The 72,089-nt window shown below is 48.9% G+C and overlaps 1 protein-coding gene across 1 annotated transcript; it reads right to left on the reverse strand.

The window, feature by feature from the left end:
- Nucleotides 1-19,412: 19,412 nt before the first annotated feature.
- On the reverse strand, nucleotides 19,413-30,348 carry dact1 (dishevelled-binding antagonist of beta-catenin 1). Its single transcript, XM_072489241.1, has 4 exons — nucleotides 29,696-30,348; nucleotides 27,571-27,703; nucleotides 24,821-24,976; nucleotides 19,413-21,529 (listed from the first exon to the last, which is right to left on the reverse strand). Exons 1-4 carry the CDS (start codon nucleotides 30,035-30,037, stop codon nucleotides 19,653-19,655), a joined length of 2,508 nt encoding a protein of 835 aa, XP_072345342.1. The 5' UTR covers nucleotides 30,038-30,348; the 3' UTR covers nucleotides 19,413-19,652.
- Between the last annotated feature and the right edge of the window lie 41,741 nt (nucleotides 30,349-72,089).

A 72,089-nucleotide genomic window follows, 5' to 3' on the forward strand; every position in this document is an offset into this window, starting at 1 on the left:
TTTTGTACTGTGTATGCTCTTGTCTGTGATTGGCTGTCGTGTTGTGTGCGTTGATTGGTCCGTTGATCTGTCCATCATTATGTATGTATGTATGTGCTGTGATGTTCACCTGAATATCATGACATCCCCCCTTCTTTTACAAGATTATGTGCCTACGTGGTTATAAATAGAGATGTGTACTGAGTGTAGCTAAATCTGTGTGTGTGTAATATTTACAGCATGTACATGGGGCTTAACTATACAAGGGGCGATTTCGGGTGTGACATAATAACGAGGTTGTACCATAAACAAAGAACGGGGAAATGTTGAACGATAAAACAAATTCCTGTAACGATAAGAACATAAACATATTAACACCGTGGTTGCATGAGTTCAATGTATAAACAGTCTCATAAGTCCAGTCTAGTAGGTGGACGACGAATTTGAGTTGACCGCCTCAAGGGTAGGTCTGGAACCACCGGCTGAGGAACGGGCCTGGCCACGGGCGACAACGGAAGGGGCATGGTAGCAGGCAGCTCCACCAAAGCCGATATCAGGAACAACAGGAGGGCACGGTGTCGGTGTAAGGTCTCGTAGCGAGTGTGGAAGTAGGGGAAGAGCCCGGCGATTGCGCCTACGAACGGATCCATCAGGCATGCGTACCAGGAACGAACGGAGAGCCAAGCGTCGGAGAACTTCGGCAGGTGCTGACCAGCCACCTTCTGGTAGGTGGATGCGGACTTCGTCTCCAGAGGCCAGGGCGGGAAGATCAGTTGCCCGTGTGTCATATGACCTCTTCTGGCGACTGCGCTGCAGTTGCATCCTGTGCAGTACCGGAGCATGGTCGATTGTGGGTGCCAGAATGGAAGGCACAGTGGTCCTGAGGGCGCGATCCATCAACAGCTGGGCTGGTGAGAGACCAGTGGCTAGTGGGCCGAACGATAGGCCAGCAGGGCGAGGCAGAAATCCGATCCAGCAGCAGCAGCCTTGCAGAGGAGCCGCTTGACAATGTGAACGCCCTTCAACGCCTTTCCATTGGACTGGGGATGCAGAGGGCTAGACGTCACATGTGTGAAGCCAGACAAGGCAGCAAACGATGACCATTCCTGGCTGGCGAAACAGGGCCCATTGTCTGACATGACAGTCATCGGAATGCCGTGGCGAGCGAAGGTGTCTTTGCTGGCCCTTATGACAGCGGACGATGTCAAATCGTGCAGGCGTATGACCTCTGGGTAGTTGGAGAAGTAGTCAACGACGATGACATAGTCCCTGCCGAGTGCGTGAAAGAGGTCCACACCCACCTTCGCCCAGGGGGACGTCACCAGCTCATGGGGCAGAAGCGTTTCAGGAGGTTGCGCCGGCTGAAACCTTTGGCAGGTGGGGCAGTTGAGCACCATATTGGCAATATTATCACTGATGCCCGGCCAGTATACTGCCTCTCGGGCCCTCCGCTGCACTTCTCGACCCCCAGGTGGCCTTCGTGTAGTTGGTCGAGAACCAGCTTGTGCATGCTGTGTGGAATCACAATCCGGTCCAGCTTCAGAAGGACACCATCAATGACGGCCAGGTCGTCTCAGACATTGTAGAACTGCGGGCACTGCCCTTTGAGCCACCCTCTCGTCATGTGGCGCATCACACGTTGTAGAAGGGGGTCGGCCGCAGTCTCTCGGCGAATACGGGCCAGACTGGAGTCGTCAGCTGGCAGATTTGCCGATGTGAAGGCCACCTGTGCTTCGACCTGACAGACGAACCCCTCCGAATCTGGCGGTGTGCTCACTGCTCTAGACAGGGCATCCGCAATGATAAGGTCCTTCGCTGGAGTGTAGACCAGTTGGAAGTCGTACCTCCTAAGTTTAAGTAGGATGCGCTGGAGGCGAGGAGTCATCTCGTTCAGGTCCTTGTTTATGATGCTGACCAGGGGGCAGTGGTCAGTTTCAACAGTGAACCGGGGAAGACCATACACATAGTCATGGAACTTGTCTAAACCGGTTAGCAAGCCCAGGCACTCCTTTTCGATCTGCGCGTAGCGCTGCTCTGTGGGGGTCATGGCTCGCGATGCATAGGCAACTGGGACCCATGATGCCGTGTCATCCCGCTGCAGGAGCACTGCTCCAATGCCGGATTGGCTGGCATCAGTCGAGATTTTAGTGGCACGAGACGTGCCGAAAAACGCCAATACCAGTGCCGTGGTGAGCTTGAGTTTGAGCTCCTCCCATTCCTGCTTGTGTGTGTGCTGCCACTGGAACTCCGTGGACTTTTTGACGAGGTGGCGCAGAGCTGTCATGTGGGAGGCAAGGTTGGAAATGAACTTCCCCAGGAAGTTGACCATGCCAAAGAAGCATAGCACTACTTTCTTGTCTGCCGGCTGCGGCATGGCTGTGATGGCGCTCACCTTGTCTGCATCCGGACGGACCCCTGACCGGGAAATGTGGTCCACCAGGAACTTCAGCTCGGTTTGGCCGAAAGAACACTTGGCTCGGTTGAGGCGCAGGCCGTTTTCACGTATGCGTGCAAAGACGCATTGGAGACGATAGATGTGCTCCTGTGTTGTGGTGTACCAGATGATAATGTCGTCCACGTATACGCGCACCCCTTCGATGCCTTCCATCATCTGCTCCATGATCCTATGAAAGACCTCGGATGCCGAGATGATGCCAAATGGCATTCGATTGTAACAGAACCTGCCGAAAGGGGTGTTGAAGGTGCACAGCTTTCGGCTGGACGGATCGAGTTGGATCTGCCAAAACCCCTTAGAGGCATCCAGTTTCGTAAATATTTTTGCCTGGGCCATTTCGCTTGTGATCTCTTCCCGTTTGGGTATGGGGTAATGTTCCCTCATAATATTGTTATTGAGGTGCTTTGGGTCAATACAGATCCGGAGCTCGCCCGAGGGCTTCTTGACACACACCATGGAGCAGACCCACGGCGTGGGCTCCGTGACCCTGGATAGGACCCCTTGGTCCTGGAGATCCTGCAGCTGCTGCTTGAGGCGGTCTTTGAGTGGCGCCGGGACTCTACGAGGTACGTGAATGACCGGGGTGGCATCTGGTTTATGCCGAATTCTGTAGGTGTATGGCAGTGTTCCCATGCCCTCAAATGCCTCCTGGTTGTGGGCGAGGAGCGATTGGAGCTGTGCGTTGAACTCTGCATCCGGGAAGTTGGACGTGCCGTCTGGAGAGAGAGAGTGGACTCGTTGCACGAGGTGGAGAGCCTTGCATGCCTGTGCGCCTAGCAGGGAGTCCTTCGATGAGCCGACTATCTCGAACGAGAGTGTAGCTGTGTGTGTGTTGTGTGTCACCTGGAGCTGGCAGGATCCCATAGCCGGGATAATGTTCCCGTTGTAGTCGACCATCCTGCACCAGGACGGCCAAATTGGTGGTCTGACCTTCATGGCGTAGAAGGCTGACCATGCTATGAGGTTGGCGGAGGCGCCAGTGTCCAGGCGGAAAGTTATCGGCGATCGGTTGACCGTCAGGGTGGCACACCATTCATCGCCCGGATTTATCGTGTAAACTCGGTTCCCATCAATGACCGCAATACGGAAGGCATCTCGGTCATCAGTGTCACCGGTCTGGATGTCTTCTGGGCAAGATTCGTAATGGGGAGACTGAATAGTCCGCACGTCCCTGCAAGGTTGTCGGAGTTGTGGAAAATTGACAGGTTGAGCAGCTCGACAGTAAGCAGCGTAGTGGCCCACCTTGCCACAGCGTAGGCATTGTCGGGTTCTTGTGGGACATTGCCGCTTTAAATGTGCAGCTCCACAGTTGACGCACGTCGTGACGTCATGGCGTTCGTTGCACCACTGCGCATGCGCAGTTCGGTCTTGCGTCGAGCGCGCCTGCGCATCACGTCCCTCAGTGTTGCAGTAGGTTTTGGCGCACACAAGCGCGGGAGGCCTCGAAAAGCGCGCAAAATGGCCGCCCACGTCCGGGCCACGGGCCGGGAGGAACCCGATCGCCTGGACCTGTTCGGCCTCGTGGGGCACCTGGCTCGCCGATCCGGCCGCGTAGGACCCCCGCCGTGCCGATTCGGTCACCTGAAATTGTGCATAGCGGCTAGTCACGTTTTCGTGCAGGACACAGGCTTTGATTGCGGAGGCTAAGGTGAGGCCTTTTATTTTTAAAAGCTGCTGGCGGATGGTGCCCAAGGCGACCCCAAAAACGATCTGGTCCCGAATCATGGAATATGAGGTGGTGTCGTAACCGCAGGACTGCGCAAGGATGCGAAGATGCGTAAGAAATGACTGAAAGAGCTCATCCTTACCTTGCAGGCGCTGCTGGAAGACATACCTCTCGAAGCTCTCGTTGACCTCGACGTTGAAGTGTTGGTCGAGCTTGAGAAGGACCGTCTTGTACTTGGATTTGTTCTCGCCTTCTGCGAACACCAGTGAGTTGTAGACATGGATTGCGTGCTGACCTGCGGTGGTGAGGAGGATGGCGATCTTTCTGGTGTCCGAGGCGCTCTCTTTTTCGTTGGCTTCCAGAAAGAGCTGGAAGCGCTGTTTGAACAGCTTCCAATTGACGCCGAGGTTCCCAGCGACTTGCAATGGCTGCAGTGTGTTGACGGTGTCCCTAGCGCAGGATGGCAGATTTGTGGGTAGGTATCAAATCACTCCTGGTACCATGAAGTGTTGGGTACTCTGATACACAGATGAACCAACACAGTTGCGAATGGTACAACGCAGTTTTATTTCAATCAACTATTAACATTGTAAACTCTGGTACTCAGCACATGGTGAATGTCTGAGTGGCTGGCAATGAGGTCTGTGCCCTGAGCCGTCTCCTGCTCGAGTGCCCAGGAAGTGTCGTGTTCCCTGTTTTGTACTGTGTATGCTCTTGTCTGTGATTGGCTGTCGTGTTGTGTGTGTTGATTGGTCCGTTGATCTGTCCATCATTATGTATGTGCTGTGATGTTCACCTGAATATCCTGACAATCCTGAAGTTCTGAAAGATGCTATTTAAATTCAACTCCTTTTAATGGAATATGCACCTTAGTCAAATTTGCAAACAGCGATGTGACACAAATAGCAAGTCAGATGAATAACCAGTTTTTCTGTATTTTTGATTATGCTAATCGAGGGAAAATGTTAGCAAACTTCTGTATGGCTCATACTCAAATTTTCTTTTAAAGAAGCTTTTGGAATTCAACAGTATTTCACACCAAGCTGCTCAGAGCAGGAAACGACAGATTGAGTGGGCTGGATTCTCCGTTTCTGAGACTAAGTCTTGAAGCCGGCGGAGGATCCGTTGACTTTCCCAACAGCAAAACTCACACCAAACCTGAACCTATTCAGCGACTGTGGAGGGGATAACATCAGCGCCACATGGAACACAATCGATTCCAATGAAAAATGCCGCAGGATTCACCAGGTCCATGATTGACACTCAGGAGGCTGACAAGCTGCAGCTGCATAGGCACATCATGATCCCCACAACACACTCATCTCAGCCAACAAGATGGCATTGGTTGTACTGAAGCGCGCCCATATAGCTGATGGGTCAGCTGGGGACAGAGGGCACCTAAGGGGGTGGCGTAGGCGGACACCTATATGATCCGTGGCCCTAAGTTCACAGTGGGCAGTCAGCGGTGTGTGCAGCTGCGTGGCTGCCTTTCCGGCTGCGGCAATGGTGCTCTGTGCCCGTCCACCCTGACCCCACAGCCCACCACCTGGCCACCCCCCGCTACTCCCTGGCAGATGCCCCCTGGCTAGCGGCACAACTGTCAGCAAACTATGGCGTGTTAGACACTTTACGTACCCCCTCTCTCTCCCTTAGCAGCCATGATGCCAGTTTCACGATTTTGATAAGTGAACCGCGCCGTCGGGAACTCGGCCCATCGGAGGCGGAGAATCGCAGAGGCCCCGGAGAATACCTGGTCCAGCCTGCTAATGATATGCAAACTGTGTTTACTGTATATGCGTTCTGGAACGCATTGATGCCACTGTCGAGGTGACGGAGAATTGCGATTTGGCGTCAAATCGACACCCACTGCGATTTTGGCATCGGAACCAATTCTCCGCCCAATCGCGTTTTCTGATTTTGGAGTCAACCAACAGAGGATCACGCCCAGTATCTTTGCCTGCCAAGAACTAATTTGGAGCAGGGCTGGCTGGTTGTTGGGCAATATAATTGATACCACCCGGTGTGGAAGAATAGCAAAATACAAAACAGCATCTCGGGATCTTGATCACTATTCTGCAAATCTGCTTTACCAATTGAGATACACTTCTCTATTGCACCCACCCCATGTCTACACAGCATCGGAAAAAAGGAAGAAACCAGCTGGTAACCATGACAATTATTGCTTTAAAGCCCCTAATGTCCATAAAAATGTTTGCTGGCAAATGACAAAAGATTTGACAAACACATGGTGCAATTACTTAACTCGCATCACAACCTTTTATTGATTCACTTGTGTACAATGTCGTTGTGACAAAAGCGACAGTCTCCCTCCCAGTCATAAAGATTTGTCAAGTGTTTTTTTTCAAAGAAGGAAAGTGTCGCATGAATATTAACCTCACATTATTTTCCCCCGAAAAGAAAATCTCCATAAACTGATTTATGATGTAGACATGTGCAGCACATTGGCACAAAAGAAGGAAAAAAAATGCATTTTGTAGTTGAGAAGCTGTCCTGCTGAGGGCTAGCAGTATATCACAGCAACTTGAATCAATCCACCTACACAGGTTCAAATACTGGGCCCAGAGCACACCAGAGTCTCAATATAACATTACATTACAGTACAATTAGTTCTCAGCATAGAAATCCATACACATGCACATTAGATTATAACTACACAGCTACATCTCTAAAGTGCTTTACCTTCTAAATAAGATTTTGGAAATACATTGAAATCGTGTTGGAACAAGTTACAAAAGTATCAAAACCAAAAGGAGTGCGCAAAGTCATCCTGATGTGATTTTCTTTCCTAAAATATACACTTGGTCTTATAACCCGGATCCCATTGGGGACAATTGGTTATCCCATGTTCATTGAGGAATCGGAGCTCTCCCAAAGAGGCGGGGGGGGGGGGGGAATCATTAGCAATGCAACTCTCTAAATAACAATAGTAATCTTTATTAGTGTCACAAGTAGGTTTACATCAACACTGCAATGACGCTGTGAAAAGCCCCTAGTCGCCTCACTCCAGCGCCTGTTCGGATACAAGGAGGGAGAATTCTGAATGTCCAATTGACCTAACAAGCACATCTTTCGGGACTTGTGGGAGGAAACCGGAGCACATGGAGGAAACCCACGCAGACACAGGGAGAACGTGCAGACTCCGCACAGAGAGTGACCCAAGCCGGGAATCAAGCATGGGTCCCTGGCTCTGCGAAGTGACAGTGCTAACCACTGTGCTGCCGTGCCACCCAAAGAGCTGGCCAGTGTGGCACCGACTAGAGAGGGAACCAGCTTTGAACTACTGGCCCTGTGTACATATTATTGTAACTAAAACTACTCTCTGTTTGACTCCACAAAACCGTGCTGGATTCTTCGTGGCCCTCACAAAACTTGGTAACCCCTCTCAATTTGGTAAGCATTTGATCAGTCACATAACTGCTTACACTTGTTTGCAACACTGAGCCGAATGTTTACTCCTGGGTTAGAAGCACAAAGTCGGGAAAATTCTCTCATTCACCACCTTTTTCCCTTATACTTTCCATGCCAACTCATCCATTATCCACCATGGGCAGACTCGGGCGCCATGGTTGGATGAAATAGAACATATATTACAGACTTCACCATATTAAAATAAACATTCATTTTTTAAGCATATCATCAGAAATTTTCTCACCTTTTGGGGAATAGTGGGAAGGAGGTGGAAGGATTCTCTGTCTGATTAACTGTCGTTGAACAGCATCATGACCACTCCCTTCGGGGCTTACATGTCCTGTTGTGGGACATGAATCTGGAGCTTCTAGTCCAAGGTAGAGACGACCACCAATCGCTCTCATTAATATAAGTTGATTAAATACATTTAAATCATCATTTTTGCCTTGATATGGCAGGACTGCAGAGCTTTGATCTTATCTACTGGTTATAGAATTGCTTAACATTCTCCTTTCACTGTGTAGCATTTTATATTGTAGCTTCACTAGGCTGGTACCTATTTTAAGGGGATGAGTGAGTGTCTTGAGTGCCAGTTGCAGGAAATGGAAGAATGTAAATAATTCCCAAGTTGTGATCTCAATATGTAGAGCCATTGTAAAAAAAAGGAGGTAGGGGATTGGGGGAGTGGGAGGCGGGATGGTGGGGTGTTAGGTATTTAGTTGTTTTGATTATTTGCAACCCTGTTGGCTTATTTTGTTTTATGGTTGTGTTTGACGTGCAAATATATAAATGCTTCAATAAAATATTTGTCAAAAAAAGTATGTCGAATCATCTTTACAGTTAATAGCTCCTGATATTCCTGCAAATGACAAGCCATCTCATTCTTTAAGCTACCAATTTCATCTTCAAGATGGACAATACTGTCTTGGGCATGCTCTTCGTTAAAACATAGAACAGACCGTGCAGAAGGAGGCCATTTGGCGCATCGAGTCTGCACCGACCCACTTAAGCCCTCACTTCCACCCTATCCCCGTAACCCAATAACCCCTCCTAACCTTTTTGGTCACGAAGGGCAATTGATCATGGCCAATCCACCTAACCTACATGTCTTTGGACTGTGGGAGGAAACTGGAGCACCCGGAAGAAACCCACGCACACACGGGGAGAACGTGCAGACTCCACACAGACAGTGACCCAGCATGGAATCGAACCTGGGACCCTGGCGCTGTGAAGCCACGGTGCTATCCACTTGTGCTACGGTGCTGCCCTTCATTGGTGGTTATATCAGGATCTGCTGGACCTTAAACCCATATTGTGGTGAAATATAGTTCTGTGCCTCATGAATACCTGGGGCGGGATTCTCCGATCCTGGGGCTAAGTGTTGACGCCGTTGTAAACGGCTGAGCATTTTGCGACGGAGTCATCTGGCCCCTAGGAACAGCGATCCTGTGCCGCACAGGGGGCCAGCATGGCACTGGAGCGCCTCACGCAGCTCCAACTGCCGATATGGGCCAGCACGCCGGCGCGAGTTCGTGCATGCGTGCCACGGCCAGCGCGAGTTTGCACGTGTGCGTGGGTTGTCTTCTCCGTGCCGGCCCCTTGGCAAGATGGCAGAGCCCTACAGGCGCCCGGCGCGGAGGCACATAGGCCCCCCCCCCCCCCCCAGGATAAGCCCGCCCGCCAATCGGTAGGCCACGATCGCGGGCCTGGCCACCGTGGAGGAGCCCCCCGGAGTCAGATCCCCCTCCCCCACTCCAGGACGGCCCCCGCAGCATGAACGCCGATGTCCCGCCGGGTAGGACCACACGCGAACGACGCCAGCGGGACTCGGCCGAACTCGGGCATTCGGCCCGTCGAGCGCGGAAAATCGCCAGGGGGCCGCTCAATCGGCGGACCGGCGTCGGAGCGGTGTTGTGTGATTTGGACCCCTTCCCCGGCAATTCTCTGACCCGTCGCGGGGTCGGAGAATCCCACCTCAGGTTTCAGTTTCCAGTTCTGCTTTCTAGATCTGTTCTGAATTTGTCCTCTATAGCATGCTGCACAACACGATGAACACGGGATTTTGTCTCCACAAGGCGATCACTCCCAATTGCATCATGGATAGGTGAGGACAAGGTTAAGTAGGTTTCCCCCTCATGTGGTTCTCTCAGCATCATGTAAGTAGGGATTTAGTCAGCTCAGTCATTAGTGGTGCTCCCGAGTCACTCTTGATGATGAACGTTGAAGCCCCCCACCCAGAGTGTATCTTTCCACTCACAGTGACTCTTCAAAGTGATCCTCAACATGGAGGAGTACTGATTCATCAGCCATGGGTGGGTGGGTGGTAGGTGGTAATTAGCAGGAGGTTTCCTTGCCCATGATGTCATGGGATTCCAAGTCAGCATTGAAGGAACCCAGGGCCACGTCACCCTGACTGTATACCACAGTAACATCACCACTCCTGGTCCGACCTGTCAAAAAGAAATAATCATAGTTACAGAATAAGTGTGTCCAATTGTTGCTTGATTCATCTGTGGGACAGCTCTCTTAAGTTGGCACACACCCAGATGTTAGTGAGGTGGACATTGCAGAGTGTGCCTTGCTGTGTCTGAATTTGATGCCTAATGGTCCACCTAGTTGTATTCTTATTGTACTTTTCTGTAGCAGTTTGGTCCAACTGAGCAGCTTGCTAGTCCAGTTCAGAGGGCAGATAGTGGACCTGGAGTCACGTGTCGGCTAGACCAGATAGGTATAATAAGTTTCTTTCCCCTAAAGGACAACAATTTTGGATTTCATGGCAATCCAATAATTTAATGGGCTCGTTACTAATACTAACTTCTTTTTAAAATCCATATTTATTTAATTTGCAGAATTAAAATTCAAAAACGGCCATCGAAAGATTTGTAATTAAATCTCCAGGTTACCAGTTCAAGCCTTTGGATCACTAGTTCAGCAACATAAGCATTCAGTAATGGTATAATAGTTGATGGTTTTATGTGGTGTCTTTACTTCAATCAGGGAAATTTACAAACACAAAAATGGCTTTATGCCACCAACTGAAGGAGCCTGTGAAACATTTCATTTGTCATTGATTCATGACTTCAGCAAAATGTAATAAGGCAAAAAAATTGTGTTTGTCAACAAAGCAAATCCACTAAAGTACTTTGCGGTCAGCATGGACAATAGCATGTTGTGGAAATACATTTTCTGAAGATGAAAAATCCAATTCCAATTTTCAGAGGCTCCCAAAGTACACACACAGCTTCACAATAAGTGATTATTTAACAGCGGAGCCAGCCTTCCTACCTGTAAACCAATCAGGTCTAATCCCAATCCCACAGGCATGTTGATGGTAATCTGCACAATGTTTTTACTGCAGGCCTTTGCTGAACAAATCCCCTGACATCATCTTCCTTTAGGGAACGAGCAACAGCTTAGTGCAGCTCCAGAACAGTTGTTCAGGTATTAAGTTTGTCCACCTGGCCCAAACTGACCACATCATTGACCTTTCAGGTCAGCCTTCTGCTGATCCACTCACAGATTCTCTTCAACTTAAAACAGCTGAACCGCTTATAGATCAGTCAACCAGCTCCGATCTATCATTTCCACATTATTGTGAAAGATAATAAGGGCTGCCTTCTGTGCTTAGTCTCGCAATTATATAACTGACGAATGTCTGCGGTAAGTTAAAAAGAAATTTGAAAACGCAGATCTGCAATTGGTAACTGGACACTAAATTAGACAACTGGACATCCATTAACCAATTGTCTCTCATTAAGAAAATGTTTTTTAAAATGACCATTGATGACATTCCCACTGTCATACCGTTCACAATGGAGGGAAAAATGTCAACGCTCTGTTTTGATCCTGCACTTGAAACAAATTTCTTGTTAGGTTTTTCCTGCTCCCTAATAATTAATTGGTAAAGGTAGGGCCCAGTGTAGCATTGAGCCCTACCATCCAGAGAATTTGAGGAACAATTTTTAGTCTCTGCCAAGGCCATGGTCTGGGCATTAAAATTGGCTTGAATACTATTGTCAAGGGAGTTAATGGATCAACCAGGGTTCTTATTCCTTGTTGTTACCTGATTTTGGGATGTACTTATGTGAGTGTAAACATGTGAGGATGGGGTTGCACTTAGTTGTGATATGCTCTTGTTTCAGCACAATGAAGAATAACAGACATCTGACATTTTTTCAACAAGATTCAGCACCTTCAGAAGAAAACTGTCTGAAGTGGGGTCAACTAACACTCAACAGGCAAATCTGGGACCTTCAAACCTTCGGTGTTGTATTGCAACAATAACCAGTATCTACAACAATATTCAGTATAGACAAGTAAATATTGTTACGGACAGGAGAGTGGGGCGTTAATTTAAGCAACACTAATTTTTCCTCTCACCGCCCACATCCATAAACAGAAGGGTGTTTTTAATTTGCTCCCCCCCTTTATAAATGGTGACGTATTTTCCAACTCCTCAGTTTTGGGGTGATCCAATTTTCTATTAATAACCTAAACTCAAGACAGGATGAACTCAAAGGGTTAGTTTATTTGCACATACTCAACAGAGGCAGTTTGGGACCTGTGCCACGTCTGTGCGGATGTGGCACTCCGTGGAGGATGAGGACACGTGCCCTCAGTGGCCAGGAAGGTCACTGCAGACCTGAAACTTTACTCTACTTGGTCATTCCAGGACTCGACAGGGACCTGTGTGGCATTTCACAAGCTACAATCCACAGGTGCACCCGGAAGGTTACGGGTACTCTGACTGCCTGGGCATCCAACTATATCAACATCCAGATGGACCAGGCGCACCAGGATGTCCCGGCTGCAGGGTTTGCTGCCGTTGCTGGGATGCCCCAGGTCCAGGGGATGATTGATGGCGTGCACATCGCCCTGCAAACACCAGGGCATCAAGGAATGCCCTTTATTGACAGGAAGGGGTTCCACTCCCCGAATGTTCAGATCGTTTGCGACCACTATCTCCGAATCATGCATGTGTGTGCCCATTACCCAGGGAGCATGCTTCATGGGCAAACTACGCAGCTACATCCTGGGGAACTCGAAGATTCCTGGTATCTTCGAGGACCCCCCCCAGGATGATGGGTTGGCTCATGGGAGGCAAGGGATACCTGCTGAGCTCATGGCTGATGATGGCAGTGCAGAGTGCTGAGACCGAGGCAATGAGGCCCAAACTGCCACCCCTGCTGTCATTGAGGCTGCTGACAATGGGGGGGGGGGGGGGGGGGCAGTCGGAGGTGGGTCATGTGTTGAAACCTCTAGGAACACATTCACTCAGAATTGGCAACCCCCTGGCTTTTGAGTATATTAGTGAGTGACCTGATGAAGCATGCTTCCTCGGGACAAGCAGCAGGTGATTTAGACAGCCATCTTCACGAATGCATCGGGCTGCTGACAATGCGGTTCCAATGCCTGGATCGCTCTGGCGGAGCCCCGCAGAGCACCGTCCAGAGGGTCTTCTGCTTTGTGGTTTGCTGTGACCTCCACAATCTGGCACAGCAGTGGGGGGGGGGGGGGGGGGAGACATGCTGGAGGAGGAGGAGGTGAACCAGGAGAGGCTGGAGGACAAGCCAGAGGATGGAGGAGAGGCAGCGGCAAGGGTCCGAAGTGCAAGGAGGACCAGGGAGGCCCTCATCAACTCCAGATTCTCCATGGGTGAGGCTGTCAGCTCAACTCCCTCCCCAGCATATCCCTCTCCCCCAATCCCCCCCCATCATTTCCCTCCCTGCCCTCCCTACCATTTCCCTCCCACCCCTCGCCATGTTCTGCCCCCCCATCACACCGTCCCTCCCTGCCCACCCTGTTCCCCCCTCCAAGGGTCAATGTACCATCACTCCAGGGTGATGGGCCCGCGTTGGCACTGTCGCGGGTCAATACACAAGGCAGCAGTGTGATTATAACTCGCTGTGAGGTTAGCTCTGGTGCTTCGCAGATTTTGCAAAAGTCTGATTCCTGTCGTTAAACTGACAGCGCGCTCACACCTATCCTCTGGGTGGGGTCTGCATCAGAGACTTAAGTTCTTGCACCACTGTGCCCTGGAGGGTGCGCAGGGAGAGGAAGAACAGGGTACAGGGTGCAGGCAGGCCCGCAGTGAAGATTAATGTGACAGAGGCGTCACATGTATGAGTTGTGACTGTTTTAATAGTGAACATTTTATTGTGACAGATTTCCATTCCCTCCAGCTACAGAGTGACCTCCCCAGTGCCTCACTCTTTTTGATCTTCAATCTGCTACGTTAAGGTGTGTTTCCAGGATGCACATCAGAGGTGGAGGCGGCGTCTGCTTTCTGTGCCCTGGGGCCTTTGCTGCCCTTGGCAGAGGTCCTCTGGAGGGCCTGGAACTGGGGTGGGGGTGCCGTCTGACTCACCGGTGTCATTGTGCCACCCTGTCCTGTCGCTGCCCTTCAGATGAGCTGGTGGCAGGAGGGGGCGATTCAGAAGAAATGTAGACCGCCGTCGTCTCCTTGGTGGCAGGCCCTGGATTGGCCTCCAGAGCTTCCTCCTCTTTGACAGTGCCCGGTGGGCCTTGGGGGACTCCATAACATGGATGGGCAGCTGGAGTGAGCTCCAGAGGCCTTTCACTTATCTGTTGCTGCCAGTCCTGGAGGCTCCCCATTGTCTGCACCATAGTGTCGCCGTTATCAGCGATGCTCCTCAGTGACTGGGCCATGCTCTGGAGTGCCTCGCCAATGTCCACCTTCATCTGGGATACGCCCCGCTGTGACTGGGATATGATCTCGAGGCCCTCAGACTGAGCCATGCCTAGGAAACCACCACTCAAGATGTGGATGTTGTGCTCCAGGTTTTCCACTGCAGTCGTCACGAACAGTATTGGCCTCGGTGTTACGCATTGTCACCATCTCCTGTGCCTGAAGGTTTTGGAATTCCTCCAATTAATGTCACAGTCACTGGAGTGTCACTGACACCCTCTCTGAATGTCACGGCTTTGTCCTATCATCTGCATCAACTCTGGGAAAACCTTGTCCAGAGGCTCGGCATCTGGCTAGGGCCCAGCTGTGTCTTGGGATCCAGCAGACCTCGGAAAAGCAAATAACTTGCGTTTACGAAATATCTTTCACAGTCTCTTTTCAGCCAGTGGAGATTCTTATTGGGGTGATCTTCCAGCCAAGCTGTGCCATAAAAGCCATCTCGCCATGGCACAGCGTAGCCAATGAAAGCTGGGAGACCCCGCTCCCAGGACCTACTCGGCATGCAGCGTCACGTGGGATTCAACGCAATCCGGCGAGACATTGCAAGGTAAATCCTGTATATTAGAGCGAGGCAGTAAGCCTTACTCTAATGTGCAGATTCCCGAGGTACCAGAGGCTTTGGGATTCAATGCCTTTGCCTTGGGTGAGTGCTGTTTGGTACAGGTCCTCACAAATGGGGACCAGATGGGATGGCACTTGTGAGGGTCTCCAAGGGGAGTGGAGACCTCCAGCTGCATGCCCTTTGGGTAGGATGGTGCCCTGGCACTGCCAACTGGGTGCCAGCCTGGCACTGCCAAGGTGCCCAGGCAGCACTGCCAGCTTGCAGGGTGGTGCCAGGTTGGCATTTCTGTGAGTTTGTGATTGGGCTGGGGTTGCCCACTGTGGGTGTTGGGGGGACGCGGGGGGCTGGGTGGCCCTCCGTTTTGCGTTTGGGCTGAGGGAGGTCGGGGTATTATTTGTGGAGCTTCACGTTGTAAAAAACGGGCCTATGTGCGGCCTTGGCCGCACGTTCCTCGTTTAAGCCCCTTATTCAATGCACATAGCGTTGAATAGCCACGTGTTTCTCTGCACTGCGAGTGCCAGGAAACACACGGCTAAATGTGCTCGCTAGGGGACTGTGTTTCCTTTTGGGAAGATCGCGCCCATTGACTTTTTACTAGGGCTCCTCGATGTCACATTACTGTCTTGATATCAAGGGCAGTCACTCTCAACTCATTTCTGGAATTCATGTTTCCATGTTTGGACCAAGGGTGCAATGAGATCTGTAGCTGAGTGGTCCTGATGGAACCCAAACTGAGGATTGGTGAGCACATTATTAGTGAGTAGGAACTGCATAATAGCACCGACAATGGCATCTTCCATCAGCTTGCTGATTGAGAGTAGAACCGGACAGTAATTTGCTGGATTGGATTTTTCCTGCATTTTGTGGAAAGAGCATACCTGGGTAATTTTCCAGATGTCAATGTTATATCTGTACTGCAATAGCTTGGCTAGGGTGGTGTTAGTTCTGAAGCACAAGTATTATTGCTGGAATGTTGCCAGGGTCCATAGCCTTTGCTGTATCCAATGTCCTCAGCCGTTTTTCTATCATGTGAAATGAATTAAATTGGCTGAAGACTGGCATCTGCGATGCTGGGAACTTTGGAAGGAGCTGGTTCATCCACCTGGCAAATCTGGCTGAAGATGGTTGCAAAACCTTTAGCCTTGTCTTTTGCACTGCGCTCTGCCATCATTGAGGATGGGATGTTTTGTGGAGCCTGTTCCTTGATTAGTTATTTGATTGTTCACCACCACTTAGGACTGAATGTGGCAGAATTTGCAGGGGCTGATCTATCCTGTTGGTTGTGAGATCACTTAGCGCTGTCTATAGCATGCTGTTTCTGCATGTTATCCTGCATGTCATCCTTCATTGTAACTTCAACAGGTTGGCACTCCAGTTTTAGGTGTGCATCGTTGTGCTCCTGGCATCCTCTCACTCTCTTAATCAGATTTGATCCCTGGCTTGTTGGTAATTGTAGAGTGAGAGCCATTCTGGACCATGAGGTTAGATTGTGGCAGAATACAATCCTTCCATCAATGGCCCACATGCCTTAGGGATGTCATTGAACTGCTAGATCTGTCTGAATCTCTCCCATTTGTCACATTGGCAGTGCCACACAACATGATGTTGTTTTCACATCCTCAGTGTGAAGACAGTACTTGATCTCTACAAGACTGTGCAGTAATCACTGTTACAGTGCTGTCGTGGGCAAATGCATTTTTAACAGGAAGGTTATCGAGGATGCGGTCAGGTAGATTTTTTTTACTTGTGTGTTGGGTCTCTCCATACCTGGCACAGGTCCTTCAGGACTCAGCCAGCTCAGTATTGCACAGTGCCACCTAGGCCAGTGGTATTGCTAAGTGTCGCAACTCTGCATACTGACGGTGTGACAGTACAAGCAAATGTCAATGTTCCCTTTTCTTGAGGCGTGGGCACACTGTATACTGGAGTTAGCTGCAAGTCAACTGTCAGTTGCTGGTTTCACAAGATAATTTGGTGGAAGACCTGTTTTTTGGTTGATTTGGACTGCTGACTTTGACAACAACCAGCATTTTGTAGCTGTTGTGCGAAACCCATGCTGGCGCCACAGGATCCCAAAATGGAGGTATTGTAAGCTGAATGTAAAACTGCTAGGATTTGTAAAGATTAGCAGCCAGGAAGAGTCATTATGTAGGTGCACTCTAGCGGGTGTCACGCAATGTAAAAGTATTTTTGCTTTTGGCTTGCGGCCACCTTCCCGAGGTGCAAGTTTTAGTGACGGATGGCATGATACTGGAGATTGAATAAAGAACAAAGAACAAAGAATAAAATACAGCACAGGAACAGGCCCTTCAGGCCCTCCAAGCCTGCGCTGACCGTGCTGCCCATCTACACTAAAATCCTCTACACTTCCGGGGTCCATATCCCTCTACTCCCATCCTATTCATGTATTTGTCAAGATGCCCCTTAAACGTCACTATCGTCCCTGCTTCCACCACCTCCTCCGGCAGTGAGTTCCTGAACACCTAGATCTCTGTGACTGTCAATACTCTTGAGGGTTCCACAATTCACTAACCCTAACCCTACCTGTATTAGACCAAGCAGTATGTAAATGCAGCTTTTGGGTCTATTGGAAGCAGTTCTATATTTTCCACAACGTCAAAGATGTCAGGGCAGTAGCGCTGACTTTGCTTGTTCTATGCACAGGCCGCATGGATGTTAAAAGGATGTTTCTCCTTGTGGGAGGCACCAGAGATAAGGGACACAATTTAAAAATAAGGAGTCTCCCATTAAAATGCAGTGGAGATTTTGTGGTGCAGTGGATAGCTTCCCTGATTCTGAGCCTGAAGCTCTGTGTTTGAGTCCCATCTCTGGACTTTGGGTCAAGTAAGGTGCATTCATAACGCAGCCAAACAGGTTGCGTATCCTTCCAAAACACTGAAGGCTGGCAGTAAGAGAGGGAGAGACTCCTGGTCGGCCATGCTTGGTGCGGAGTGGGGTCCCTCAAGCTATGAGCCTCTGGCGACAGGCTAGCGACCTGTTTCAGGAATAACTAGCCATGGAAACAGATATAAATCTACCTTAGTGCATTAGGTGCGGGAAGAGAATTGGAATGGAAATGAGGAAAATATTTTCCTCTCAAAGGGTCACAAGTCTGTGGAATTCTCTTCCCCAGAGGCTGTGTCATTGCATATTTTTATGGCTGAATCAGGTAGATTATTGACCTTCAAGGGAGTCAAAGGGTATAGGGGGTACATTGGAAAGTAGAAGCCATGATCGGATCAGCCATGATCATATCAAATGATGGAGCAGGCTCAAGGGGCCAAATGTCCTACTCCTGCTCCTAATTGTTATGTTTGTGTGACATTCTAAAGCACTTTATAACCAATTAAATACTTCTGTATGTACTATGTGGCACTGTTGTAATATTGGGAATGCAGCAGGCAATTTGTACACAGCAGCCTTCCACAGAGAACAATGGGATGATGACCAGATAATCTAGTTTGAGGGGTAAATATTGCTAAAGAAACTGTGGAGTGCTCCCCTGCTCTTCTTCAAATAGTTCCTCTGGATATTGTACATCTACACCAGAGGTTTGATATCTCATCTGAAAGACAGCAACACGCACATGCAGCACTCCTTCCAGGCACTGAAATGTCTACCTGGATTCTATGTTCAATTCTAAATTAGTTACACAGTTCTATCACAAATGCATCACCGATACTTATTCAGAATCTCAGTTTTTTTTTTAAACCTGGCAACAAAGATGCCAGTTTCTTATTCAAAGATTTTGTTTGAAAAATGTCAGTTTTTCCTTTTCTCTCCTGAAAACACGTACATATCCAACCTTGGGCACCTCAAGTAACTCAATCAAGTGGGATCAAGTTCTTGACTGTGTCTCGTGAGTGGTAGTCAGTCCCTCATTAATCCATGACTGACCTTACAATCAGCAGAAGAAACGGCTTGGTGGTCAGGAGTGGGAACCTCACCTAATTTCTCTTGACCCTTACACAGTGGGACTCTCAAGCTAATCATATCCCTATTGTACTCTGGCTAGAGGACTCATAGACCGCATAGGTTAAATCCGTAATTGATGACGCACTTAGCAACTGAGGCATTTTGACACTATATAAAAATGAAAGTCAGACCTATCATTGCTTATATCTTTCCTTTTAATTTTGTCGAAAAGTCAGGTGTGTTAGTTGACGTAACACCTGGTAGCCGCCTCAAATGAGGTTAGAATGTCAATTCTTCTTACGTCACTGTAATATTCTGTCATTCCTAACAGGACAGTGGGACTGAACTAAGTGACATCTTCAAGGGAAAATAAATCAATGCAAACGTGCTGGCTGCAATTTCCTGTTTCTGTGTTCCAACATTATGTTTACTTTTTGGTTACATTAATTGCATGAGTGATGTACGAGTGCCAATGATGTCAATCATGGATGAAAATCTGCTCTGCCTTGTATTGGTGAGAACTGTTTTAGCTCTTTGGTGAACATTACATTAATTTTTTTTAAACTGGTTTGGATAGACTTTAATTATCAACGTGAACCATCCCATTATGCTACATTTTCATATATCCCTGATAGTAAGCTATAATATGCTAGGGTCATGGTGTAACGAAAAAGTGAAATCAAATTTCAAAACAGTGTAAAGATTCAAGGTAGACAATTTATTAGAGCGTAAAACAAATTGTATTAATATACAAGTACTATATACAGTTAGCAGTGTACAATTTGGTGCTGGTATTGAAACAATTAGATAGTCATGCACATAGAATACTGATAGTTTTAAAAACTTAATACATGCTTTGTTCTGGGAAAAAAAAATAACCATCTTAAAATATACCTACACCACCTTGATTTTCAATACAAATACAACAGATATTCTTTTATACAGTCGTCATTAGTTTTAATGAACCAGATCTGAAACGTAGAATCTTTCTCTTTAGGTTGTGTGATGCTTTGATCTTGACAAAGGCCTTTGGCGGAGGCTTTTTTAGCTCGGCAGTTGACGCTTGCACTGGACGATTCTGGGCAAACTGAGGCCAGACTAGTGCACCACTTTCATCAGAGTCACTAGAACTAGTTGTTTCCCCAACAAAATCTACCTCACTCAGACTAGACTCACTGTCTCCAAAGCAATTGGTCGTGTAATTGCTCTGCTCATCCTCACTGGTGTCTGCCACAGTGGAGTGGAATAAAGATTCACACTCTGCTGAATATTCTGAATCACTTCCTCTGAAGGCATAAACGCCATTGTTCTGCGGGGGGGTCTTGGTGTATACACCGGGCACATGACAGAGTGCTACCCTCCTGTTGCGTCTTCTAAATCGTCTCATTGCTTCTTCGTGGGAAACCTCAACAGGCGATCTCCATTTTCGGTAATCAACTCTTTGTTTGTATCTGGACTTGACCAGACCAATTTCCCTTCCTTGCCCACTGCATTTAGCAGATCTAACCCCAGCCTGTCTAGCCAGGATGCTGTTCTCAGATATAGTATGGAATGCTTTCTTTGCTTTGGAGGCTGGCCTCCTTACATTTCGTTTCACGTAGGCAATATCAGTGGAGAAATGGCATTTTTTTTGAACAGCTTTGGATTTTTGTTTTAAGGTTTGAACGTTTGTTTCAGGAGCTATGTCACACTGTGGTTGGGATTTCAATGTAGAGCTCTTAACTTTGCTGATCTTTATATTTTTAGTACCTTTCCGAGATGTTATCATTTGCTGGTGTGCTGGAATGAATTGGGCATTCACTAGCTGCCCACTATCTTCTAAGCTCTGCACTGACGACCCTTCACTCCTGAGATCCAGTGGTGGTTTCTCCTCTACAGAAAGAGACATTGGAGGTGACCTTGTGGGTCTTTTAGGAGATACCACTTTAGGAGGTTGCACAACACCGTTCTCTTCATGTGCTGTCACACACTGAGATGAATTATCTTTAGGTGCACAAGCGCCACACTCACCATTCTCTTCTTGATAATCTGCAACCACAGTGCATTCAGATAGTCCATTTGTCACATGAGCCTTTTTCTTCAAAAGGCTATTATTCTGCAATTCGTTAATACTACTCTGGAGAACAGTTATTCGGTTATTTGTTGACTCAGTTTTAGATGTTTGTGTATTTTTGTTCTCTTGTGCATTGTCATTGTTCAGAAGTTGCCTCTTCGGGGACACCACACTGCTTTCGGAGGCAATGGGAGGATGAGTATAGACATTTCTGAACACTTTCAATTCAGTACTACATGGCGAAATGCATGCAATTTGTCTGACACAGATACTACCTTGCCTCAAGATGCCCTTTAGTGGGTCTGTATTCAGGCTGGTCCTTGGCTTATTTGGCCTTACTGGCTGGATTTTCTTCTGAATAAGACCAAATATGTAATTATCCAATCTTTTCATTGCTGAAGGGTGTACAGCTGTGCAGGAACTGTTCTGAGGGGCTGGAACAGCAGACTCAGTGTTTGCAGGCTCCAACTGAGGTACCACTGACAAGTTGCCTACACCATATTGGGACTTCTCCTCTTTAATACTTCCAGTTGTAGGATGAAAAAACATTGGACTCTGGACTGCAACAGCATGCAGAGGACTTGGATATCGATATACATCATTACCATTCTTGGAAATCAAGTCACACTGATACTTGGGGTGGACATCAGTGGCAACATCAACTGAGCTAGAATACGGTGCAGAGAAGGAACGGCGAACAACCCCTGTATACTGGCAATCAAGCAGTCCCTCTCCATGATCCCTCCAGCCAATGAAATCCTCTGTAAACAAGAAAGCAGCAGTCAAAATTCTCACTTTGTTTAATGTGGTGAGTGTACTTGCAAGTCCCTTATTCAGCTTTGCAGAATCTACGGGTGTTTACACATCTTACATTCTTTTTACAAACTGGCAGTGAAGAATCTGCCCAGAAGCAGATGTTCCATTTTTGCTAAGAAGACACTTCATTTCATGCTTATCAGAGATGCTAGACTCATTCCATGATACACTGGGATTAGGTCCAGTGGATGGAAATACCATGTTGTGTTAAAAGCCGAAACAAAGAACTTACAAATTCTTCAGTTGAAAGTGAAAAGAGGTCCAATGCTGAATGCATCAATAAAATAAGAGTGCAGCTGCTTTTGCTGTTGCGAGACCAGTTGCCAGAGTTGACAAAATATTTAAAGCACTTTTGTTTGTTAATTTGCTCCATTTTTGTCACCTTTTCTTCTAAAGTTATTTATAATGGTATCATGATGCCAATGACCATCTGGTGTCTTTAGTGAATTCCCCCATTTTTCATATGGTAGGCGAGACAAAGAAAATTAAGCTATTCAACTATGAAGTGAATAAAGCTGAGATTGAGAATGGCCAGAATTCTCCAGCCGTTCGCTGGTCCCAGCCAGTCCCCCCGGCAGCGCACTCCCGCCCACCTTTTTCCCGGCGGAAAAGGCTGGCTTCAATGAAAATTCGCAATGACAGTGGCAGGAACAGAGAATCCCACTGCCAGCGAATGGCGCGCCGCCTCCCTCTGCCGAGAAACATGTGGCTGGGGGTGGGGGGCAGCGAATCTTCTCCCTGATCAGCTAACCAAGGGCCAGTGACTGAACAGTGATACTGGGAAGCTTATTACCACACCACAGTGTAAAATTTAATTGCTATTTAACTTAGAGCCATTTTTAAAATGAAAGATATCTTCTTTAATCTGCATATTCACATGGGGGGGGGGGAGAGAGAGAGAGAGAGAGAGAGGGAGGGAGGGAGAGAGACTAAGGAGATTTGATAGAGGTGTTCGAAATCATGAGTGGGTTGGACAGAATGGATAGAGAGAAACCGTTCCTGCTCGTAAATGGGTCAAGAACAAGGGGCACAGATTTAAAGTGATTAGCAAAAGAAGCAAATGTGACATGAGAAAAATCTTTTTCGCACAGCGAGTTGTTCGGGTCTGGAATGGAAGTGTGGAGGAGGCAGGTTCAATGGAGGCATTCAATAGGGTACAAGATGATTACTTGAATAGAAACAATATGCAGGGGTGCTGGGAAAAAGCAGGGGGACTGGCACTCAGTCATGGTGCTCATTTGGAGAGCTGGTGCAGACAGGATGGGCCAAATGGCCTCCTTCCACGCCGGAACAATTCAGTGATTCTGAGATGGTAGCATTGTGGTAATGTCACTGAACTAGTATTCCCGAATTCCAGGCTAATATTCTGGGGGACACGGGTTCAGTAGCACCAGGGCAACTGGTGGGATTTCAATTCAATCAAATAAAATCTGGAATTGAAAAGCAAGTCTCAGCAACAATGATCTTGAAACAATCACTGATTGCTGTTATAACCAATCTCGTTCACAAATGATCTTTTGGGAAGGAAGTTTGCTGTCCTTACCTGGTCTGGCCTACAGGGTGACTTCAGACCCACAGCAATGTGGTTGACTCTTAACTACCTTTTCAAATGGCACAGCAAGCCACTCAGTTCAAAGGCAATTAGAGTTAAACAACAACGACGCCCACATCCCATGAAATACTTTTTTTTTTAAGTCGCAGGGCAAGTTGCCAACAGCGGGAAAGCTTCCCACAATTAAATTTGGGAGTGGGATGTTGCCTATACAGGAAAGTCACCCACTCGTGGCGGGAAGGTAATTAGGCTTGTTAATGAGCCTGTTAAAGCAACTTAAACTAGAATTTTCCATGATTTAGCTGCGCTTTCTGAATTGCATGAAAAATCCTTGTCACTGCAGAAACCTATCCCATGAAATCTGGCAACCGTAAGGATATCTACCTCAGCTGATGTCAGTGTGGCTCTGACCTGCACGGACATTTAGCCTTTCGTTGTGTTCTGATCCAGCCTAAAGAATTTGAAGTTCCAGGGGTCTGGTTTAAGAGGTGTGGGGAGTGGAGTCTCTTTCAGGAAGCTGACCTTTGGCAGTCAGAAGGTCAGGCCCTTAAAGTGGGCTTGCTCACTGCAGCAGCAGAGGTTCACCCTCTTAAAGGATAAGTGAAAAAATGTGGCCTCACTTCGCAGGCACTTTAAATGGGCTAATTCATCCTGTGATCCTAAATTCACTTGGGCCAACGCGTGATTGAATTCAACCGGCCAACACGTGATCGAGTTCAGCCAGTCAACACTGGATAAATTTCAGCCGACCAACATGTCATTGAGTTCAGCTGCCAATGAGTGATTGGGTTCTGCCGGCCGCCATGAACTTGCACTAGATCCCCAAGTATTTCCAATCCCACCAGAGGATGACACGACTGGAGCAATAAATTCAGCTCCAATTTCTTTTGGATGGCTGGATAGATTTTCTTTATAAACACAGTTATGCCATTCAATTCCAAACCTTAGTATCCTGAATTAACATTAACTGTAGGGATTGCCAATTACGTATTTGCCAATCCATGTAACAAGTAGATAGTTCCAATCAAAAGGTTAGAACAGTTTGAGCTGCAAGCTTCTTCAACACTCATCCGCCCAAATGCAGGACTCAAGTTAGATAAAACCACCTGTCCTGCTTGGCACTCAATTGTCTAACCGTTGATCTTTTTGTTTTATAAATTTAGAGTACCCAATTCATTTTTTTTTCCAAATAAGGGGCCAATCTACCTACGCTGCACATCTTTGGGATTGTGGGGTTGAGACCCATGCAGACACGGGGAGAATGTTAAATGTTGATCTTTGAGAGTATATAAATCTCAAGTGTTTACCATTGGCAACTGGGCATTTATGCTCACTAATGTGCAATTTGTTGATGGAGTAAACATTTGACATCGTCATTTGCTTCCAAACACAGATCTGCGCGAAATGATGCCTTGAAAAAAATATATAATTTCAGCCAATAGTTTTGGTTTTCTTTCTATAAAGTACGTCAAATCACTCAATGAAATGAACTTTTGGTGAATTTAGTGTTTTTGGGAATGAACTGCTGGATAAACATATTGTAGCAAGGGTGAGATTGTCACAGCACCAAAGACACAATCAACTCCATTTCAGTAGTACCAAGCCAGATTATAAGCTCAGTGACAGATTTTCAATCGTATTACTCTCATTAGTTCGGCTTGAATTCCTCTAAAGTGCCTCTTACCTGCTGACTTTGGTCGTCCATCTGTGATGCTCAGTGGTGGATCCAGTGGAGAGCAGGAGCAGGTGCTGGAGTGACAACTGGATAAACATTCACTGAAAACAGAATTGGAGGAGTTCGAAAGTGATCCTGAAGCCCCATCACTTGATTCATAAAAACCTGTTGAGACAGAAAGCACATTGGCATTTTCAATATGCAAGTTCACTGACAAACATTCATTGAAGTCATAAGTGGTTTTGAATGGCTCACTGACATACAAAAACTATCATTTGGATTAAACTCCATATCCATGTAGAATTTATTTTTGGAAAGAAAATAAGCCTAAGCTTCTTTAGGAATGCTGAATAGGGCAATGAAAGAGGATCAACAAAGTTGCACTTCTCTAAACTTGTAGAATGCCTTCTTACAAACTACATAAATCTTAAGAATGATTACTTGCAGATATCTTGTATGTATACAAGTTTTGTTGCAATCTTCGCAACACTCATATTTACTTTGAACAAATATAACTGTTTAAAGTCAAAGGTGGTTTAATCTTTAAAGAAAACTAAATATATTAGCACAGTGGGTAGCACTGTTGCTTCACAACTCCAGGGTCCCAGGTTCGATTCCCGGCTGAGCCACTGTCTGTGTGGAGTCTGCACGTTCTCCCTGTGTCTGCGTGGGTTTCCTCCGAGTGCTCCCGTTTCCTCCCACAAGTCCCGAAAGATGTGCTTGTTAGGTGAATGGGACATTCCGAATTCTCCCTCAGTGTACCCGAACAGGCGTCGGAGTGTGGAGACTCAGGGCTTTTCACAGTAACTTCATTGCAGTGTTAATGTAAGCCTACTTTTGACAATAAACATTATTATTTGCAACATAATCATTATGTAAATTTCTATAGTTGTTTTACCATCTGTAGAATTTCCACAACCTGTAACCACTTTCCTCTCTCCTGAAAGCACTGAGACATGCTGGGATACACCTCCATTTTTTGAAGCATATCTTCAAGGGTTTTTACCCTTTGGGAGGTAGTAGGGATGAAGTGGTGGAGGGATTCCCGAGCTGATTACCCACCCATTGAACTGCGTTGGCCAATAAGACCTGGCGTGGACCCAAAGCCAGAGTTTCTGGTGTAGAGACGCTACCATTGTGCTACAAGGCCTGCTTATACAGACCAATGGGGTAATGGCAAATCACTGATACCTCAACCAAGTGACTGTTCTTCATTTGTGAGCCTTGACAGATTGTGTCAGCAGGCTATCCGAACATAAAAGCATGACAACCAAGTCTTACTCTGTCCTCTCTTGATGTCAACACTTACATTCTTGTCAGCATGATAGTGATCAGGCAGGGAAAGAGGACCAGATTTACCCCACTATGGGGTTTACTGTTACCAACAGTCACACCTTTACAAGGCAAAATCAGTTGATGAAAACAAACCAGGGATGAAATACAGGATCTTTGAGATATCTAGCTCTGGGTAGGTTAATAACACACGGGAGAATGCACTTACTTACCAAGCCATTGGGATGCTCAATATAGAACTTTTGTTAAAAAAAGAGGGGGGTGGGGGGGGGGGGGGGGGGTGGGGGGGGGGAAATCCGATGAAAACTGAAGGGAGGAAAGGAGACATTGTAATTTAAGGTAGCCTCCAAGTTAGAACATCATGTGCCCAATTCCCACTCCAGGACTGGAGCACGTAGTCCGGATTAGCAATTCCGTGCCAGACTGTGAGATCACTGCACCATTAGAATTACTGTCTTTCAGATTAGATGTTGAAGAGAGGTTCTATCTATCTTCTCGGTGGATATGAAAAGATCCCATGACACTATTTGAAAAAGAGCAGGGAGTTCTCGCAGTGTCCTGGCCAACGGGGCAGCACAGTAGCACAGTGGTTAGCACAGTTGCTTTACAGTTCCAGGGTCCCAGGTCCGATTCCCGGCAGGGTCACTGTCTGCACGTTCTCCCTGTCTCTGCATGGGATTCCTCCGGGTGCTCCGGTTTCTTCCCACAGTCCAAAGATGTGCGGCTTAGGTGGATTGGCCATGCTAAATTGCCCTTAGTGTCCAAAAAATATTAAGTGGGGGTTACGGGGATAGGGTAGATACTTGGGCTTCAGTAGGGTGCTCTTTGTAAGGGCCAGTGCAGACTCGATGGGCCGAATGGCCTCCTTTTGCACTGTAAATTCTATGATAAATTCTATGAACATTTAACCCACAGCCAACACCCCAAACTACAGTAACCGGCCATTCATCTCATTGTTGCTTGTGATGCTTTGGCGTGTTCTATTTCACTACATAACAATAGTGGTTATGCTTCAAAAGTAATTCAACGCCTGTAGGATTTCCTGATAACATCTAAGGTGGTGCAGCATATTCTTTCTTTAGGGAAAATCTACGTAGGTGTACAAAGATTACAATTATACTATCGTTTTGGACAGCACAAAACATTTTGCTAAAAAATATATTAAAATGTAACTCTATCCGCCAATGCGGGACATTAGCTCATCATGTTTTAACTGTGTGATGTCTGTGTGCACAGAAAAGGGAAGTGGCAATAGAAAATGTCTCACTTTATTCTGTGAACACTGTTAAGTACATACTGATGGCTGATTCTAGATCTCGGGATTTTGAAACAGCATGCATCAGCTGTACTAAGAAACAAACCTGATGGCTGCAGAGCTTATTTAGTATTCCAAGGGTTTAATGTTCTTCTTCACGCAAATCGTCCTTTGAAATGTATATTTAGCTATCGACCATAAAGATACTGACCTGAGCTTGGTCGGCTGTCTGTTTCTAAGTTGTCATTTGGATTCTTTTCTGCATCCAGCTGAAGGTCACTGATCTGTCGATCCAACTCCTGGAGCTGATTTATGAGGCCGGCATCTCTCCTCCTCAAACAATTCTGAAAAGATTGAGGAGCAACTTATTTTAATCAATTGCAGAACTCACTGCAGTGCAGTCAGACCACATTCTCTTCGAGACCTGCGGAAGAGTGGATTCAAGCATTGCCACAATTTTCAGAGAATGCTCAGAAATGCTCCTGATTGTGTCCATTCATTGTGTTTGACTTCCACCATTCCAGCCACATAGTGTGCCTCCTGGGGGGAATTGCACTGAATTCAGCACTGACTTAACAGCAGTGTAACATTGACGACTATTTCCATTTTTGTTACAGAAACTAAGTTGTACTTTGTTAATTATTGCGCCGAGACATTTTATTATTGAACTGCGGGAATAAAAAAAGCTGGTCATAAAGATCTTTTTGAAAAATGTGATAATGTAGTTGCAGTCCCTCTGGAGAATCATTGAATGCAGGAGGGAGGGGGTGGGGGGGAGAGGGCCCTGCAATAAAGCAACCACTGAGTCAAATGAAAATACTCCAAAGGCACAAGTTGAAATTCTTTGTAAGAGAGCGTGTTTCATTTTTTTTGGCAGTTTGCCACTAGGATGGGTGATTTATCCACAAGCTGATGGGAGGTAATGGTTAACGGTAACTGTTCCCCGGTTTAAAACAGCTTTATTATCCAGGTATTCCAGAGGCAATATCAATATGAGCTTTCATTTTTTTTAAAGGATTTTTTTTTTGTAGCAAAGACCATATTCAGACCTCCTCCATCCGTAATGAAACTCAATCCCTTGTGAATCCGGCCTGACAGAAAGTTCAGTGTGATTGATTAACCTGGGGACTCAGCATTGGCAATGGGCTCGCCGATCATTTCTGACCATATTAAATATGATCGAATTAAACTCACTTTAAAAAAAGCGTTAACGAGCCACTGTACCCAGACGGTGCACCGATGAGCTGGAAATGCAACCTTTCACACGCACACACCACAGGAAAAAATGCTCTAGGTGAGAGAGAATGAGGCTCACATTTTTTATTTTAAAATATCGAGGGCGCTATGCAAACACGCCCCAAAACAGCAGGCTCAATTAAAATAAAAGCTCTCGGATGTTATTAGCCAGTGGAATAGTAACTGAGGGGACACGGGTGTGTGCAATAACTCGCTCTTTGCTCCGTTATAGCTCAGGTCTATTGTTCTACCCTGGGTGCAGAAACACTGTTGCAAAGCGCCGAGAATGATTCATTTCAGTCAGCTGATCAGTTAATATAAACAGAGTTCCAGCCCTCCCAGCTCTGCAGGAGAGCCCCCTGGTTTGCTTGTAAAGTTAATTCCAGTCACTCGGTGTCCATTGTAACGGACCGAGGGGCTTTAAACCATGCGGCTGCACTTCTCTTCTGAAGAGATTAGATTTTCTTTTTGCTTATTTCGTGAGCAGGAAGTTAATTTACTGCATTTGAAAAAAAAGTCAGTTCTCCTCCCTCTCTGCCTTTCAAAGCCCCCAGTCTCTCTATAATCGAACTCATTCCCGTTCAGGAGCAGCTCAGCCTATCTTACACCTTCTATTACAGTATCGCATCCGTTCGGTTATTCATCCCGTTCCCATTGAAAGTTCATCATTCGGTCCTCACCCGCTTTTTACCCGCTACTGGCCCCCACTGGAGCCTGGAGTGCCTGAACCAGTGGAGCCAATGAACTGGACATTAGGCACCGTCAGTTAAAATGGCAGGAAAATCATTTCAAATAAATACACCCCCCCCCCCCCCAAAAAATGAAAGGACCCTGGCGCGGACACAATTTCAATGATTTCTCAATAGGATAGGCATCTTCCCAAAAGTTAAAAGACAACCCTCACTTTCTTTCTGCCTGCAGACCATGTTAAGCGTGGCGCTCAGAGCGTTCGTTAACATTCAGCACATAACATTTTCAAGATTGTGGCCAATTTCATCCGCAGAAGACAAGCCACAGCAACACACACACAAACAAAAAAATCTTGCTCAATGTGTAAATATTTAAAGTTTGTTTAGCGCGGAGCTGTTTTAGTGTCTCACCAATTGTTTCCTGAGCATGAGAATGTGATCTTCTAATTGCTTTTCCTCCAGGGTCAGATGGAGTTCCCCCTGAGGTCTCTTCCTTCCATCGTCTCTGAGCACTGCGGCGTGTTCCGATGGTTTCAACAGTTCCATTGCACCCCGCACCAAGTATTCCTGCCTGTGCTTCAGGAAATCCAGCTCCCCCAGGCCAGCCAGAGTGGCTTCCAGCCTGTCCCGGGTCCGGCTGCGGTCGCTGTCAGTTTCAACCTTCTCCCGGCTGCGGGACTCGCCTTCCAGCCGCATCGGATGCCGATCCCCCTTAACAGGCACCGTTAGGAGTGCGGGCGCCTGCTTCAGCATTGTATCGGGTTAACCAGGAACACTTTCCAATGATAACCTTCACTTTTACCCCCTACTACTCCCCAATTTAATTATTGTTTTTCTCTCTCTCCCTTTGTTATTACTGAACACTCTGCCGGTATATGGGAGGGGGTCTTTCTTCTCCCCTCCACCCCGTCCCAGTGGGGTGACAGATCAGGGCCGGTCAGAATGAAGGCTGTGCAGGATTGCACTCCTTGTGCAGAATGGTGCAGCCGCGTCCGCCGTTGACAGCTCCAACTCTGCCCATTTCGCCTTGACTCCGCTGCAGAGGCGGTGTGCGGGGGGGGGGGGGGGGGGGGAGGCGTCTGTGCGTGTGCACCGCAACTTGCGTCCCGCCGCCCCGACACTGCCCGAGCCTCTCTAATCGACTAAATCAAACTGATGAAGTCCAGCAGAGCCGCGCGGCTGCCTCAAACATCATCAAGGGCCAGCTTGGTTCCCGAGACAGCGCCTCTTCTGTACAACAAATACTTTGGGAGGGGTGGGGTGGAGGAGGAAGGGGGTGGGGGGGGGGGGGGTGGAGGAGGAGGCCGGGGGGGGGGGGGGGGGGGACGGTCAACATTTCAAATGATAACCCTGCGTGCAACACATTATCTTCTCTCTTTCTTTTCCTCTAAGAAGTTCTTGGCGTTTCAAAGGCTGTGAAATGAGTCAAAAGGAGGAATTGAATCTTCCACCTCGACCTGTCACGTTTCCAATTCATCAGCGATATTTTTGCCAGATGCAACTTTTCAAAAGGGATGTTGCATCGATTCTGCATCCCCAGGATTGGACGTGAAGGGGTTGGGGGGTGGAGGAGGGAGAGTGGTGTAGCTGTCAATGGTCACAGCAGTGGACAAAATAGACACATCGTGTGTGTACATGTACATTTTAACATTCACATTTGGCCTTATTGAAACACTGTTACACATGTCCGCTGCATCGCAATAAATTCAAGATGTCCTGTACCAAACACAGAGGCATTTTTGTTAACAGCATTCCTTGCTCTTCCGGCTCCTTTATTATATTCACCCTGTCGATTGTTTTGTTTTTTAATTTTAGCATGACTGGAATATGGGACCAGCTGCTTTCTCAGATGCATGGGGTATGTGAGCATCATAGACACCCGAATGCATTGACAGATAGATAAACCCCGGGATGCTGGATTTGAGTTGATTTTCTGCCATCTTGATAATGTTCAGCTGTAACGAAAAACAGATCAGGGAAAGAATAAACAATCGCGCATGATGTTCACAGCAGACTGCTCCCGATAAAGAAGTTGAATATTCGATGTCAAACTGCGAGGTGAACCTTTCCCCAACTTAACTCTTTTTGAAGTCGGCGCCAGATAAGCAGGACGGAAACATGGGTCAGATTTGACATTGCCGCCTTGTCCCTATTGAAATCCTTACCCAAAATAATAATCGGTGAATTACAGAGGGGTGTATCAAGGTATAATGGGGAACTTAAATTGTTCTAATGTAGACTGCGATAGTAGAAGTGGAAAGAGCAGGGAGGGGAGGTGGCGGGGGAGAGTTTCTAAAGTGTGGCCAGGACACTTTTCTACTTCAGTACGTTCCAAGAAAGGAGGTATTACTGGATCTGATTCTGGAGAATGGGGCGGGACAAGTGGGCCAAACAGCTGAAGGGGACCATTTAGGGCACATTGCTAATAGTATCATGAGGCTCGGGCTAGTTGTGGAAGAAGAGAAGGGAGCAATACAGAGTGAACAATTATTACTTGGGGTGTGCCAATTTCAATGAACCAGGTAAATTGGAAACAGAGATTGACAGAAGAACTGTAATAGAACATAGAACATTACAGCGCAGTACAGGCCCTTAGGCCCTTGATGTTGCGCCGACCTGTGAAACCACTCTAAAGCCCATCTACACTATTCCCTTATCGTCCATATGTCTATCCAATGACCATTTGAATGCCTTTAGTGTTGGCGAGTCCACTACTGTTGCAGGCAGGGCATTCCGCGCCCTTACTACTCTCTGAGTAAAGAACCTACCTCTGACATCTGTCTTATATCTATCTCCCCTCAATTTAAAGCTATTCCCCCTCGTGCTAGACATCACCATCCGAGGAAAAAGGCTCTCACTGTCCACCCTATCCAATCCTCTGATCATCTTGTATGCCTCAATTAAGTCACCTCTTAACCTTCTTCTCTCTAACGAAAACAGCCTCAAGTCCCTCAGCCTTTCCTCATAAGATATTCCCTCCATATCAGGCAATATTCTGGTAAATCTCCTCTGCACCCTTTCCAGTGCTTCCACATCCTTCCTATAATGCGGCGACCAGAATTGCACGCAATACTCCAAATGCGGCCGCACCAGAGTTTTGTACAGCTGCAACATGACCTCATGGCTCCGAAACTCAATCCCTCTACCAATAAAAGTTAACACACCGTACGCCTTCTTAACAACCCTCTCAACCTGGCTGGCAACATTCAGGGATCTATGTACATGGACACCGAGATCTCTCTGCTCATCCACACTGCCAAGAATCTTACCATTAGCCCAGTACTCTGTCTTCCTATTATTCCTTCCAAAATGAATCACCTCACACTTTTCTGCATTAAACTCCATTTTCCACCTCTCAGCCCAGCGCTGCAGCTTATCTATGTCCCTCTGTAACTTGTAACATCCTTCCGCACTGTCCACAACTCCACCGACTTTAGTGTCTTCTGCAAATTTACTCACCCATCCTTCTACACCCTCCTCCAGGTCATTTATAAAAATGACAAACAGCAGTGGCCCCAAAACAGATCCTTGTGGTACACCACTACTAGCAACTGGACTCCAGTCTGAACATTTCCCATCAACCACCACCACCCTTTGTCTTCTTCCAGCTAGCCAATTTCTGATCCAAACTGGTAAATCACCCTGAATCCCATGCCAAGGCTCAGCAATCTCCTCCCTAGCTTCCCAGAGACTCCCAGGATAAAAATCCCATCCAGCCCAGGGGTCTTATCTATTTTCACACTTTCCAGAATTGCTAACACCTCCTCCTTATGAACCTCAAGCCCTTCTAGTCTAGTAGCCTGAATCTCAGTATTCTCCTTGACAACATTGTCTTTTTTCTGCGTGAATACTGATGAAAAATATTCATTTAGCACCTCTCCTATCTTCTCGGACTCCAAGCACAACTTCCCACTACTGTCCTTGACTGGCCCTTCTCTTACCCTAGTCATTCTTTTATTCCTGACATATCTATAGAAAGCTTTAGGGTTATCCTTGATCCTACCTGCCAAAGACTTCTCATGTCCCCTCCTGGCTCTTCTTAGCTCTCTCTTTAAGTCCTTCCTAGCTAACTTGTAATTCTCGAACGTCCTAACTGAACCTTCATGTCTCATCTTTACATAAGCCTCCTTCCTTTTGACAAGTGTTTCGACTGTTTTAGTAAACCACGGTTCCCTCGCTCGACCACTTCCTCCCTGCCTGACAGGTACATACTTATCAAGGACACGCGGTAGCTGTTCATTGAACAAGCTCCATATTTCCATTGTGCCCATCCCCTGCAGTTTTCCGCTCCATCCGATGCATCCTAAGTCTTGCCTCATCGCATCATAATTGCCTTTCCCCCAGATATAACTCTTGCCCTGCGGTATATACCAATCCCTTTCCATCACTGAAGTAAACGTAATCGAATTGTGGTCACTATCACCAAAGTGCTCACCTACCTCCAAATCTAACACCTGTCCTGATTCATTGCCCAGTACCAAATCCAACATGGCCTCGCCTCTCGTTGGCCTATCTACATACTGTGTCAGGAAACCCTCCTGCATACATTGGACTAAAACGGACCCATCTAAAGTACGCGAACTATCGCATTTCCAGTCAATATTTGTAAAGTTAAAGTCCCCCATAACAACTACCCTGTTGCTTTTGCTCCTATCCAGAATCATCTTTGCAATCCTTTCCTCTACATCTCTAGATCTTTTTGGTGGCCTATAGAAAACCCCTAAACTCAGCCCATACTACCTCAGTAGACGAGTCCTCATCAAACGTCCTTTCTGCCACCGTAATACTGTCTTTGACTAACAATGCCACCCCTCCCCCTCTTTTACCACCTTCCCTGAGCTTACTGAAATATCTATACCCCGGTACCTGCAACAACCATTCCTGTCCCTGCTCTATCCATGTCTCCGAAATGGCCACAACATCGAAGTCCCAGGTACCAACCCATGCCGCAAGTTCACCCACCTTATTCCGGATGCTCCTGGCATTGAAGAAGACACACTTTAAACCACCTTCCTGCCTGCCAGTACACGCCTGCAACTTTGAAACCTTACTCATGACCTCACTACTCTCAACCTCCTGTATACTGGAGCTACAATTCAGGTTCCCAAGCCCCTGCTGAACTAGTTTAAACCCTCCCGAAGAGCATTAGCAAATTTCCCCCCCAGGATATTGGTACCCCTCTGGTCCAGGTGTAGACCATCCCATTTGTAGAGGTCCCACCGACCCCAGAATGAGCCCAAATTATCCAGAAATCTGAAACCCTCCCTCCTGCACCATCCCTGTAGCCACGTGTTCAACTCCTCTCTCTCCCTATTCCTCGTCTCACTATCACGTGACACGGGTAATAACCCAGAGATAATAACTCTGTTTGTCCTAGATCTAAGTTTCCACCCTAGCTCACTGAATTCCTGCCTTACATCCCTATCCCTTTTCCTACCTATGTCGTTGGTACCTATGTGGACCACAACTTGGGACTGCTCCCCCTCCCCCTTAAGGATCCCGTAAACACGATCCGAGACATCACGGACCCTGGCACCTGGGAGGCAACACACCAACTGCGAGTCTCTCTCGTTCCCACAGAATCTCCAATCTATCCCCCTAACTATGGAGTCTCCAATGACTAATGCTCTACTCCTCTCCCACCTTCCCTTCTGAGCAACAGGGACAGACTCTGTGCCAGAGACCTGTACCCCATGGCTTACCCCTGGTAAGTCCCCCCCCCCCAACAGTATCCAAAGCGGTTTACTTGATACTAAGAGGAACAACGACAGGGGATCCCTGTACTGACTGCTTCCTCCCAGCCCCTCTCACCGTCAGCCATCTATCTTTATTTTTCGGAGTAACTACATCCCTGAAGCTTCTACCTATGACTACCTCTGCCTCCCAAATGATCCGAAGTTCATCCAACTCCAGCTCAAGTTCCCTCACGCGGTTTCTGAGGAGCTGGAGATGGGTGCCCTTCCCACAGATGAAATCAGCAGGGACACTGATGGCGTCCCTCGCCTCAAACATTCTGCAGGAGGAACATGGCACTACCTTCACTGCCATCCCCTCTAGATAAAAAAAGAAAAAGAAAGAAAGAGCTTACCTGTTATTCACTCCCCTTCTCAGCAAGCACTCACTCAGCAGCCTCTGCGCCCCGCACGATAACACCTGAGGGAAAAGAAATGAAAAACTACTTACCAGTCACCAGCCAATCCCTTACCTGCAGGCTGTGATGTCACAATTCAACTTTTTTCTACTTCTACCTGCCTTCGAGCCTTCCTCTTCATCTTTACAGTGGCTGTTTTATTTTGCTTAGAGGAGGGGGTAGGGAGGGAAACACTGAAGAAGTGTTTCGGGTTTAAGTGTCACTTGACAACAGCTCCTCCACAAACCACCTTCAAGTTTGGGTGAGCACATGGACGTATGCAAATTTCCCCCACAAGAGCCAATCAGCAGCTCCTCTCTACTGTCCTCTGCTGGGTGCTTGTCTTCACTTGAAAAGCTATGGTCTCTTGCTCAGGTACACCTTCAAGTTAGGGTGAGCACACGGACATATGCAAATTTCCCCCGCAACAGCCAATCAGCAGCTCTGCTCTACTGCCCTCTGCTGGATGCTGGTCTTCACTTGAACAGCTATGGTCTCTTGCTCAGGTACACCTTCAAGTTTGGGTGAGCACATGGACGTATGCAAATTTCACCCGCAACAGCCAATCAGCAGCTCCGCTCTACTGCCCTCTGCTGGATGCTTGTCTTCACTTGAACAGCTATGGTCTCTTGCTCAGGTACACCTTCAAGTTAGGGTAATGGAACAATTGGCTGCCTTTAAATAGGAGAGCGTTCAGATACAGTCAAGGGACAGTCCCGCAAAGTGGGGGGGAGTGCAGTGACAAGCTAAGACAGAGCTCCCAGAATGTTGAACGAGAATGAGTGTAGAATGCAGCGCGATCTGGGTGCACCAGTCACTGAAGGTAAGCATGCAGGTGCAGCAGGCGGTAAAGAAGGCTAATGGTATGTTGGCCTTCATTGCAAGAGATTTCAAGTTTAGAAGCAGGGATGTGTTGCTGCAATTGTAAAGGGCCTTGGTGAGGCCACACTTGGAGTGTTGTGTGCAGTTGTGATCTCCTTCTCAGAGGAAGGATGGTCTTGCTCTCGAGGGAGTGCAGTGAAGGTTTACCAGACTGATTCCAGGGATGGCGGGACAGTCATATGAGGAGAGATTGACTAGGTTGGGATTGTTCTCGCTGGAGTTCAGAAGACTGAGGGGGGATCTCATAGAGACTTGTAAAATTCAAACAGGACTAGACAGGGTAGATGCAGGGTAGATGTTACCAATGATGGGTGTGTCCAGAACCAGGGGTCACAGCCTGAGGATTCAGGGTAAACCATTTCGGACAGAGATATGGAGACATTTCTTCACACAAAGCATGGTGAACCTGTGGAATTCATTACCACAGGAAGTAGTTGATGTTAAAACTTTGAATATATTCAAGAGGCGGCTGGATATAGCACTTGAGGAGAATGGGATCAAAGGCTATGGGGAGAAGCAGGATTAGGCTATTGAGTTGGATGATCAGCCATGATCATGATGAATGGCAGAGCAGGCTCGAAGGGCCATAAGGCCTCCTCCTGCTCCTATCTTCTATGTGTCTATATATGTATGAAGCAGAAAAATATGCCCCTTTGACAAGTGTCAGGTTTAAAATACAAGTGAGAATCAGTCTGGATTTTGAAAGTTTGGGGAAGAACTGAAAATGGAACCAAGAACAGCAAAGAGAGTCTGAGAAGAGGTTGGCAGCCAACCTTAAAGGGAATCCAAAAGTAGAGGCATTAATAATAAAAAGTGGTGAAAGAAGGAGTGAAGCCCATTAGGCACCAAAAGGGGGATTTATGCATGGATGTACAATTGACATACAAAATGAATATGTTGTCCTGTTTTTACAATGACAGATGAAACTACCAAAGTCGGCATGAAAAAGGAGGTAATTGAGATACTGGATGGGCTAAAAAATGATATAGAAGAGGTGTTAGGAAGGCCGGTTGGGCTTAGAGTTGATAAGTACAAGGACGGGTCAGATCTATCTAAGGATGCTGAGGGGGGTTAGGTTGGAAATTGTGGAGGCACTGGCCAGAATTTTTCAATTCTCCTTGGATACAGGGCTGGTGCCAAAGAATAGAACAATAGGAAATGTTACATCCTTGCCCAAAAAAGGTGTGAGGATAAACCCAGCAACAAATGGACCTGTCCGTTTAACCTCAGCAGTGAGAACGTTTTTGAAATAGTAACCTTGGAATAATTAACAGTCATATGGGCGAAATGTGGTTGAATTAAGGAAAGACAGCTGAGATATCTTACTGGATTATTTTTATAAGGGACTAAGGAGGCTAAAAGGCATGTAACTAAATTGAGTATTTTTCGATGAGGTAACAGAGAAAGTCAATGAGGGTTATGCAGTTGACATGATGTACAGGAAGCTTCAAGATGGTGCTCCGTTTTTCTCTCATAGTCTAAAGATCTGCAGGTTAGGTGGATTGGCCATGCTTAATGTCCAGATATGTGCAGGTTAGGTTGCAAGGTTACGGGGATAGGGAGTGGTGGGCAAGGGAGTTGACCTAGGTAGGGTACTCTTTAGGAGGATCAATCCAGACTTGTCAAAGGGCTGAATGGCCTCCTTCTGCATTGTAGGGATTCTATTTTTTAAAATGCCATATAATAGGCTTTTCAGCAAAACTCAAGAATGGAATAAAAGGGACAGTGGCAAAATAGATACAACGTTGCTGAGTGACAGGAAACAGAGTAAATAACAACGACAATTTATATTTGTGTTGAGCCTTTAATGTAATAAAACATTGCAAGGCACTTCACAGGAGAATTTTAAACAAAATCTGACCCTCAGCTACAAAAGGTGATGTTGGGGCGTCCTGACCAAAAGCTTGCAAAGAGGTTGATTTTAAAGAGCGTCTTAAAGGAGGAAAGCAAGGTAGAGAAGTGGTATGATGCAGTGAGTGTTTTGCAGAGCTTTGGGCCTAGGCAAAGGAAAGTGCCACCCCAATGGTAGAGTGATTAAAATCAGGATGTTCAAAGGCCAGAACCAGGGGAGCCAAATTCCGGCCTTGGGTGACTGTGTGGAGTTTGCACATTCTCCCCATGTCTGCGTGGGTTTCCTCTGAGTGCTCCAGTTTCTTCCCACAGTCCAAAGAAGTGCAGGTTAGGTGAAATGGCCATGCTAAATTGCCCTAGTGTCCAGGGATGTGTAGGTGAGGTGGAGTTTTGAGGTTCAGGGGATAAGGTAAAGGAGTGGCTTAGGTAGGGTGCTCTTTCAGAGAGTCGGTGCAGACTCGATGGGCTGAATAACCTAAATTAAATGTGGGCAGCACAGTGGCCCATAGCACCAGGGACCCAGGTTAAATTCCAGATTTGGGTGACTGTGTGGAGTTTGCACATTCTCTCCGTGTCTGTGTGGGTTTCGTCTGGGTTTCCTTCCACAGTCCAAAGATGTACAGGTTAGATGGATTTGCCATGATAAATTGTCCCTTAGTGTCCAACGGTTAGGTGGGGTTACTGGATTATGAGGTATAGGATGGGGGCTTACACCTAGACAGGGTGCTCTTTCAGAGGGTCGGTGCATATTCAATGGGTCGAATGGCCTCCTTCTGCACTGTAGGAATTTTATGAACATTCTCTGGAAGGTTGTAGGACTGGATGATATTAGAGAGATATGCAGGGGCAAGGACTTGGAGCGAATTGAAGATAAGGAGGAGCATTTTAAAATCAATTAATTGTGCAGATTAGGTAGATAGGCCATGATCGATGCACAATTTTACAGGGTTAGGGTGGGGGAGTGGGCCTAGGTTGGGTGCCCTTTGGCAGGGTCAGTGCAGACTCGATGGGCTGAGTGGCCTCCTTCTGCACTGTAGGAATTCTATGTTCTATACTTAATAATAATCTTTATTGTCACAAGTAGGCTTACATTACTGCAATGAAGTTACTGTGAAAAGACCCTAGTCGCCACATTCCGGTACACAGAGGGAGAATTCAGAATGTCCAATTCACCTAACAGGCACGTCTTTCGGGACTTGTGGGAGGAAACCGGAGCACCCAGAGGAAACCCACGCAGACACGGGGAGAACTGGCAGACTCCACATAGACAGTGACCCAAGCCGGGAATCAAACCTCGAACCCTGGCGCTGTGAAGCAACAGTGCTACCCACTGTGCTACCATGCTGCCCTTGAACAGGAGCCAATGTAAGTCAGCGAGCACAGTGTTGGTAACCGAACATGCCTTGGTGTGTTTTAGCACACACCACAGATCTATCAAAGAGTTTTCCACCAGATTTGGACAATCTCACATTTATGAAGCACAGATTGAGGGAGAGAGGCAGGAGTACATGAAGTAGGCAAATCCAGGGGAAACAATGATATGAAATGAGGTTTTCAGCAGCTGATAACCTGAGACAGAGTTTAGTGGAGAAGAGTTGTGTTTTCCATCTGGAGCATGGTTTATGGTGGGGTTCTCTGGAACCAGAGGCCACATGAAAACAATGAGCCGAATGGCCTCCATCTAAACTGCAACAATTCTTTAATTCTATTTCGTGAAAGTCTTTAAATAAATGGATGGTGTTGATTTGAAAGTATGTGTAAGGCTGTAACGTGAAATCTCGGGGAGATTTTCAATCATCTCTCTTCCAAATTGATTTTGCATCATACTATGGCCTGATTCTGAAGTACAGGATAATCCAATAGTTGCTGCAAATTGCCGTTTGCTCATCTGATGCTCAGCGCCTGTAATTTGAACATCTTTTATATTAGCCCACATTACCAGAGGCCCCAATCATTGTCCAGGACAGCGCTTTGGGACGAGCTGAGAGATCGTACCAGGCGCTAGACAGACGTTCTTACTTGTACAGTTCAACCCTGCAATAAATCCTCACTGGTATCTCCCAGATTAGGTGGAAACCATGACCGAAATTAATCCAGGTCAGAGATGAGAAATCTCCGTGACTTCTCGCAGTCACGGTGTTTGGCTTCCAAAGCCAATGATTGCGGATATTGGAAAAGTGCAAAGAAGGATTTCTGATTAAAGGCCACAGATCTCCCTCCCTCCCTCTCTCCGAAGATGCTGCCAGACCTGCTGGGCATTCCCAGCATTTTGTCTTTATCTCAGTTGTCTGGGTGACTTTACTTCAGATATTTCTGGCTGCACCCTGCAAAATTAAAACATGCTTTATTTTCTATCCCTCCCTTTAACGTTGTTATTCATGGGTTATTTTCGGTCCGGTGTCAAAGGCTTAACCAAGAAAACTGGAGGGGCCCTTCCTACTTATCCATTTCAGAGACACGAGTGGAAGTCTGAAGGAAGCCTGGGAGCGGGTTACAACAAGCGGGCACTGGGCAAACTGAAGTTACAGACTTTCTGAAAGTGATCAGGGCTCTGATTCACAAAAAGAAAATTGGCCAAAGTGAGTGGATCTCTCGAATAAAAGAAACATTACTCTGCATGTCACCTCGCTACCAAACAGCCTTCCATTTCCTGCCAAACACCACGAATAGGAGAGAGAACTGCTCTAGAAACAGCCCCCCAAATATCAATACTTTCTCTGTAGTCAGCGACTCCCCCGTCACCACAATGTGTTATTGCAAATTAACTCAAATCCATCACGGACACATTGGATTTTGTTTTTATTGACAGCCGGAGATCTGCACTGCCTTATTTCAATCTGTTAAAGTGAGTTCTTTAGGAGGGACGTTGGACTCATTTCCAACAAGCAAACAGTCAGTCAGCAAAGATAAGTCTGTTACACAAGGTTCTTGCGAGCGACATTTTCCCCACTTTGGTCTTCAAAGGCACCATAAAGATTGCATTCATTGTCCTTGAATCCAGTGAACAAGCCGCCTCCATCACAGGGGCTTCGTCCGCCCCAAAATCCTCCGCCAGATACCAAACAGCATCCAGTCGATGGCCTGAATCCCGTTCGCCAGGTGAACAGCACGCCATCAGCACGGCTACATCTCTCCCGCGTACTGTTCAGTTAAGCAGAGTGAGATGCCGATATTGAGAACTTGGGTCCCTCTCCCCGGTGAAATAACCCCCTCCTGTATTTTACTGGAAAATATTTCATTAGGGTCAATTGACTTCACCTTTTCTGAGGCCTGACTGGGGGGGGGGGGGGGGGAAAGTGTCAACTTTTTGTTCAACTCACAACACAGTTTCTTTAAAAGAGCACAATTTCAGCATGGTTTGCACATTTGGAATGTGAAATGTCACAGTGGGTGATAAGAAAGGATAAATAAGTAGAGACGAGTTTTTGTTGTTGCATTTAGGAATGAATATGGCACAACAGGGGCGGGATTCTCCACTCCCGCGCCGAAGTGCCCACGCCGTCGTGAACACCGTCGAGGTTCACGACGGCGCGAAACGGCCCCGATCCCGACCGATTCAGGCCCCGACAATGGGCTAGGATCGTGGCCGCGTCATCTACACGCGCCAGGCCTTGTCGCCGCGTAAAGGCGGCGCCGTATAGAGGACGCGGCCGGCACCGCATAACTGGCATCACCCTCGCATGCGTGGTTGCCGTCCTCTCTGAGTCCGCCCCGCAAGAAGATGGCGGACGGATCTTGCAGGGCCGCATTTGAGGTACCCCCCGGTGCAGGATCCCCCCTGCTCCCCCCCCCCCCCCCCCGCAGGCCACCCCCCCCCCCCCCCAGCATTCCCGCGCTGTTCCCGATGGCAGCGACTAGGTGTGGATGGCGCCGGGGGGAACCCGCCGTTTTGGCCTGAGAATAGCGGGGGTGCCGGAGAATCGCCATTTTGGGTGTCTCCGGCGATTCTCCGGCCTGCGGCCCGCGGAACTCGATGGGGCCGTTCCCGCCGCTTGGGAGAATCGCGGGAGGGCATCGGACCGGCGTCCCGGGAAATTTTGGCAGCCCAGGCGATTCTCCCAACCGGCGCAGGAGTGGAGAATCTGCTTGGGGAGGTCGATTTAAACCGTAATAATTCGTTGATATGAACATAAAGAAGTTTGGAAGGTCGACATCTTTATTCAACCCGCGTCAGTGTCTCTGATAAGAATCCTGAAAGTTCAGTTTGTTGGGAAATTGGATGCTGATTAATTGCTCGTTAAAGCTGGGAGCACAGAGGAGAGGGCAGAATATGTTACGTTTCCGAAACTTGTCAGCTCTTCCTGAAACACGTGTCAGTTTCCAGAAATATTCTTATCATTGGAGCTAAATGATATTAAACTGATTTCTGCACCGTTTGCTACGTCAGGGCAACTTTCCCTGGAGTATGTGGGTCGATCCTAATGGTTTCCTGTGTAGGATAACAAGTCTGACTGAACTCTGCCGAGGAATCACATTCGGAAATGTGGCTGTGGTGGCATGTATTAGGGGTATTAAGGTACCCTGTGATGCCGAGAGGCTATTGGTGGATAGACGCTGGGTCCCGATTGGATCAGCCGACTACTGGCTCCACCCAGTAAGGCGGAGTATAAGAGCCCGGGTTCTCCCAGCAGCCGCATTCTGTAACTGTGCTGCTGGGGAACAAGTCTGCGTAATAAAGCCATCGTTCGACTCCTTCTCATCTCGTCACATGAGTGATTGATTGCGCTACAATTTATTACGCAAACTTTAAAGGACATGGAGCTCTGAATCATTCCGGAGTGTCTGCGAATTAGCCCCAACGCGGCAAACTCAGCAGCCACTTTTAAACATTGGTAAGCGTGTTTTTATGGATACCTCCGAACGGCCCCCGGCATACCTACAGAAGAACAGAAAATGCCAGGGTGAAAATGCCAGATCCTGCATGCCAGGGTGAGCCCGGAAATCTACACTCTCATAGAGGATGCGGACAATTTCCATGCGGCACTCACCATGCTGATAGGAATCTACGTTCGGCCCGTCAACCAGGTCTACGCACGCTGCCAGCTCACGACGAGACGGCAAATCCCCGGGGAATCGCTGGACGAATTCTACAGTGTGCTGTTAATACTGGGGAGAAACTGCAATTGCCCATCGGTTTCGGCTAACGAACACACAGAGCTACTGGTCCGAGATGCGTTCGTGGCAGGAAGTCCTCCTCCGGAACGTCACTTCCGACCAGGCTGGCAGCCCTGGGACCCATCCTTCTCCGAAAGCATGCGCGGACGCACAAATCGGACCCGTTGGTCGAAAGGGTTCATCTCCTCCACGCGAACCCTCAATACGCCTATGTGGCGTACCCCGACAGCCGACAGAACATGGTCTCCCTGTGGGACCTGGCACCCGCTGGAGCTCCACCCCCCCCCCAACACCAGTCACCCCCTCTGGAGTTCCACCCCCCCCCAACACCAATCACCCCCTCCCTCCCACCAGCGCACCCCACAGCCGCCCCCTTCCCGGATGGATCGGTCCTTCCCCCAGCCCCGAGTAGGGGTATTGGAGCAGGAAGAGGCATCGCAACGCTCCCAGAGACGACGGGGCCCGAACCAGCACCTGCATCACCACCGGGGCTAAGACGATCGGCGAGGACGACCAGGGCATCATTCGACTCATCGAATCAGTATAGTAAAGCAAGAAATGCCCCTGTAAATAATGTTTTGGGGTTGCCCAGTAAAAGCGGCATTGTAAGTAGTACTAGTAGTTGATATAAGGGCATAACCGCAGTGTTAGCGGCATCTTAGGTACCGACTCTGTAAACCCCTACCACCATACGGCCCACTACCCCGTCGGGTTCTTTTTTAACAAGGGGTGAATGTGGTGGTAGGTATTAGGGGTGTTAAGGTACCCTGTGATGCCGAGAGGCTATTGGTGGATAGACGCTGGGTCCCAGTTGGATCAGCCGCCTACTGGCTCCACCCAGTAAGGTGGAGTATAAGATCCCAGGTTCTCCCAGCAGCCGCATTCTGTAACTGTGCTGCTGGGGAACAAGTCTGCGTAATAAAGCCATCGTTCGACTCCTTCTCATCTCGTCTCGTGAGTGATTGATTGTGCTACAGTGGCAAGCGCGGCTTTATTGAAATTGACCCATTGTTAATTCACATCACAAGATGTTTTCACTTGATTCGTCGAAGAACACAAACTTCTTCTGAAACCTAGACCAAATTTCGTAACGTACTTCCGATCACATGGTCCTACAGTCGGGCTGAGGAAAACTATTCGTTCAATCCGAATGTATCCATTTGTGAGAAAACAGCAAACTTTATATCACACCATGCAACTGTTTCTGAATGATTCCAGAATCCTTGCCTTCACACTCTCCCTGGAAGTTCATTCCTAAGTGTTCAGCACATTTCCTGCAAAGAACATTCTGACATGAATCTTAAAGTTGCTCCTTGGCCAATTTGAACCTATTTTTAAAAGTTTGGTTATGGGTTGTGCGCGATGCCGGCAAGGCCAGCATTTGTTGCCTGTCCCTAGTTGCCTTCTTGAACTGCTTCAGTGCATGTGGTGTATGTACACCCATTGTGCTATTAGGGAGGGAGTTCCAGGATGTTGCCCCAGCGACAGTGAAGGAGCGGTGATATATTTTCAAGTCAAGATGGTGAGTGACTTGGAAGGGAACCTCCAGGTGGTGGGGTTCCCAGTTATCTGCTGCCCTTGTTCTTCTAGATGATAGTGGTCGTGGGTTTGGAAGGTGCGGTCCAAGAAGGCTTGCTGAGTTCCTATAGTGCATCTTATAGATGGTACACACGGCTGATACTGTGCATTGGTGGTGGAGGGAGTGAATGTTTGTGGATGGGGTGCCAAGCAAGTGGGCTGCTGTGACTTGGTTGTTGTCAAGCTTCTTGAGTGTTACACTCATCCAAGTAACTGGAGAGTATTCCATCATACTCCTACCTTGTGCCTTGTAGATGGTGGACAGGCTTTGGGGGGTCAGGAGGTGAGTTGCTCGTCGCAGCATTCCTACCCTCTGACCTGCTCTTGTAGCCGCAGTATTTATATGGCTGGTCCAGTTTAGTTTCTGGTCAATGGTAGACCCCAGGATGTTAATAATAGAGGATTCAGCAATGGTAATATCATTGAATGTCAGGGGGCGATGGTTAAACTTTCTTCTTGGTAGCCGCAGCGTATGTTGCGGACATGTTCCAGAAGCTGTTGGGGGATGATGTCTTCCCTTGCCTGGTGGAGGTGGACAGGGCGCTGGCGAGGCAGCCGCGAGCGCCCCCCCCCCCCCGAGCGATGGTGGTCAGGTTCCACAGGTTCCTGGACAAGGAGCGGGTGCTACAGTGGGCCAAGCGCACAGGAAGCTGCCATTGGAATAACAGTGTCTTGCGCATCTACCAGGACCTGAATGTGGAGGTGGCCAGAAGAAGGGCAGGCTACAGGAAAGTCAAAGAGATTCTGTTTAAGAAGCAGGTGAAGTTTGGGCTGCTGTACCCGGCGCACCTCTGGGTCACGCACGAGGGATGACACCATTACTTTGAGGAACCCGAGGATGCAATGGACTTCGCCAAGAGAGAAGGGCTGGACTGAGGACTTTTTGGACTTGTGTTAAAAAGACACTAAGCGATGTTTACACGTTTTTCTTGTGTTGTGTTTTTTTCCTGGTATTTTTTCTCTCCTGTATTTGAGTTTTCGCTGGAAAAAGAGGGTAGTTAAGGTATTTGGTGGTGGGGGCTTTTTGTGTTCTGATCGGGGTGGTTGGAAGTGCCTATTACTTATTCTGATTTATTCGATTTGCACTAGCATCAGGGTTTTCTTTGTTTCTTGTATTTTTGTTTCTTTTCAGAGCAATTGCTCGAGCATGGCTGGTTTGGGGAAGTGGTGTTGATGGGCAGGGGGGATGGGTCAGGGGGAACAATAGGTAGGACACTTGTTGGCACCGGAGTCGAGAGTCACCAGGCTAGCTGGGTGAGCTGGTCTACAGAAGCCAGGTGGGGGGTGTGTATATAGCTAGTTTATGGCAGGGGTTAGGTTTCAGGGTGTTGTTGCTCGGGGTGGGAAGGGGGGTGGTTGATCTGCTGACGAGGGAGGGACTTGGGTTCAGGAACATGGAGGAGGTTGGAAGTGGGGGTTGCCAGAGGGCGGGCCAGGGGAAGCGCGACACGGGCTGGGGGCGGCCCCAAGAAAGGAGATGGTTGATCGGCGGGGGGAGGGGGTGCACGGTGCCCCTCAACCAGGCTGATCACCTGGAACGTTAGAGGGGTAAACGGGCCAGTAAAGCGGGCACATGTCTTCGCACATCTGTGGGCGCTGAAGGCGGACGTAATAATACTTCAGGAGACCCATCTGAAAGTAGCTGACCAGGTCAGATTGAGGAAGGGCTGGATCAGCCAGGTCTTCCACTCGGGGCTGGTCACAAAAACCAAGGGGTTCGCCATTTTGGTCAACAAACAGGGGCAATTTGAGGAGGGCAGCACAATCTCGGATGGGGGAGGCAGATTTGTCATGGTGAGTGGTAAGCTCGAGGAGATGAGGGTAGTTTTGGTCAATGTATATGCCCCAAATTGGGACGATGTGGATTTTATTAAGAGACTGCTGGGGAAGATACCTGACCTGGACTCGCACAGGCTGATTATGGGAGGGGATTTTAACACAGTCCTTGACCCCGACCTGGACCGGTTGTGTTCAAAAACGGGGAGGGTGCAGGCAATGGCAAAGGAACTGAGGGGGTTCATGGAGCAAATGGGGGGGCTGATCCATGGAGGGCTAGTCGGCCGACGGGAAGGGAGTTTTCGTTCTATTCACATATTCATAAGGTGTATTCCCAAATTGATTTTTTCATCATGAGCAGGGATTTGCTGGCGGGGGTGACAGATGTAGAATATTCAGCGATCGCTATTTCGGACCATGCCCCACACTGGGTTGATCTGCAGGCCTGTAAGGAAAGTTTTCAGCGCCCACAATGGAGGCTAGAGGTCGGTTTGTTGGTGGACGAGGCGGTGTGTGAGAGGGTGAGGAAATGTATGCAAAACTACCTGCAGGTCAATGACACAGAGGAAGTCTCAGCTGCGGTGCTCTGGGAGGCGTTGAAGGCAGTGGAGAGAGGGGAGCTGATCTCGATTCGAGCACATAGGGACAGGACGGACGGGGCAGAAACGGACCGACTGGTAAAGGAGATCTTACAGATAGACAGGAGATATGCGGAGACCCCGAGGGCAGAGCTATTAAGGGAACGACGAAGGCTACAGACTGAGTTTGGGGTGTTGTCCACAGGTAAGGCTGTGGGGCAGCTTAGGAAGGCGAGGGGTGTGATTTATGAGCACAGGAAGAAAGTCAGTAGAATGCTGGCACAGCAACTGAGGAAGAGGGAAGCGGCCAGGGAAATAGGGAAGGTAGTCGACCGGGGGGCGGGGGGGTGGGGGGGGGGGGGGGGGGGGGGGGAACTTGGTAGGGGATCCGGCAGGGCTGAACAAGGCGCTCCGGGACTTCTATAGTAAGCTTTACACCTCGGAACCCCTTCCGGGGCTGGAGGGGATGAGGCGCTTTATGGATGGACTGACCTTCCTAAAAGTGGGCAGGGGATTGGTAGATGGGGTGAGGGCCCCAATCAGGACTGAAGAAATATTGGGGGGCTTGAGGGCCATGCAATTGGGTAAAGCCCCAGGGCCGGATGGGTATCCGGTGGAGTTCTATAAAAGGTTCTCTGAGATAGTGGGTCCAGTGCTGGTTAGGATTTTCAATGAGGCAAGAGACAGAGGGGTTTTACCCCCGACGATGTCACAGAGCACCATCTCCCTGATATTGAAACGGGACAAAGACCTGGAGGCATGTGGGTCCTATAGGCTGATCTCTCTGCTCAATGTAGATGCTAAAATACTGGCCAAGCTCTTGCCTGCTAGGATTGAGGACTGTGTGTCAGACGTCATTATGGAAGATCAAACCGGGTTCGTCAAGGGCAGGCAGTTGGTGGCCAGCCTAAGAAGGCTGCTAAATGTGATCATGATGCCCCCGGAGAGTAGGGAGGTAGAGGTAGTCGTGGCAATGGATGCCGATAAGGCTTTTGACCGGGTGGAGTGGGACTATTTATGGGAGGTGTTGCGACGATTTGGGGTCGGGGAGGGCTTCACCGACTGGGTTAGGCTGCTGTACCAGGCTCCGGAGGCGAGTGTGAGGACGAATAGGACGACATCTGACTATTTTAGACTGTACCGAGGGACAAGGCAGGGGTGCCCCCTCTCCCCACTGCTGTTTGCGTTAACGATAGAGCCGCTGGCAATTGCCCTGAGAGCTTCTAAGCGTTGGAAGGGGCTTACGGGGGTGGTTGGGGGGGGGGGGGGGGGGTGGAACACAGAGTTTCATTGTACGCCGATGACCTGCTCTTATACATCACGGATCCAGTGGCTGGAATGGATGAAATCATGGGCATCCTGAAGGAATTTGGCCGGTTCTCAGGGTACAAACTGAACATGGCAAAGAGTGAGTTGTTTGTAGTCCAGGCGAGGGCCAGTAGGGTCGGTTGAGGGGGCTGCTGTTCAGGCTAGTAGGGGACAGTTTTAGATACTTAGGGATACAGGTGGCACGGGACTGGGGCCGGTTGCACAAGTTGAACTTATCTTGGTTGGTGGAGCAAATGAGGGTTGAGTTCCAGAGGTGGGATGCCCTCCCACTGACACGAGCGGGGAGAGTGCAGCCGGTTAAAATGACAATCCCCCGAGATTCCTGTTCGTCTTCCAGTGTCTCCCCATTTTCATTCCGCGGTCTTTTTTCAAGAAGGTCAATAAAATGATTATGGGATTTGTGTGGGTGGGAAAGTCCCCGCGGGTGAGGAGATTGATGCTCGAGAGGAATTGAGGGGAAGGGGGACTGGCGCTGCCAAACTTTAGTAACTACTGGGCGGCCAACATAGCTATGATAAGGAAGTGGATGGTGGATGCGGGGTCGGTTTGGGGGTGAATGGAGGCCGCTTCGTGCAGGAGCACCAGCTTGGCAGCCTTGGTTACGGCACCCCTGCCGCTCCCGCCGGCACGGTACTCCACCAGCCCTATAGTGGTGGTGACCTCGCGGATCTGGGGCCAATGGAGAAGGCACGTGGGGGAAGTGAGAGCATCGGTTTAGTCCCCAATCTGCGACAATCACTGATTTGCCCCAGGGAATGCGGACAGTGGGTTCCGAGCATGGCAGAGGGCTGGGATTGAGATGATGGGGGATTTGTTCTTGGAAGGGAGCTTCCTGAGCATGAGGGCGTTAGAGGAGAAATTTGGGCTGGCGAGAGGGAATGAGTTCAGGTACTTGCAGGTGTGGGACTTTCTATGCAGACAGATTCCATCCTTCCCACGTTTGGGTCTTGTAGATTAGGGGGGTAGTTAGGCTGGTCCTTGTAAGAGGGGAGCTGGGTTTTTTTTTTCACTATATTGATTGTTCTTTGCACACTGTTTTATATTGTTGTTGTTTACTATGCCAAAATGTCTTCATAAAATTGTTTATCAAAAAAAAACTTTGTTCTTGGAGATGGTCACTGCTTGGCAAATGTGTTGCTCAAATGTTATTTGCCACTTTTCCGCCCAAGCTAGTTATTGCCCAAGCCTGTGGGTATTGACCACTTCAGTAGCTGAGGCGTTTCGAATGGTGCTGAACACGGGGTCTGGTTTAGCACAGTGGGCTAAACAGCTGGCTTGTACTGCAGAACAAGGTCAGCAGCGCGGGTTCAATTCCCCTCCCTGAACAGGCGCCGGAATGTGGCGACTAGGGGCTTTTCGCAGGAATGTTCCCTTCCATTGGGGGAACACTTCAGCAGTCAAGGGCATTCAGCCTCTGATCTCCGGGTAAGCGTTCTCTAAGGCGGCCTTCAGGACGCGCAACAACGCAGAATCGCCGAGCAGAAACTTATAGCCAAGTTCCGCACACATGAGGACGGCCTCAACCAGGACCTTGGATTCATGTCGCATTACATTCATCCCCCACCATCTGGCCTGGGCTTGCAAAATCCTACCAACTGTCATGGCTTTGAGACAATTCACACCTCTTTAACCTGGGGTTACCCCTATCTCTGGATCTGTAAAGACTTAATTACCTACAAAAGCTCACATTCAAAGCATCGTCTGGCATCTTTGAATTTGTCTATATATATGTTTCTGGAACATACTCTTCATTCACCTGAGGAGGGAGCAGTGCTTCGAAAGCTAGTGATTTGAAACAAACCAGTTGGACTTTAACCTGGTATTGTAAGACTTCTTACTGTGCTCACCCTAGTCCAACGCCGGCATCTCCACATCACATCTATTAATATAGTTAAAGTAAGACCCGGTACATTCTGCATAGGCCCCAAGCACTGAAATATCCCCTGGAATAGATGGTTTATAATGTTAAAGAGCTTTATAAGTATAAGCTGTTTTTAGTATACTTAAATCCTATCCAATGAACATCTGGCGGGGTTCTCCACTCCCGCGCCGAAGTGGCCGCGCCGTTGTGAGGTTCACGACGGTGCGAAACGGCCCCAATCCCGACCGATTCAAGCCCTGACAATGGGCTAGGATCAGGGCTGCGTCATCTACACGCGCCAGGCCTTGTCGCCCGCGTAAAGGCGGCGCCACATAGATGACGCGGCCGGCGCCGCATAACTGGAGTCATCCGCGCATGCACGGTTGCTGTCCTCTCTAAGTCCGCCCCGCAAGAAGATGGCGGACGGATCTTGCGGGGCCGCGGAAGGTCCTCCTTCAGAGAGGACGGCCCGACGATCGGTGGGCACCGATCGCGGGCCACCCCACATTTGAGGTACCCCCCCGGTGCAGGATCCCCCCCTTGCCCCCCCCCGCCCCCGAAGGCCGCCCCCCAGCGTTCGTGCGCTGTTCCCGACTGCAGCGACCAGGTGTGGACGGTGCGGGGGGGACCCCGCCGTTTTGGCCTGGCCGCTCGGCCCATCCGGGCCTGAGAATAGCGGGGGTGCCGGAGAGTCGCCATTTTGGGTGTCTCCGGCAAAATCTCCGGCCTGCGGCCCGCGAAACTCGACGGGGCCGTTCCCGCCGCTTGGGAGAATCGCGGGAGGGCGTCGGACCGGCATCCCGGGAAATTTTGGCGGCCCAGGCAATTCTCCCAACCGGCGTGGGAGTGGAGAATCTCGCTCATTATTTTTACTGTCAACTTTTATTATTGTAGATTCCTATTCATGCATTTATAATAAAAACTGCCAGTGTAAATTTGTCACACAGCAAATTCCACCATCCTACCATTGGTTGCAGTGTAGCATCGCTTTTATTTTTCACTCTCTAGTTTCTCAGCATGCAAGACAGATGAACTCTGTTCCACTCAACTTTATTTCTCAAATGACCTTAGTTCTGCTATTTTAAAACTACAAATCACCAAATAAAATCAAACTCACAGACAAAAGGTCATAACGTATTACTTTACATTGAATTACGTCTGCATGCCATGGTTGACACTAATAAAGATTATTATTATTCAGTTATCCCTCTTCTTCAAATTCCATTTCACTGAAAGACTGCGTTTGCTCGTGACTGCACATGTGCACCACAAGAGATAATTTACCGGAACTTACCAGTTCTACTATATATTGGAAATTTTGCTTTTATTTGAAAAATCACCACAATTACCACCTTACATTTTGGCCTTTTCAAATTGATTCCCCCCATTTTGGTCAGCTGATGAAATATGCCCTTTAATATAATCCCTGCAGAAGGAGGCCATTTGGTCTATCGAGTCTGCACCGACCCTCTGAAAGAGCACCCCACACTGGACTAATCCCCCGCCCTATCTCCGTAATCCACCTAAGGGCAATTTAGCATAGCCAATCCACCTAACCTGCACATCTATGGACTGTGGGAGGAAACCGGAGCACCCGGAGGAAACCCACGCAGGCACGGGGAGAAGGTGCAGACTCCGCACAGACAGTGACCCAAGCCGGGAATCGAACCTGGGACCCTGGAGCTATGAAGCGACACTGCTAACCACTGTGCTACCGTACCGCTCCCTCACGTTTCTTCTACCAGAAGATAAAAACCCTACTTCACTCACTTCTGTGTCCCTCTATTGAGATAGTTAAATCGAAGAATCATTTCCTGAACTGTTTGGTCACACCCACTCTTGGTTCCACTCTTGATGTTTCAGGGCGTTTTCAGGGCAGCTAGATCAATGTTACCAGCTGTGAATGAGAGTCAAAGGTTCCCCTCTTGTCTCGATTCCAGGAAGAATTAAATAAGTTTGGATGATGATGAGCCCACGTACGTGTGTGTAATATCCTCAGCAATCTACACCCCTGCCTGAAAGCAGTTGAAAAGTCACAAGGCACGGTCTCAAGTTACAATTCCACACACATTCTGTGGAACACCGGGTCTCTGAACTCTAAAAAAGCAGGGATCCTAATCTGTTTACACTAGATTGATTTGCATCCTTTATTTTTGAGCAGGTTTAAAATGGTAACCAGATGTGGGGACTTTATTCGTAACTAAGATTGGAATAAACAAATTTGCACCACTTAAATAGTGCATTTTAATTTGAAACAGCTGCCTTTTCAGAAAACCCACAGTCGGCATCAATAGCTCAAGCAAGGAAGAAAAGAGGAAAATGAAGTATAGATGTGGCCATTGCAAGTGGATCAGACAACATCAAATGTGTCTGCAACAGAACTACGAGCAGCATAGGGCGTTACTCTGAAAATATTCTGTTTGACAGTAAAAGAGTTTCTAATGTTATACCATTTATTTCACAAACACCTTCCTCATCGTTTTAGTTCAATACAGAAAAATTCAACACGCACACTTTCTGGGAAGTTCAGAAGTGTTTCAGAACTCCACACTTGTGTCGTCTTAAAACGTTAGCTCTGAGGCTAAATAGTAACCCATCAGGTTTACCCACAAATACACTGTGTCGTGGAGTTTGGGGTCAGAGTTCAACAGACATTGAATTTCTAACCTGTTACGAGAGCTAGAAGTAAGCATCATGCAATGAATGACAGGAAACACCTTTAGCATTTGCTGGGCCTGGAGATAGCTTATCTTGTGAATTTCTGATGCAAGCCGCAGAGTTTTAGATGAGCTGAGATTTATATGGAGGGAAGAAAATGGGAGGGGGAGGGAGCATTGGAATAGTCAAGTCTGGAGACAACAAAAGCATGGTCTCCTCTCCCAATCTGTTTTTCTTTGGCTTGGCATCCATCTTTTTATGTAAAGGAAAGCTGCTGATATTGGTTGATATAATATGGACTACTCAACTGCAGTGTGCTTGTAGCCTTGAGAAAGATTTTTTGCAAGGCAGAAAGCTACAGATTAACAACCCCTTTTAAAAGCAGTCACTGCTATGGGAATTCCTTTGGTTAGAAAAATGGAAATTCAACTTGACTGCAAATATACTGAGCACAATTTTTAAAAAGTGTTCCCTGTTTGTTTAATGGCATCGATTCATCATAATGTTATGTGGTAAACCACTGTATTGTATTGTACTGTTGTACTGTTACATGCCTGGGCTTGTCCCTGCTGGGTCTGAACCACTGTAGTATATAATCTGTGTATTGTGGTAAACTGCCACTGTATTATATGTAATGTGGTAAACTGTTGCCTGCTGGCTCCGCCTTCCCCAGGCTCAGTATAAAGGTGGCTAGACTCCACCGCTGCCCCAGTTCGGGATCCGAGGCCAGGAGGCTTTCTGTTTAGTTTATTAAAGCCTCAGTTCTGTTCAGCACTCGTAGTGTGTTCATTGATGGCATAACAATTTAATAAACTAAACATCTAAGATGAATTCATCACTCAAGCCTGATCGCCTGGAGCTGGACCCCAGGCAACCGACGCCACTGCAACATTCGAGCACTGGCTAAGCTGCTTCGAAGCGTACCTCGGATCCTTCACCGAAGACTTCAGTGACTTCCAAAAGAAGCAGATCCTCCACACACGGATGAGCCTGCAAGTCTTTATTCTCATCAGGGACGCCCCCTCGTACACGGAGGCGATAATGCTGCTGAAGGGACACTATGTAAAGTCTGTAAACAAAGTGTATGCTAGGCACCTTCTTGCCACGAGACGACAATGCCCTGGAGAATCACTAGCAAAATTCCTGCGTGCCTTGCGGGTACTCTGCCGGAACTGTGACTGCCAGGTGGTATCGGCTACCCAACACGCGGAGCTGTTGATCAGGGACGCTTATGTCACAGGCATGAAATCAAACTACATCCACCAGCGATTGCTAGAAGGGGTACACTCGGCCTCCCAGAGACAGTGCAGCTTTCCAACTCACTGGAGGTGGCCTTCCAGAACATGGAGGCCTACACCTCCAAGCGCGCGGCACCCTCGTGGACCTTGTGGCCGCCGCCATCACCCGACTCAAGCCTGTTCTGCGCAGCAGCCCGCCAATGCCAGAAGCCCGAAGTGCTACTTTTGCGGCCAGGGTAAGCATCCCAGACAACGCTGCCCTGCACGGAACGCGACTTGCAACGGGTGTGGGAGGAAGAGCCACTTTGCGAAAGCCTGCCAGGCCCGATCTCTCCCGAAAACTCCTAGGCCCAACAGCGCTGCATGCTGCCTGTCGGGGCCGCCCCCAACTGCCGCGCCACCCGCCATGTGCGACCCGTGGGAGCCGCCATCTTCGATTTCGCCCGCCACGTGCGGCCCATGGAGGCCGCCATCTGCGACAGCATCCCCGATGCCACCCGTGACGCGCGACCCATGGGGTCCGCCATCTTGGGACCACTCCGCAGCCTCACGGGAGCCCTGCTCACCCGGTTGTACGCTGGCCGCCGCTACCCCCGACCGGTCTACCCATCACCTTCCGAAGCTCGCCTCCATCACGCTCGACCAGTCTCGGACTCATCACCTCACAAACCCAGAAATTCTCCCTGGCTTCCGGATCACATTCAGTAGCAATCCGTGGGTACTGTGTCGCGACCCTTACTGTACAAAGCGTAGAGTACACTAATTTGAAGCTCTACGTCCTTCCCCATCTCTGCGCTGCCCTATTACTGGGGCTCGACTTTCAGTGCCACCTCGAAAGCCTTACTTTAAAGTTTGGTGGACCCCTGCCCCCCCTCACTGTCTGTAGCCTCGTGACCCTTAAGGTCGCCCCACCCTCGCTCTTCGCTAACCTCACCCCGGACTGTAAGCCCGTCGCTACTAGGAGCAGACGATACAATGCTTGGGACAGGGCCTTTATCAGGTCGGAGGTCTAGCGACTCCGACGAGAGGGGATCATTGAGGCTCGTACCAGCCCCTGGAGAGCCCAAGTGGTGGTCATCAAGACTGGGGAGAAGCACCGGATGGTCATCGACTACAGTCAGACCATCAACCGGTACATGCAGCTCGATGCGTACCCCCTCCCCCACATATCTGACATGGTCAATCAGATTGCGTAGTATCGAGTCTTCTCCATAGTTGATTTGAAGTCCGCGTACCACCAGCTCCCTATCCGCCCAGAGGACCACCAATTGACTGTCTTCGAGTCAGCTGGCCGCCTCTACCACTTCCTCAGGGTTCCCTTCGGTGTCACCAATGGGGTCTCGGTCTTCCAACGAGATGTGGACCGAATAGTTGACCAGTACGGCCTGCGGGCCTCGTTCCCGTACTTAGATAATGTCACCATCTGCAGCCATGACCAGCAGGACCATGACGAAAACCTCCGGCACTTCCTCCACACCGTTAAACTCCTGAACCTCATCTATAATAAGGAAAAAGCGTTTTCCGCACAACCCGCCTAGCCATCCTTGGCTACGTTGTGGAAAACGGAGTCCTAGGGCCCGACCCCGACCACATGCGCCCCCTCCTAGAACTCCCCCTTCCCCACTGCCCCAAGGCCCTGAAGAGATGCCTGAGGTTATTCTCCTACTATGCCCAGTGGGTCCCCAATTATGCGGACAAGGCCCGCCCACTTATTAAATCCACCGTTTTCCCCCTGTCGGCTGAGGCCCGCCTGGCCTTCAACCGCATCAAGGCAGATATTGCCAAAGTCGCGATGCACGCTGTGGACGAGTCCATTCTGTTCCAGGTGGAGAGCGATGCGCCGGACTTTGCTCTGGCCGCTACCCTCAACCAGGTGGGCAGGCCCGTGGCTTTCTTCTCCCGTACCCTCCATCCCTCCGAAATTCGACATTCCTCCGTCAAAAAGGAAGCCCAGGCCATTGTAGAAGCTGTGCGACATTGGAGGCATTACCTGGCCGGCAGGCGATTCACTCTCCTCACTGACCAACGGTCGGTTGCCTTCATGTTTAACAATATACAGCGGGGCAAAATCAAGAACGGCAAAATTCTGAGGTGGAGGATTGAGCTCTTCACCTACAACTACGATATCTTATATCGACCCAGGAAGCTCAATGAGCCCCCAGATGCCTTATCCCGCGGTACATGTGCCAGCGCACAAGTAGACCGGCTTCCGGGCCCTCCACAATGTCCTCTGTCACCCGCTTTTTTCACTTTATCAAGGCTCGCAATCTGCCTTACTCCATCGAGGAGGTCAGGACCGTGACCAGGAACTGCCAGGTCTGCGCAGAGTGCAAACCGCACTTCTATCGGCCAGACAGAGCGCACCTGGTAAAGGCCTCTCGCCGCTTTGAGCACCTCAGCATCGATTTCAAAGGGCCCCTCCCCTCCACTGACCGTAACGTGTACTTCCTCAACATTGTTGACGAATACTCAAAATTCCCCTTTGCCATCCCATGCCCTGACATGACCTCTGCCACCGTCATCAAGGCCCTGCACAGTCTTTTCACCTTGTTTGGGTTCCCCACCTACATGCATAGCGATCGGGGTTCCTCCTTCATGAGTGACGAGTTGCGTCAGTTCCTGCTCAGCAAGGGCATCGCCTCCAGCAAGACGACCAGCTACAACCCCCGGGGCAACGGACAGGTGGAGAGGGAGAAGGCGACGGTCTGGAAGGCCGTTCTCCTGGCCCTACGGTCTGGAAGTCTCTCTGTCTCCCCCGGCAGGAGGTTCTCTCCGATGCGCTCCACTCCATCTGGTCACTCCTGTGCACTGCCACCAATGAGACCCCTCACGAGCGTATGTTTGCCTTCCCCCAGGAAGTCCACCTCTGGGGTCTCGCTCCCATCCTGGCTGACAGTCCCAGGGCCCGTCCTCCTCCAGAAGCATGCGAGGAGCCATAAAGCAGATCCCCCCGTCGAGAAGGTCCTGCTCCTCCATGCCAATCCACAATATGCCTACATGGCACATCATGACGGGTGACAGGACACAGTCTCCCTCCGGGATTTGGCACCTGCAGGTTCCCCAGCAACCATCACCACCACCCCCCGACCCTACACCGTCTCCCTCCACCACTACCCAGCTACTTCACGGTCTGCCACCCGCAGGCCCACCGACGGCCATCACCACCACCCCCGCCCACACACCGCCCCCTCTCTACCGACTCAGCTACTGGGTGAAGAAGAGGACGACACGCTCCCGGACGCGAAGGGCTCGACACTGGTGCCCACACCACAGCCGGGACTGAGGCGATCACAGTGGAATGTCAAGGCTCCCGATAGACTTGATCGTATGTGCACTTCACCCCTGCTGGACATTTTTTAACAGGGGGTGAATGTGGTAAACCACTGTATTGTATTGTATTGTTGTACTGTTACATGCCTGGGCTTGTCCCTGCTGGGTCCGAACCACTGTAGTATATAATCTGTGTATTGTGGTAAACTGCCACTGTATTATATGTAATGTGGTAAATTACTGCCTGCTGGCTCCGCCTTCCCGGGCTCAGTATAAAGGTGGCTAGGCTCCGCCGCTGCCCCAGTTCGGGATCCGAGGCCAGGAGGCTTTCTGTTTAGTTTATTAAAGCCTCAGCTACGTTCACCACTCATCGTGTGTTCATTGATGGCATATCATGTTCCTCCTTTCCTCTCCCTTCGTCAAAGGTGATGGCTGGATTATGCTTCCATGAGCTGTACCAACCTTACAACAACTCTGCGAAATAATAATTTTCACGTGGCCTGGCCTGATCGGATACACTTTCAGCAAGGGGCCATTGAATGCTCAAAATGGTTACTCTGGTTGAATTTTAGTTTCTATAGCCTGCAGGCATTAAGGTAGCCGCCTCAGGTAACTCCGCAGTAAACTCAGGGCCAGATTCCCCATTGGCCGACACCGAAATTGGAAAAGGTGGCTGGGCGGCGAATAGGTTCCGACGCCAAAATCGTGGCGGGTGCCAATTTCATGCCAAATTGCAATTCTCCGTCACCTCGACAGCGGCGCCAATGTGTTCGGGAATTGCGGAGACTTGCGGATAACAGGCCGCTCTACACAAACTCAAAGGGGTTCCACACAATAAACATGCAGCTAATATGTGACCATCAGCTGCGCATCATTCACCTCTGCACCTGATACCCGGGGCAGTATGCGCAACGCCTTCATCCTGGCACACTCGACGATTCTTGACATGTCCAAGATGCCCACCTGGCTGGGGGGTTGGCTCCTGGGTGACAGTTGCTATCCACCCCGGTTGTGGTTGATGACGCCTAACCGGAAGCTACAAACCAGTGCGGAGACCCGATACAACGACGCCCATGCAGCAACCAGGTGCACGATCGAGCAGTGCTTCGGCCTCCTGAAGATGTGGTTCAGGTGCCTGGAGGGCTCTGGAGGGGCTCTCAAGTATGAGGCTGAGAGCGCCACCTGCTGCGGCTTCCACAACATCACACAGCAGAGGGGCGATGTAATAATAATAATTTTTATTGTCACAAGTAGGCTTACATTAACACTGCAATGAAGTTACTGTGAAAAGCCACTAGTCGCCACATTCTGGCACCTGTTCGGGTACACAGAGGGAGAATTCAGAATGTCCAAATTACCTAACAGCACGTCATCCGGGACTTGTGGGAGGAAACCGGAGCACCCGGTGGAAACCCTCGCAGACACAGGGAGAATGTGCAGATTCCGCACAGACAGTGACCCAAGCAGGAATCGAACCTGGGACCTTGGTGCTGTGAAGCAACAGTGTTAACCACTGTGCTACCGGGCTGCCAATGTGTTGGAGGAGGTGGAGGAACGCCAGGCTTGTCCGACGAGGAGGATGCAGGGGAGGCTGAGGGTGGGCAGGACTTGGAGCCTAGGCAGGCAGGGGAGGCTGCACGATATGTGCACCAGGGCCAAAGAACGCGGGACACTCTGATCTCCTCCAGTTTCACCGGCTGTGGAGGGTGAAGGGGGGAACTGGCAAGGGGCACAGACACTGCATCACAACCCCACACTCCCTCACTCCCCTCTTCCCCGGCCAACCCCCCCTCCCCACCTCCGCCTGCAACTTCCTACGTGATACACACCTGTCGCACTATGGGGTGGGGGCCCTGGGTTGGCAGTAACACCAGGTCTGGTCCATGGGATGGAGGATGATGACAACCCGCTTTGTGATGAGCTCTGGTGCTCCGGATCGTTTGACGTCTGTCTCCTGCCAGTCCTGGAGGCCCACTCTGATCTTGACCAGGGTCCGCATGCCCGCAGCCATGGAGCGCAGGGACTGCACCACATCATGCTGTGACTGTGCCACCACCTTCTGGGTTTGTGGCATATCAGCCAGTGACTGCGTCATCTCCCTCTGGGACTGGGCCACCTCCCTCTGCCTGCGCCACGCCAGCCAGCACCTGGGCAATGCTGCTGATTTCACAGCCATGGCTTGCTGTGACTGGGCCATGCTCAGGAGCGCCGCTGTGAGTTCCAGGTGGCTTTGGGACATGATCGCCTGTGAGGCAGCAACCCTGTCCTTAGCCGAAACCGTCGCCCCCCAATGCCTCCACCACAGACGCCACCTGCGTGGTGTTGATCTGGGTGGCGCGCGTTGTTGGCACTACCTCCTGGGTCCTCCAAGTGCACCTGCAGGTGCTGGATGCTCGCCGACAACCCCTCATGCAGTCCCCGGCTCTGCGAATGCATCTCCCCTATGGATGGTACTGTTTGTTCCAGAAGCTCGAGACCCATCTGAACGGCAGCTAGTCCCTGGGATCGGACTGCCCTCCGACGTCCGCAGGTGCTCCTACCTCTACCTGCTGTACCAGGTCAACTGTGTGGAGCACAACAGATAGTGTCACAAAAGTGCCCATCCGAGGTGAGTCTCTGGGATGGCAGAGGGTGTTGGAGACAGCTGTGACGAGAAATCACTGTCATCCTCCGACCCGAGCTCCGGGGTGTCCTGAGTCGCGGGCAAAGGGCTGGTGTCCAAGCTGCTCTCCTTGTTAGTGCTCGGCTGATGGTGGGGGGGGGCTCCGGCTGTGGTAATGGCTTCCTCCATGTCCCAGGTCCTGCAAGACATAAAACAAGACACATGATTAGACCGCGGGCCGGGGAGGATTAGGGGTGGGTGGGGGTGTGAGATGGTGGGGTGTTGACGTAAGGCTGGTGTTGGGTTGAGGATGGTATGGGGGTGAGGGTGGTGGTGGGGTTGTGGGACTTGGTACACGTGCCGCGGGGAACTGCAACTAAGCGGGGTCTCATTTCCTCGCCTGCGGCCGAGCTCCACCTCGGTGACCTCCCGTTCCTCGAGGCCGCCGACCACATCCAGGGCCCACTGCACAGCCATGGTGAGGGGCTCAGGTCTTGTGGTCCCTCTATTGGCAGGTGTATGCGGCCTTTTCCTTGGAAGAGGTGGGGGGAGGGAAATAAAACAACAGGGCTAGACAGTCGGACGCATGCAGCCCAGGGGGTGGGTAGCTGCTGGCCTCAGTGGCCGGGGTGCCCAGTCATGGTGGTCGGTATGGGTACCAGCATGTGGGGCAGGGTGGGGGTTCGGCTGTCCTCCTTGGGGGGGGGGGGGGGGGGTCGGGTTACGGGTGTGTGTGGTGATATGCATCACTGTAAATACACAAGGAGTTAATGTAAATACACTACGACTAAGTAAACACTAGAGGGAGCACCAGAGACGTCATGACATGCAGACATACAGCTAATGAACACATAGAATAGGACATGACCAATGGGTAGTCAAGACACCCAGAGGTGACACTACCACAAGGGGGCATTACACAACCCATATATAAGGACAGGACACACATGCTCTGTCTCTTTCCACAGGTGACATTTAGAGAGTAGGACAGGGGCAGATCAGAAACATCACACCCACCATGTGGCTTAGAGCAGACTGGTTAGTTAGACTGAGTTACTATAGCAAGATTAGCAGGAGAGTCGAACTCATAGAGAACTGTGCTAATGGTTCAATAAATCACATTGAACTTACTTCAAAGTCTGGAGTATCTTTTGGTCAAAGCTGCATCGAGTTGCAGCCTGTGTTATCCCAGAGTACATAACACAACAGTGTGTAGGAGGCGGGTTACTGCCAGGGGCACAGTGCTGGCTACAGCGAACGGCGGCAGCTGTCAGCCCTCTTCCTGGGCCGGGGTACAAGATCATCCCCCTCTCCTGCACCGCGTCCAGCTCTCCTCACTGCCATCTTGTTGCCTGGGCTGGTGTGTGTGGGGAGTGAAGTGTGTATATGCAGCAGCAGCTTGTCAGCCTCCTGAGTGTGAATCACAAAACCGGCGAATCCGTCGCCGTTTCTCATTGAAATTGATTGTGTTCCGCGTGGCGCCGGTGCTAGTCCCTTAACAGTAGCGGAATCGGTCCAGGTGTGGCACTAGTTTTGCTGCCGTGAAAGTCCACGAATTTTGCATTGGCGTCAACACTTAGTCTCAGAAACGGAGAATCCCGCCCCAGATGTTTCTAGTCTTCATGGTGCAGTGCCATATCTGCCATACCAGACAAAATCCTCAGTGGTGAGTCAGTGATTTGCATCTTCTTGTTCCAAATGGCAGTTTGCGGACTGTGTGGAATTATAGTTCCCTGCCAGGGATTTGAAGTCTCAACACAAAGTCAGCAACACAATGACGATGCAACCTTCCAGACCAACAATTCTAATGTGTCCCAGCAATGAAGGGGGTGAATTTACACTCATTCGCTATTTTCATTCCTGCCCGTAAAAAGCTCCCTAACACCTACTATTTCAAATTTTGGACTTGGCCTGGGGAGGCAGGTCCAGGCAGTGGCAAGTCATAAACCAGTGGGACTTGGCCTGGGGAGGCAGGTCCAGGCAGTGGCAAGTCATAAACCAGTGGGACTTGGTCTGGGGAGGCAGGTCCAGGCAGTGGCAAGTCATAAACCAGTGGGACTTAGCCTGGGGAGGCAGGTCCAGGCAGTGGCAAGTCATAAACCAGTGGGACTTGGCCTGGGGAGGCAGGTCCAGGCAGTGGCAAGTCATAAACCAGTGGGACTTAGCCTGGGGAAGCAGGTCCAGGCAGTGGCAAGTCATAAACCAGTGGGACTTGGCCTGGGGAGGCAGGTCCAGGCAGTGGCAAGTCATAAACCAGTGGGACTTGGCCTGGGGAGGCAGGTCCAGGCAGTGGCAAGTCATAAGCCAGTGAGACTTAGCCTGGGGAGGCAGGTCCAGGCAGTGGCAAGTCATAAACCAGTGGGACTTGGCCTGGGGAGGCAGGTCCAGGCAGTAGCAAGTCATAAACCAGTGGGACTTGGCCTGGGGAGGCAGGTCCAGGCAGTGGACAATTTTTATCAGCATTTCTAATTTTAATACTCATGCTTAGCTCATTTTGAGGATATTTAGCGGACTATGTTGATTGTTATGCACAAATAAATACAAATTATTTATGTACAAAAGCAAATTTGTTGTTTTTTAATGGCTGCAGAACACAATGAGCAGCAATTCCACAGAATCTACAGAACAGACCACGCCATTCAGCCCAACTGGTCTATGCCGGTCTTTATGCTCTGCATGAGCCTCCTCCCATCTTATCTTACCCTATGAACATATCCTTCTATCCCATTCTCCATACTTTATTCATCCAGCTTTCTATTAAAGGCACCTGTGCGATTTGCCTCAACTACTTGTGATACAACATTTGATATTTGAACCACTTGCTGTGTTCAGAGGTTACTCCTGAATTGCTTTTGGATTTAATAATGGCTGCCTTTCACAGAATCATAGAACCTCTTCAGCGCAGAAGGAGGCCATTCGGCCCATCGAGTCTGCACCAAACCTTGGAAAGAATACCCTACCTAGGCCCACACCTCCACCCTAACCCCGTAACCCCACCAAACCTTTTGGACACGAAGGGGTAATTTTTCATGGCCAATCCACCTAACCTGCACATCCTTGGACTGTGGGAGGAAACCGGAGCACCCGTAAGAAACTGACGCAGACACAGGAGAAAGTGAAAACGCCACACAGACAACTACCCGAGGTCGGATTCAAACCCGGGTCCCTGGCGCTGTGAGGCAGCAGTGCTAACCACTGTGCCACTTGTCTTTGTACTCACAACAGACAGGAAAAAACGGATATAAAAGCAACAATCTGCATCCTCCTCAGTGATCCTTTCAAAATTTTATTGCGAAATGGTTAGAGATGTGCGGTATCCGTTATGCGGTACTACAAAATGGAAACTAAGGCCTCACTAGAACTACATCGGTGCAAAAGGGAAACTGCTGTCATTTATTTTGGAGGATGAAGGATCGGCAATGACAGCAATCATCGGGAAGCCCACTTTTCCAGTTCCTGCAACCCTTCTGTGTCTAGCTTCCACAAAAGGAAAAGGATGCATTGTATTTACCAATCTCCATTGCAGAGAAAACGATGAAAGATAAAGGTCAGGCTTCAATTCGCATTGTTACTATTGAGCATTTTTGAAGTCATGATTGTTAATTTACATGAGTGCTGGAAATATCAATAATGTGGAACAGCAGAAGCAAGGGGTATAATTAAATGCAGTAGTGTTCTGCTAAGTTGTGCATGCGATTCCTGAATATTTAAAACGCACACATCCTTAGAATACAAATTATTCTGTGTGCATTATACTCACGAGAGTGACAGAATGGATTTCACTACTTTTACACAGCTGATTAACCTTGTATCACTTCAGCATGCAGTGCAGATGGCTACAAATATTCAGATGCCAGAATGACTGTGTTACATTTTTAACTTATTATTCAAATGAGTGTGTAGAATGGTTAAATTATCTCTCTGCTGGACAGGCATTATAATTAATCAACTCTTGAAATTGTTACAGCGGAAGTGAGAATGATCAGGCATTGATGTAATTAGTCCTTTGCATCTTCCTTATAATCATCAGTTAATTAAATTATTGGTTTTTCCCTCACTTATCTATAGTTGTTATTTGCAAATTAATTATTGCTGAAGTCACTGGCAAAAATTAAGTTTCTGAGTGCGCAGGCAAGAAATGTATTGCTGGAAAATTACAACTTGTTTTACTATTCGGCATGTTTAATGAACATCGCAAGCTGATAGGATGCCCTTACACGGGCGGGCGGTGTACACTGGAAAATGACATCATTATACAATAATCCTGGGTCCAATCCAGATCTCTTCACAAAAAAAGAGGCTCATATTGTGCACAACTCTTCAGAATAAACTCAGTGTAAATTAGTAAAATTTGACCCAAATTCAGCTGGGGGCAGGGGCAGAGGGGACAAGGGGGGGACAGGAGCTGGGGGGGGGGGGCAGGGGGTTACGGGGTAGGAGGGGGTGGTACAGTGGAGTGTGGGGTACGAGGGAGGTGTGGGGGAGCACGGAGGAGGGAGAGTCGGGATGTGTTTGATTCCTAATCTGGTTGAGGTGGGATTCACACCTGGCTCCTCGCCCTGCCTCTGAGAATGGAAGGTAATTGCAAACCGTCACTGACAAAATTTACACTAAAATCGGTGGAGTTGTGGACAGTGCGGAAGGATGTTACAAGTTACAGAGGGACATAGATAAGCTGCAGAGCTGGGCTGAGAGGTGGCAAATGGAGTTCAATGCAGAAAAGTGTGAGGTGATTCATTTTGGAAGGAATAACAGGAAGGCAGAGTACTGGGCTAATGGTAAGATTCTTGGCAGTGTGGATGAGCAGAGAGATCTCAGTGTCCATGTACATAGATCCCTGAAAGTTGCCACCCAGGTTGAGAGGGTTGTTAAGAAGGCGTACAGTGTGTTAGCTTTTATTTGTAGAGGGATTGAGTTTCGGAGCCATGAGGTCATGTTGCAGCTGTACAAAACTCTGGTGCGGCTGCATTACTTAATTGAGGCATAGAAGATGATCAGAGGATTGGATAGGGTGGACAGTGAGAGCCTTTTTCCTCGGATGGTGATGTCTAGCACGAGGGGACAAAGCTTTAAATTGAGGGGAGATAGATATAAGACAGATGTCAGAGGTAGGTTCTTTACTCAGAGAGTAGTAAAGGCGTGGAATGCCCTGCCTGCAACAGTAGTGGACTCGCCAACACTAAAGGCATTCAAATGGTCATTGGATAGACATGTGGACGATAAGGGAATAGTGTAGATGGGCTTTAGAGTGGTTTCACAGGTCGGCGCAACATCGAGGGCCGAAGGGCCTGTACTGCGCTGTAATGTTCTATGTTATATGTTCTATAAAAATTGCCAAGAAAACTGCTCAGGATTAAGCATCAACAGACAGTGAGCCGATGTTTTGCCTTCGAGGCAAAACTTACATGACATGTAACAAGAACAGAGGATGCTGGAAAACCCCAGCAGGTCTGCCAGCATCTATCAGGAGAGTAACAGAGTTGACGGGCGTGATTTAATGACCAAGTTGCACTTAGTGGATAGAGTTGTGAAGAAGGCCTGTGGTGTGCTAGCGTTCATTAACGGAGGGATTGAATTTAAGAGCCGTGAGGTGACGATGCAGCTGTACAAAACCTTGGTATGGCCACATTTGGAATACTGTGTGCAGTTCTGGTCGCCTCATTTTAGGAAGGATGTGGGAGCTTTGGACAAGGTTGTTGCTCGTTTAGCCTTAGTTTAATTGCTCTTGTTCTGTCACCTTTGCTCTTGAGTCGCCAGGTATCTTTCTGATACCGCCACGTGGTTCAAGTCCAAGTAATGATCAGTAATCCAACATATCGCTTAGTAAGAGTTAAATCAACGCACATTTATTATATACAGTAATCAATACTTATACATTAATTCTACTTCTAAGCTACTTCCTACAACTAACAGGCCAATACTTAACTTTGGAAATGGCCCACCAGGTCAGGGAAACGAATGGCCTTTTGTATGGGTTCTGAGCCTGCGGGATTCAAAGCTGGTACAGGTCGATAGTCAGGAGTGCCTATCTCGTAGCAAGCGTTGGAGTAAGACTTACTGTTTCTTGCGGCTGTTGTAGAGGGTCAGCAGAAGGGTCTCCAAGGGTGCGGAGAGGAGACGAAGGGAAGAAGGGTCGATTTGAACTTGGCCCCTATTCTTATAGTCCCCAGGGGCTTCCCGCCTCTCGGGGCGGACCTTGTACCTGGTTCCAAGTGATTGGACTTCGTCCCAATCACTTGGTTCGATATTCTCCAATGCAGGAGCGATTCCTTGATCGAGGGGTGGTCATTCACCTCTCTTTGTGTAAGCTCCTGCTGGCGCCGAAAAGTCTGGGTCGGCTTTGTGTTTCTAATTTGTAGCATATTGTTCCCGGGATTGCTACTTTATATGCAGATGGCTGGTGTGTTGTTATGTTGATGGCTGCAGGTATCGGTTTGGACTGACTTCCCCAGAGGCGAATACACTGTTTTACCTGCAGTTGTCTGTTTGAGTCCTGTTGGCTGATTTTTCCATCAGCCTCTTCCATTCACCATTTTAAATCGGGGTTTGGCCATTCTAATCGGGAGTTAGCCATTTTACATGGCTACAAGGTGCAAAGGAGATTTACCAGGATGTTGCCTGGAATGGAGAGTAGGTCTTACGAGGAAAGGTTGAGGGTGCTCGGCCTTTTCTCATTAGAACGGAGAAGGATGAGAGGAGACTTGATAGAGATTTACAAGATGATCAGGGGAATAAATAGAGTAGACAGTCAGAGACTATTTTCCCGGGTAGAACAAACCATTACAAGGGGACATAAATTTAAGGTGAATGGTAGTAGATTTAGGGGGGGATGTCAGAGGTAGGTTCTTTACCCAGAGAGTAGTGGGGACATGGAATGCACTGCCTGTGGAAGTAGTAGAAACATTAGGGACCTTCAAGCGGCTATTGGATAAGTACATGGATTACGGTAGAATGATGGGGTGTAGATTAATTTGTTCTTAATCTACAACAAAAGTTCGGCACAACATCGTGGGCCGAAAGGCCTCTTCTGTGCTGTATTTTCTATGGTCTATGGTCTATAGGCGAGAGCGTGACGAGACAGTTAAATCGAGGGAGAGGCCAAAACTGAGAACTGCGCTGGGTGCAGATCCTTTTGTGATCTCACCGGCTCGCTACCGTTGGCGAAATCAGGACCCCGCCGTGGCGTGGCGAGAAACCAATAATCACCACTTAAGCCCAATCTCCATACAATTAACGGGAGCGAGCCCCTGTTAACGGCCTCCCCAGGAAGGAGTTCCATTCCTTGAACATCCAGCTCATGTACGACCACCACATGAAGATCATGCACATGGGTGCGTGCGTCCCAGGGAGTGTGCACAACATCATTTCCTCTCTCCCAACCCCCAGCCCCATTCCTGCCCCCTTCCCCCATCCGTCTGCCTTCCCCCCTTCATCCTCCTTGCCCCCCCCCACCAATTCCCACCCTCCCAGGGTCTCTGTTACATTACTCCAGGGTGTCGGCACTGTCGGCGGGTCACTGTCAAGGGCAGGGGGGTGATGCTAATCTGCAGAGAGCAGAGCACTGGTGCTCCTCATTCAATGCCATTGTCAGACCCCTGCCTGTCTGGTGAGTGCGTCACCTGCACGCGGTGTGCCGAGAGGAGGGAGGAGCCCATGACTCCTGTGCCCGGGAGATTGGGCGACGGATTGGTGCTCGGCCTGCATTGCAGAAGGAAGTGGCAGAGTCGTCATATCGGTCAAGGTCAACAGATTTTAATGATTTACAGAAGTGTCCCCAACTGCACCACTCCACTGTCCCAACGGTGCCGCCCAACTCTGCTCAGACCCTCCCTCCACCCTTCCCCCCGTTACCGCCCCCACCCCCCACCCAACGTGCTTTCTCAGTGATCCTCAACGTGCTTACCTCTTGTGCTCTACTGTGTGGTCGAGGTGTGCCCCCATGATACACATCAGAGGCGGAGGCAAACTGCTGCTTACCGCATCCCATGGCCTTCGATGTGTCTGGCAGGCGTCCTCTTCGCTGGGTCAGTGCCTGTAGGGCCCTGGGGTTCACCTTGGGATGGAGGGGCAGCTGGATAGTGCCCCGGCTACCCCTGCGTCATCTGGCTCTGCCAGCCCTGGCAGCTCTCAATGTCTGCAGTGATGTGTTGACGTTCTCGGTGATGCTCCTCAATAACTGGGACCTGCTCTGGCGTGCCTCGGCAATGCCCACCTGTGACTGGGATACATCCCCCAGTGACCGGGACATCTCTGGCGTGCCTCGGCAATGCCTACCTGTGACTGGGATACATCCCCCAGTGACCGGGACATCTCTGGCGTGCCTCGGCAATGCCTACCTGTGACTGGGATACATCCCCCAGTGACCGGGACATCTCTGGAGTGCCTCGCAATGCCCACCTGTGACTGGGATACATCCCCCAGTGACCGGGACATCTCTGGCGTGCCTCGGCAATGCCTACCTGTGACTGGGATACGTCCCCCAGTGACCGGGACATCTCTGGCGTGCCTCGGCAATGCCTACCTGTGACTGGGATACGTCCCCCAGTGACCGGGACATCTCTGGCGTGCCTCGGCAATGCCTACCTGTGACTGGGATACGTCCCCCAGTGACCGGGACATCTCTGGCGTGCCTCGGCAATGCCTACCTGTGACTGGGATACGTCCCCCAGTGACCGGGACATCTCTGGAGTGCCTCGCAATGCCCACCTGGTACTGGGTGGTGTCCCCCAGCGACTGAGACATGCTGTAGAGGTGCTCAGCCATGGCTGCCACTGACTGAGACATACCTTTGACACCTCCACTCATGCTGCCCACATCGTGCACCAGGCTCCCCACTGCGGTCGCCTCCCGTAGCCTCTGGGACTCCTCCAATTGGCTATGGACCTGCTGGAGTGTCGCTGACAACCCCCTCTGAGTCTCACAGCTCCAGAGGCTCAGCATCTGACTGGGACCAAGCTGGGTCCTGGGAAACAGCAGAACTCTGGCTGTTGTTTCGCATGCACGTTCCTGCCTCCATCTGATGTGCATCAGCCACTGTGCGGTGCTCAGCAGAATGTGCCCCAGAAGCCTGACCACTACTGTCACCCACCGAGGTGTGTGTCTCTACGCTGGTTAGAGGGTGGGATGACAGCGGTGCCATGATAACTGTGGCACCCTCGGAGTTGTCCTCCGAGGTGTTCTTTTGGGAGATTTGATTTTTTTTTGTTTTGATTTGTTATTGTCACATGTATTAGTATACAGTGAAAAGTATTGTTTCTTGCATGCTATACAGACAACGCATACCGTACATAGGGAAGGAAGGAGAGACTGCAGAATGTAATGTTACAGTCATAGCTAGGGTGTAGAGTAAAGATCAACTTAATATGAGGTAGGTCCCTTCAAAAGTCTGATGGCAGCAGGGAAGAAGCTGTTCTTGAGTCTATTGGTACGTGACCTCAAACTTTTGTATCTTTTTCCTGACAGAAGAAGGTTTAAGAGAGTATGTTCAAGGTGCATGGGGTCCTTCATTATGCTGGCTGCCTTTCCGAGGCAGCGGGAATTGTAGACAGAGTCTTTTTTTTTTCTTTTAAAAAATAAATAAATTTAGAGTACCCTATTACTTTTTTTTCCAATTAAGGGACAATTTAGCGTGGCCAATCCACCTAGCCTGCACATCTTTTGGGTTGTGGGGATGAAACTCACACAGACACGGGGAGAACGTGCAAACTCCACACGGACAGTGACCCAGGGCCGGGATTCGAACCCGGGTCCTCAGCGCCATAGGCAGCAATGCTAACCACTGCGCCACCGTGCTGCCCTGTAGACAGAGTCAATGGATGCGAGGGTGGTTTGCATGATGGATTGGGCTACATTCACAACATTTTGTAGTTTCCTGCGGTCTTGGGCAGAGCAGGATCCATACCAAGCTGTGATATAACCAGAAAGAATGCTTTCTACGGTGCATCTGTAAAAGTTGTTGAGAGTCGTAGCTGACATGCCAAATTTCCTTAGTCTTCTGAAAAAGTAGAGTCGTTGGTGGGCTTTCTTAACTATATTGTCGTTATGGGGGGACCAGGTCAGGTTATTGGTAATCTGGACACCTAAATGCTTGAAGCTCTCGACCCTTTCTACTTTGTTCCCATTGATGTAGACAGGGGCATGTTCTCCTCTACGCTTCGATGATAATCTCCTTCGTTTTGTTGACATTGAGGGAGAGATTATTGTTGTCGTACCAGTTCACCAGATTCTCTATCTCATTCCTGTCCTCTGTCTCGTCATTCTTTGAGATCTGACCCACTACGCTGGTGTCATCAGCAAATTTGAAAATCGAGTTGGAGGGGAATTTGGCCACAGGGTCATAGGTGTATAAGGCGTATAGTAGGGGGCTGAGGACACAGCCTTGTGGGTACCAGTGTTGAGGATGATCGTGGAGGAGGTGTTGCTGCCTATCCTTACTGATTGTGGTCTGTGGGTTAGGAAGTTCAGGATCCAGTCGCAGAGGGAGGAGCCGAGGCCCAGGACACGGAGTTTGGAGATGAGTTTCGTAGGAATGATGGTGTTGAAGGCTGATCTGGGAAGCCCCAGATGGTCCACCCCAGATGGGCAGGCACCATTGGCTGCCTGCGCGGCCTTGTTAAATGGACCAATTAACAATTTATTGCGGTGACGGTCTCGCCGGGCTGAGCTTCGGGAAGCTTGGGGCAGTTACTGCTTGTTACCACACTCAAAGTGTTTGGTTAAATCGCGCTTGACGTTTCGAATCCATAGACTCTTTGACAATGTAAGCAAGAAAACTTAGGAAGGTAAAACTATCTGCATGCATATTCCTTGAATAACATTGAAACAGCAAAGGATGACGTTGAAAAAAGACAGCTCCTGTAAACTTAACACTAGAAACGCCCAACCAGAGTAGAAGAGCAATATCAAGCGGGCATTAAACACCAGAGTATAATTCAGAGAGATCTGGTTCTACTTCATATTAGATATGACCCAATGAATTTCCTTATCTGTAAATGTATTGTGATACAAAAGAATGGGGAATTGTATTTGTACCCTGCTGCTCTCCTGTACTGACTCTTGACCTCATTCAGCTCTTTCCAATGTCAGCCCTGCTTTTGCAATTGTTGAATATTTTTTGCTGTGAGGTAAAATAATCAAAAGCTTTTCCAGAGTAAATAACCTTGCTGTTTGGTACGCATCTCACCTGGTGTAGGAGTGACCAGACTGTGTTTATGTCTTGAATGAATCTGCTTGGAAACTAGAAATATTCCAGTTGGTAAGTCTCAGGTGTGCAAACAATTGTTGCTGGAACATCAGCTTTCTTTCTCTCTTGGTTGCAGTGTTTATTTATTTTAACGTTGCTGTGCTTATTTTTTGTTGGTCTATCCAGTTGTTTTGCATAGTTGCGGTTCCTGCTTCGCCTTCCGAATGGAATTGTGTAAAGCTTCGAATGATGTAATGCCACCTGTGCGGATGACCTCCCCTTCATTTTAACAAGAAATGCAGTGCTTGGGTGAAAATAAGATGTTGTTTAAAATCAGTAACATTTATAAAAATCGTGCTACACTTCAAACTGCTCTACTTCAAATGTTCTTTTCTAAAACACAAGGTCAAAGCTATCTGAAGGTATTGCAAACTACATGGATTAACTAGCGAGATAATAAAGGCAAACTGGCATTGCCTAAAACGCACAGTATGTTTATCAACACTCGAAAGGTGAATTTATTGTATCATTCTTGAGACAATGTTATGGCACTGGTAAAACATGCAGAGCTCATAGCAAACCTTTGCTTCCCCAAAAAACTAAAGTGGCTTGGCGTGTATAACCTGGCAGGCATACAAAGATTGACAGTTATATTAATGCTTTTGGGTTGGCATAGTGCCACTGCTGCCTCATGGCACCAAGGACCTGGGTTTGATCCCGAACCCGGATCTCTATGCGTGTGGAGTTTGCACATT

Source organism: Scyliorhinus torazame, chromosome 2 (genome assembly GCF_047496885.1).
Source record: "Scyliorhinus torazame isolate Kashiwa2021f chromosome 2, sScyTor2.1, whole genome shotgun sequence".
In the NCBI taxonomy this organism is placed as follows: Eukaryota; Metazoa; Chordata; class Chondrichthyes; order Carcharhiniformes; family Scyliorhinidae; genus Scyliorhinus; species Scyliorhinus torazame.

Bases quoted from the DNA above. Each gene is read 5' to 3' on its own strand.
- dact1 (XM_072489241.1), bottom strand. From the start codon at position 30,037: ATGCTGAAGCAGGCGCCCGCACTCCTAACGGTGCCTGTTAAGGGGGAT. The intron at 24,977-27,570 runs GTCAGTATCTTT...CTGTCTCAACAG, and splicing joins AGACAGCCGACCAAGCTCAG to GTTTTTATGAATCAAGTGAT. The intron at 21,530-24,820 runs GTAAGAGGCACT...TCTTGTTTACAG, and splicing joins TGGACGACCAAAGTCAGCAG to AGGATTTCATTGGCTGGAGG.